Source organism: Leptopilina heterotoma, unplaced genomic scaffold (assembly GCF_015476425.1).
Source record: "Leptopilina heterotoma isolate Lh14 unplaced genomic scaffold, ASM1547642v1 Lhet_17, whole genome shotgun sequence".
Lineage (NCBI taxonomy): Eukaryota > Metazoa > Arthropoda > Insecta > Hymenoptera > Figitidae > Leptopilina > Leptopilina heterotoma.
This window is the reverse complement of record NW_025110886.1, coordinates 3863427-3935515: the sequence shown is the minus strand read 5'-3', so window position 1 is coordinate 3935515 and position 72089 is coordinate 3863427. Positions and strand designations below refer to the sequence as shown.

Sequence of the window (72089 nt, the reverse complement as noted above, 5' to 3'; positions counted from 1 at the left end):
TCACTCGAACTGTAAGGATTTGATATTTTGATTAGTTTAAATTGTTCACTAGCTTAGAAAAAGAGGGGAAGTAGAAATGTCAGAATAAACCTAAAACATGAAATTGAAATTTTGTAAATATCAAAGGTCACTCAACTGTAAGGAATTTTGATATTTTCGATTAGTTTAAATTGTCACTAGCTTAGAAAAAAGAGGGGAAGGTAGAAAAGTCAAGATAACCTACAACTATGAAATTGATAATTTTGATAATTTTTTAAATATCAAAGGTCACTCGAACTGTAAGGAATTTGATATTTTCGATTAGTTTAAATTGTCACTAGCTTAGAAAAAAGAGGGGAAGGTAGAAAAGTCAAGAATAACCTAAAACTATGAAATTGATAATTTTGATATTTTTTAATATCAAAGGTCACTGAACTGTAGGAATTTTGATATTTTCGATTAGTTTAAATTGTCACTAGCTTAGAAAAAAGGGGAAGGTAGAAAAGTCAAGAATAACCTAAAACTATGAAATTGATAATTTTGAAATTTTGTAAATATCAAAGGTCACTCAACTGTAAGGAATTTTGATATTTTCGATTAGTTTAAATTGTCACTAGCTTAGAAAAAAGAGGGGAAGGTAGAAAAGTCAAGATAACCTACAACTATGAAATTGATAATTTTGATAATTTTTTAAATATCAAAGGTCACTCGAACTGTAAGGAATTTGATATTTTCGATTAGTTTAAATTGTCACTAGCTTAGAAAAAAGAGGGGAAGGTAGAAAAGTCAAGAATAACCTAAAACTATGAAATTGATAATTTTGATATTTTTTAATATCAAAGGTCACTGAACTGTAGGAATTTTGATATTTTCGATTAGTTTAAATTGTCACTAGCTTAGAAAAAAGGGGAAGGTAGAAAAGTCAAGAATAACCTAAAACTATGAAATTGATAATTTTGATAATTTTTAATATCAAAGGTCACTCGAACTGTAAGGAATTTTGATATTTTCGATTAGTTTAAATTGTCACTAGCTCAGAAAAAGAGGGGAAGGTAGAAAAGTCAAGAAAATAACCTAAACTATGAAATTGATAATTTTGATAATTTTTTAAATATCAAAGGTCACTCGAACTGTAAGGAATTTTGATATTTTCGATTAGTTTAAATTGTCACTAGTTAGAAAAAAGAGGGGAAGGTAGAAAGTCAAGAATAACTAAAACTATGAAATTGATAATTTTGATAATTTTTAAATATCAAAGGTCACTTGAACTGTAAGGAATTTTGATATTTTCGATTAGTTTAAATTGTCACTAGCTTAGAAAAAAGAGGGGGAGGTAGAAAGTCAAGAATAACCTAAAACTATGAATTGATAATTTTGATAATTTTTTAAATATCGAAACTGTAAGGACTTTTGATAAAGGTCACTTGAACTGTAAGTCACGGATTTTGATATTTTCGATTGTTTAATTGTCACTAGCTTAGAAAAAAGAGGGGGAGGTAGAAAAGTCAAGAATAACCCAAAACATTTTGATAATTTTTTAAATATCAAAGGTCACTTGAACCGATTAGTTAAATTGTCAGAGCAAAGGTCAAGAATAACTTGACACAGGGGAAGGTCAGGACGGTGAAGGAATTTTGAATTTTCGATTTACCTTAAAACTATGAAATTGAAATTTAGGTATTTAGGGAAGTTTAAGGGACTAGCAGCCAAGATAAAATTCAAGGGGGCCTAAAACGGATAGAAGGGGGAGGAGGGGGGGGTAGAAAATAAGAGGGGGAGTAGAAATGTCAGAATAAACCTAAAACATGAAATTGATAATTTTGATAATTTTTTAAATATCAAAGGTCACTTGAACTGTAAGGAATTTTGATATTTTCGATATTTTAAATTGTCACTAGCTTAGAAAAAAGAGGGGGAGGTAGGTAGAAAAGTCAAGAATAACCTAAAACTATGAAATTGATAATTTGATAATTTTTTTAAATATCAAAGGTCACTTGAACTGTAAGGAATTTTGATATTTTCGATTAGTTTAAATTGTCACTAGCTTAGAAAAAAGAGGGGGAGGTAGAAAAGTCAAGAATAACCTAAAACTATGAAATTGATAATTTTTTAAATATAATTTTGATAATTTTTTAGGTTTAATATCTTAGAAAAAGAAAGGTCACTTGAACTGTAAGGAATTTTGATAATTTTTTAAATATCAAAGGTTTCTGTAAGGAATTTGATATTTTCGATTAGTTTAAATTGTCACTCACTTAGCTTAGAAAAAGAGGGGGAGGTAGAAAAGTCAAGAATAACCTAAAACTATGAAATTGATAATTTTGATAATTTTTTAAATATCTTAGAAAAAAAGAGGGGGAGGTAGAAAAGGTCTATGAAATTGATAATTTGATAATTTTTTAAATACTTGAACTGTAAGGAATTTTGATATTTTCGATTAGTTTAAATTGTCACTAGCTTAGAAAAAAGAGGGGAAGGTAGAAAAGTCAAGAATAACCTAAAACTATGAAATTGATAATTTTGATAATTTTTTAAATATGAAATTGATAATTTTGATAATTTTAGAAAAAGAGGGGGAGGTTAAATATCAAAGGATAATTTTTAAATATCAAAGGTCACTCGAACTGTAAGGAATTTGATATTTTCAATTAGTTTAAATTGTCACTAGCTTAGAAAAAGAGGGGAAGGTAGAAAAGTCAAGAATAACCTAAAACTATGAAATTGATAATTTTGATAATTTTTTAAATATCAAAGGTCACTTGAACTGTAAGGTATTTTGATATTTTCGATTAGTTTAAATTGTCACTTAGAAAAAAGAGGGGGAGGTAGAAAAGTAGAATAACCTTAAAACTATGAAATTGATAAGATAATTTTTTAAATATCAAAAAAGAGAATTTTGATATTTTCGGTTTAAGGTAGAAAAAGAGGGGAGAAAAGTCAAGAATAACCTAAAACTATGAAATTGATAATTTTGATAATTTTTTAAATATCTGTAAGGAATTTTGATAAAGGTCACTTAGAAAAAGAGGGGGAGGTAGAAATCGAACTATGAAATTGATAATTTTGATAATTTTTTAAATATAAGAACTGTTTAAATTGTTTTAGAAAAAAGGGGGGATATTTTCGATTAGTTTAAATTGTCACTAGCTTAGAAAAAAGAGGGGAGTCACTAGAAAAGTCAAGAATAAAAAAAGAAAGATAATTTTGATAATTTTTAAATATCAAAGGGTAAGAATTTTGTAGATTAAAATTGTCACTATTCAGAAAAAAAAGGAAAAGGTAGAAAAAGAATAACTCTAAAACTATGAAATTGATAATTTTGATAATTTTTTAAATATAACTCGAACTTTGATATTTTAATTAGTTTAAATTGTCGATCAGAAAAAAGAAAGCTTAGAAAAAAGAGGGGAAGGTCAAGAATAATAATAACCTTTGATAATTTTTTAAATATCTAGGAATTTTGATATTTGAGAAAGGTCACAGAAAAAAGAGGGGAAGGTAGAAAAGTGAACTGATAATTTTTTAAATATAAGGAATTTTGATATTTTCGATTAGTTTAAATTGTCACTTAGAAAAAAGAGGGGGAGGTAGAAAAGTAGAATAACCTAAAACTTAGATAATTTTTTAAATATCAAAAAAAGAGGGATATTTTCAATTAGGAGGTAGAAAAGTCAGAAAAAAGAGGGGAAGGTAGAAAAAGAATAACCTAAAACTATGAAATTGATAATTTTGATAATTTTTTAAATATCAAAGGTCACTCTGTAAGGAATTTTGATTTTTTAATTAGAACAGAAAAAAGAGGGGAAGGTGTAAGGAATAAACCTAAAATTTTGATAATTTTTTAAATATTTTCTGTAAGGAATTTTGATATTTTCGATTAGTTTAAATTGTCACTAGCTTAGAAAAAAGAGGGGAGAGGTAGAAAAGTCTATGAAATTATAAGATAATTTTTTAAAATAACCTGTAAGGAATTTTGATATTTTTAATTAGTTTAAAACTATGAAATTGATAATTTTGATAATTTTTTAAATATCAAAGGTCACTTGAACTGTAAGGAATTTTGATATTTTCGATTAGTTTAAATTGTCACTAGCTAGAAAAAGAGAAGAAGGTAGAAAAGTCAAGAATAACCTAAAACTATGAAATTGATAATTTTGATAATTTTTTTAAATATCAAAGGTCACTTGTACTGTAAGGTATTTTGATATTTTCGATTAGTTTAAATTGTCACTAGCTCAGTAAAAGAAGGAAAGGTAGAAAAGTCAAGAATAACATAAAACTATTAAATTGATAATTTTGATAATTTTTTAAAATATCAAAGGTCACTTGAACTGTAAGGTATTTTGATATTTTCGATTAGTTTAAATTGTCACTAGCTCAGTAAAAAGAAGGAAAGGTAGAAAAGTCAAGAATAACCTAAAACTATGAAATTGATAATTTTGATAATTTTTTAAATATCAAAGGTCACTCGAACTGTAAGGAATATTGATATTTTCGATTAGTGTAAATTGTCACTAGCTTAGAAAAAAGAGGGGAAGGTAGAAAAGTCAAGAATAAACCTAAAACTATGAAATTGATAATTTTTTATTATTTTTTAAATATCAAAGGTCACTTGAACTGTAAGGAATATTGATATTTTCGATTAGTTTAAATTGTCACTAGCTTAGAAAAAAGAGGGGGAGGTAGAAAAGTCAAGAATAACCTAAAACTATTAAATTGATAATTTTTTAAATATCAAAGGTCACTCGAACTGTAAGGAATATTGATATTTTCGATTAGTTTAAATTGTCACTTGCTCAGAAAAAAGAGGGGAAGGTAGAAAAGTCAAGAATAACCTAAAACTATGAAATTGATAATTTTGATAACTTTTTAAATATCAAAGGTCACTTGAACTGTAAGGAATTTTGATATTTTCGATTAGTTTAAATTGTCACTAGCTTAGAAAAAGAGGGGGAGGTAGAAAAGTCAAGAATAACCTAAAACTATGAAATTAATAATTTTTATTATTTTTTAAATATCAAAGATCACTCGAACTGTTAGGAATTTTGATATTTTCGATTAGTTTATATTGTCACTAGCTTAGTAAAAAGAGGAAAAGGTAGAAAACTCAAGAATAACCTAAAACTATGAAATTGATAATTTTGACAATTTTTTAAATATCAAAGGTCACTTGAACTGTAAGGTATTTTGATATTTTCGATTAGTTTAAATTGTCACTAGCTCAGTAAAAAGAAGGAAAGGTAGAAAAGTCAAGAATAACCTAAAACTATGAAATTGATAATTTTGATAATTTTTTAAATATCAAAGGTCACTCGAACTGTAAGGAATATTGATATTTTCGATTAGTGTAAATTGTCACTAGCTTAGAAAAAAGAGGGGAAGGTAGAAAAGTCAAGAATAACCTAAAACTATGAAATTGATAATTTTTATTATTTTTTAAATATCAAAGGTCACTTGAACTGTAAGGAATATTGATATTTTCGATTAGTTTAAATTGTCACTAGCTTAGAAAAAAGAGGGGGAGGTAGAAAAGTCAAGAATAACCTAAAACTATTAAATTGATAATTTTTTAAATATCAAAGGTCACTCGAACTGTAAGGAATATTGATATTTTCGATTAGTTTAAATTGTCACTTGCTCAGAAAAAAGAGGGGAAGGTAGAAAAGTCAAGAATAACCTAAAACTATGAAATTGATAATTTTGATAACTTTTTAAATATCAAAGGTCACTTGAACTGTAAGGAATTTTGATATTTTCGATTAGTTTAAATTGTCACTAGCTTAGAAAAAAGAGGGGGAGGTAGAAAAGTCAAGAATAACCTAAAACTATGAAATTAATAATTTTTATTATTTTTTAAATATCAAAGATCACTCGAACTGTTAGGAATTTTGATATTTTCGATTAGTTTATATTGTCACTAGCTTAGTAAAAAGAGGAAAAGGTAGAAAACTCAAGAATAACCTAAAACTATGAAATTGATAATTTTGACAATTTTTTAAATTTTAAAGATCATTTGAACTGTCAGGAATTTTTATATTTTCGATTAGTTTAAATTGTCACTATCTCAGAAAAAAAAGGAAAAGGTAGAAAAGTCAAGAATAACCTAAAACTATGAAATTGATAATCGATTTATTACTTTTTTTAGTAATGAAAAAAATACTTTTTTCAACTTTGGCAAAAACATGGGCAAAGTATGGGAGAAGGAAAAAACGATAGTTTCCTATTTTTGGAAAAAAAAGTTAGGAATTTCAACTTTGGCAAAAACATGGGCAAAGTATTGGAGAAAAAAATCGATTTATTCCTATTTTTGGTAATGATAAAATTACTATTTTCAACTTTTGCAAAAACATGGGCAAAGTACGTGAGAAAAAAAATCGATTTTTTCCAATTTTTGGTAATGAAAAAAATACTATTTTCAACTTTGGCAAAAACATGGGCAAAGTATGGGAGAAAAAAATCGATTTATTCCTACTTTTGGTAATGAAAAAATTATTATATTCAACTTAAGCAAAAACATGGGCAAAGTATGGAAGAAAAAAAATCGATTTTTTCCTATTTTTGGTAATGAAAAAAAACTATTTTCAACTTTGGCAAAAACATGGGCAAAGTATGGGAGAAAAAAAATCGATTTTTTAACATTTTTGGTAATGAAAAAAATCTTATTTTCAACTTTGGCAAAAACATGGGCAAAGTATGGGAGAAAAAAATCGATTTATTCCTATTTTTGGTAATGAAAAAATTATTATATTCAACTTAAGCAAAAACATGGGCTAAGTATGGAAGAAAAAAAATCGATTTTTTCCTATTTTTTTTAATAAAAAAATTACTATTTTCAACTTTGGCAAAAACATGGGCAAAGTATGGGAGAAAGCAAAATCGATTTTTTTCTATTTTTTGTAATGAAAAAATTACTATTTTCAACTTTGGCAACAACATGGGCAAAGTATGGGAGAAAAAAAATCGATTTTTCAACATTTTTGCCAATGAAAAAATTACTATTTTCAACTTTAGCAAAACCATGGGCAAAGTATGGGAGAAAAAAAATCGATTTTTTCCTATTTTTGGTAATGAAAACATTACTATTTTCAACTTTGGCAAAAACATGGGAAAAGTATGGGAGAAAAAAGTCGATTTTTTCCTATTTTTGGTAATGAAAAAATACTTTTTTCAACTTTGGCAAAAACATGGGCAAAGTATGGGAAAAAGAAAAATGGATTTATTCCTATTTTTGGTAATGAAAAAATTACTATTTTCAAGTTTGGCAAAAACATGGGCAAAGTATGGGAGAAAGAAAAATCGATTTATTCCTATTTTTGGTAATGAAAAAATTACTATTTTCAACTTTGGCAAAAACATGGGAAAAGTATGGGAGAAAAAAGTCGATTTTTTCCTATTTTTGGTAATGAAAAAATACTATTTTCAACTTTGGCAAAAACATGGGCAAATATGGGAAAAAAAATCGATTTTTTAACATTTTTGGTAATGAAAAAAATACTATTTTCAACTTTAGCAAAAACATGGGCAAAGTGTGGGAGAAAAAAAAATCGATTTTTTAACATTTTTGGCAATGAAAAAATTACTTTTTTCAACGTTGGCAAAAACATGGGCAAAGTATAAGAGAAAGAAAAATCGATTTATTCCTATTTTTGGTAATGAAAAAATTACTATTTTCAACTTTGGCAAAAACATGGGGAAAGTTTGGGAGAAAAAAATCGATTTTTTCCTATTTTTGGTAATGAAAAAATACTATTTTCAACTTTGGCAAAAACATGGGCAAATATGGGAAAAAAAATCGATTTTTTAACATTTTTGGTAATGAAAAAAATACTATTTTCAACTTTAGCAAAAACATGGGCAAAGTATAAGAGATAAAAGATCGATTTTTTCCTATTTTTAGTAACAATAAAATTACTTTTTTTAACTTTAGCAAAAACATGGGCAAAGTATGGGAAAAAAAAATCGATTTATTCCTATTTTTGGTAATGAAAAAAATACTATTATCAACTTTGGCAAAAACATGGGCAAAGTATGGTAGAAAAAAAATTGGTTTTTTTTCCTGCTATTCTTTGCCCATATTTTAACCAAAGTTCAATTTGCTAATTTTTTCATTACCACGCGGGTAGAAATTTAAATTTACTGTCTCTTTCACTCTAATTGATTTTCTCTCTTACACTGAGACAACGAAGTAGTCAAGGCAACTAATAAAATGGATAGAAATACCATTTTGGTTAGTAAACTATACTGCGGCTAATTCGATGGTTAGAGATACAATTTATTTTAGTAGAAAGTTAGGTAGTCGCAGTTAGCATTTTATTAGTGAGGGAAACTTATTTCTGTTATGCCAATAACTAATAAATATTGTAACAGACATCTTCTAGTTAGTTAACCTTACTAATAAAAAAGGAAATAATACAATAATTGAAATAGTTAAAAGTCAATTAGGTATTAAATAATATTTGCATTTAGAAAAAATAGTTTTATTATAAGATAAATATATCCTACTTTTTAAAAAGTCGGATGTTAAACCACTTAAACCTGCACTAAGAGAAATTTTTGCATTAAATGGTATTGAAATATTTAATTCGCTTCGAATGCCCTCTGTCGTGAGTTTTTAGTATGAAAACATACTGAATTCGCTCAGAAATCATACTAAAAAAGCGTTATTCGTTTAGCTCCGAACCATCATTTTTCATGATCTTTGGACTGCGCAGAAGGTTCTCGGGAAAGAGTTTAGGTGACTTGATCTCAGAGAAAAAGGCGATATGAAAGAACGAGTTCTTTTCAAAAATTGCTCAAATTGGTGAAACTGCTTTGTTTGCTTTTCTCACACAATTATTGGACGCACCGCAAGATATTGAAAGAAATAAACTTTCAATAAAAGTAAATAAATAAATAAACTCGTTACTCGGGGGTTTCCGTGTTCGCTGATTAACGAATCCCATGTTAGTTTTTTAAAATTCAAAATGACGGATCTAATATGGCCGACGATAAAGTTAATAATTAATCTATTTCGCTTAAAGCTAGTTACTCGGGAGTTTTCGCGTTCGCTGATAACAAATCTGATGTTAGTTTTTCAAAATTCAAAATGGCTGATCCAATATTTTTTTAAAAGATTTTCTGGTCACTTTTTCATACGAATTTCATGTGAAATGATAAAGAATTTTTATTTAACATTTGAAAAATTCCGTTAGGAATTGCGAATGGAATTCCGTAAGTAATATCAGCTAAAAATATTTTTGGATAAATTGTCGTCCACTTTTCGGTTCCAATTCCTCAAGTACTTCGTGCGTATTACTAGTGAATTTTTATTCAAATTTTTGCAAAAATTCCGCTTGGATTTGCAAATGGAAATCCGTACGTAATATCTGCTGAAAAATTTTTTTGAACAATTTCCGCTCTCTTTTCCTTACGAATTCTGCTAGAAATTTGTGTGCATTACCAATGAATTTAATTCAAAATTAAAAATTTGTAATAATACATACGAAGTACTAACGGAATTCATACGGAAAAGAGAGGAAAAATTGTTCTAAAAAAATTTTCAGTAGATGTTACATCCGTATTTCCATTCGCAATTCCAAAAGAAATTTTTTAATAATTTTGTATAAAAATCCGCTAGTAATAAACACGAATTGCTAGCGGAATTCGTACCGAAAAGTGAGCGGAAATTTTATAAAAAAATTAGAGGTGTGCAAAAAGCTCGAAGCTCGATCGAGTATTTTCGAGCATTTCACTATTCATGCCGAGCTCAGGCCGAGTCGAGTTTCATAAAAAGCTGGGAATTAATCACAAAACCAAAGAATTCATTTCAACTTTCGTCTCCATGGACAAATTTATAGCGGATAATTGAAAAAAGGCTTTTAAATATCATTTTCTTGGTCCAAAAAATTTAGTTTACATTAACAATTCTTGCAAATCTCAAAAGTGATTCGTCTTAAGAGATGAAATCGAGCAGAACATTCATCAAAAAGTAAAAGTACTCATTTCAACTTACGACTCCTGGGACACTTAGATTTATAGCGAAAAATTGATAAAAATGACATTTAAAAATCATTTTCTTGGTCCCAAAAATTTATTTTTTATTAAAAAATCTTAAAAATGTCAAAAGTGATTCGTCTTGAGAGATGAAATCGAGCAGGCAAATAATCAGCAAGCCAAAGAACTCATTTCAACTGTCGTCTCCAGGGACACTTAGATTTATAGTGAAAAATTGATAGAAATAACATTTAAAAATCATTTTCTTGGTCCCAAAAATTTATTTTTTATTAAAAAATCTTAAAAATGTCAAAAGTGATTCGTCTTGAGAGATGTAATCGAGCAGGCAAATAATCAGCAAGCCAAAGAACTTATTTTAAATTACGTCTCCTGGGAAACTTACATTTTAAGTGAAAAATTGAAAAAAAGACAAATAAAAATCATTTTTTTGGTCCCACAAATTTATTTTTCATTAAAAACTCTTGCAAATATCAAAAGTGATTCGTCTTGAGAGATAAAATCGAGCAGGCAAATAATCAGCAAGCCAAAGAACTCATTTGAACTTTCGTCTCCAGGGACACTTAGATTTATAGCGAAAAATTGGTAAAAATGACATTTAAAAATCATTTTCTTGGTCCCAAAAATATATTATTTATTAAAAACTCTTGCAAATATCAAAAGTGATTTGTCTTGAGAGATGTAATCGAGCAGGCAAATAATCAGCAAGCCAAAGAACTCATTTGAACTTTCGTCTCCAGGGACACTTAGATTTATAGTGAAAAATTGATAGAAATAACATTTAAAAATCATTTTCTTGGTCCCAAAAATTTATTTTTTATTAAAAAATCTTAAAAATGTCAAAAGTGATTCGTCTTGAGAGATGTAATCGAGCAGGCAAATAATCAATAAGCCAAAGAACTCATTTGAACTTTCGTCTCCAGGGACAATTAGATTTATAGCGAAAAATTGGTAAAAATGACATTTAAAAATCATTTTCTTGGTCCCAAAAATATATTATTTATTAAAAACTCTTGCAAATATCAAAAGTGATTTGTCTTGAGAGATGTAATCGAGCAGGCAAATAATCAGCAAGCCAAAGAACTTATTTTAAATTACGTCTCCTGGGAAACTTACATTTTAAGTGAAAAATTGAAAAAAAGACAAATAAAAATCATTTTTTTGGTCCCACAAATTTATTTTTCATTAAAAACTCTTGCAAATATCAAAAGTGATTTGTCTTGAGAGATAAAATCGAGCAGGCAAATAATCAGCAAGCCAAAGAACTCATTTGAACTTTCGTCTCCAGGGACACTTAGATTTATAGCGAAAAATTGGTAAAAATGACATTTAAAAATCATTTTCTTGGTCCCAAAAATATATTATTTATTAAAAACTCTTGCAAATATCAAAAGTGATTTGTCTTGAGAGATGTAATCGAGCAGGCAAAAAATCAGCAAGCCAAAGAACTTATTTTAAATTACGTCTCCTGGGAAACTTACATTTTAAGTGAAAAATTGAAAAAAAAGACAAATAAAAATCATTTTTTTGGTTCCACAAATTTATTTTTCATTAAAAACTCTTGCAAATATCAAAAGTGATTCGTCTTGAGAGATAAAATCGAGCAGGCAAATAATCAGCAAGCCAAAGAACTCATTTGAACTTTCGTCTCCAGGGACACTTAGATTTATAGCGAAAAATTGATAAAAATGACATTTAAAAATCATTTTCTTGCTCCCAAAAATGTATTTTTTATTAAAAAATCTTGCAAATGTCAAAAGTGATTCGTCTTGAGCGATGAAATCGAGCAGGCAAAAAATCAGCAAGCCAAAGAACTTATTTTAAATTACGTCTCCTGGAAAACTTACATTTTAAGTGAAAAATTGAAAAAAAAGACAAATAAAAATCATTTTTTTGGTCCCACAAATTTATTTTTCATTAAAAACTCTTGCAAATATCAAAAGTGATTCGTCTTGAGAGATAAAATCGAGCAGGCAAATAATCAGCAAGCCAAAGAACTCATTTGAACTTTCGTCTCCAGGGACACTTAGATTTATAGCGAAAAATTGATAAAAATGACATTTAAAAATCATTTTCTTGCTCCCAAAAATGTATTTTTTATTAAAAAATCTTGCAAATGTCAAAAATGATTCGTCTTGAGCGATGAAATCGAGCAGGCAAAAAATCAGCAAGCCAAAGAACTCATTTCAACTGTCGTCTCCAGGTACACTTAGATTTATAGTGAAAAATTGATAAAAATAACATTTAAAAATCATTTTCTTGGTCCCAAAAATTTATTTTTTTATTAAAAACTCTTGCAAATATCAAAAGTGATTTGTCTTGAGAAATGTAATTGAGCAGGCAAATAATCAGTAAGCCAAAGAACTCATTTGAACTTTCGTCTCCAGGGACACTTAGATTTATAGCGAAAAATTGATAAAAATAACATTTAAAAATCATTTTCTTGGTCCCAAAAATTTATTTTTTATTAAAAAATCTTAAAAATGTCAAAAGTGATTCGTCTTGAGAGATGAAATCGAGCAGGCAAATAATCAGCAAGCCAAAGAACTCATTTCAAATTACGTCTCCTGGGAAACTTACATTTTAAGTGAAAAATTGAAAAAAAGACAAATAAAAATCATTTTTTTGGTCTCAAAAATTTATTATTTATTAAAAACTCTTGCAAATCTCAAAAGTTACTCGACTTGAAAGATGATATCGAGCAAGCAAATAATTAGCAAGCTAAAGAACTCACTTCAACTAATGTCTCCTGGAACACTTACATTTATAGCGAAAAATTGAAAAAAAAACAAATAAAAATAATTTTTTTGGTCCCAAAAATTTATTTTTTATTAAAAAATCTTGCAAATGTCAAAAGTGATTCGTCTTGAAAGATGAAATCGAGCAGGCAAATAATCAGCAAGCCAAAGAACTTATTTTAAATTACGTCTCCTGGGAAACTTACATTTTAAGTGAAAAATTGAAAAAAAGACAAATAAAAATCATTTTTTTGGTCCCACAAATTTATTTTTCATTAAAAACTCTTGCAAATATCAAAAGTGATTCGTCTTGAGAGATAAAATCGAGCAGGCAAATAATCAGCAAGCCAAAGAACTTATTTGAACTAATGTCTCCTGGAACACTTACTTTTTTAGCGAAAAATTGAAAAAAAAAAAACAAATAAAAATAATTTTTTTGGTCCCAAAAATTTATTTTTTATTAAAAAATCTTGCAAATGTCAAAAGTGACTCGTCTTGAGAGTCCTACGTCAGAGTCACTAATGGCGAATTTATTGTTCTTTTCACTTTTGCGGCATGTTAATTTAAATTCCAATTCCATTTCGATTCTTCTCTGAAATTCCGTTCTTCAATGAAGGGCTCGAACCACCGCCAGATCAACTCAATTTCAGCTACACTCTGAGTCTGGTGCAAATCACCAGTTATATAACACATTCGGTTCCGATTTGGTGCGGGGAAATGTTTCTCCCATCAATGATGGCATTCTCCTCTGTTTTAAAAAAATGCAATCAATTAGAAGAAATGCTTATGAAATTGGAAAATCTGACAGGATGAAGGTAAGATCCGATGAGAAAAATTAAAAATTTAAACACTTAAGAAAAAATTATGAAAAGCTTACTTTGCAGAAGAGACAATTCGCCATCATTTCGTTCCAATTGTTCTAGGGTACGTGCTTCGCCCAGGATTGAAAACCAAGGACAACGCATTTTTCGCATTTGACAACCTCGCGTGCCACGAATAGGTAGTGCTTCATTTTTGGAAAATTGTTGATGCAATGATGAAAATTGTCCCTACATTGTTTTCTTTATACAATTTTCCTATGATCAATTAATTCGGCAGCTTCATGAAACTTTTATACTGATGCTGAAAATTTTTTTGTTATTTAAATAAAAATAAGAAAAGAATATTTTAATAGAATAAAAACAAATTCCAGCGTTCTACAATTTATTATTAAAAAATTATTATTTACAGATTAAATTTTACTACTTTTGAGGAAAAATTTTCGAATTTTTATTAAAGAAATTTTTTTCAAAAATAGTGAAAGCTAATTTAAAAATAGCAATTTCTAATAGAGCAATTTAATTATTAATTTAATTTCATTCTAATAGTAATTTTTATTTTTTTATCAAAACAGATTTAATTTAATTTTCCGTATATCAAAAAAATTTCTCAATGAAAAAGAGAAACATTATTGATTAGTGTAAAACACGAGAAATTGATTCTTATTTTTAAAAAAAGATAAAAATATTCAATGCAGAAAAAGTTATAAAAATTTATTTAATAAAAATTTTCATTCTATTATTTTTAAAGGTTATGAATTGAAAAAAAAATTTCCTAGTTTATATTTATATTTTTTTAATAACTAATTATTTGATTTGTTTCCATATTTAAATTATTTATTGAATCAATGAATTAAAAGAAGCTTTATGTAAAATTCTTATTTTTTTTAACATAACCACTTTTTAGATTTGTTTTTTTATTACAAAACATTTTTTTTACTTACCAATATAAAAATATTTCTCACCTCACTTTAATCACTAACTTTTTTTCACCATTCATTACCATTTTTTAAAAATTTTAATGTATTTTTAACTTTAATGTAATGGTAAACATTAAACTGTTTAATGTTTACAACGATGACCAACGATGACATCAAAACACACGTCAATTTTTTAGGCATGGGATATAGAAACTCAAGTTTGACAATAAATTATCATTTTTCTGCAGCAACTTCAGGGGGAAGGCATTCGTACGTTCTACTGTACATTCCATACAAATGGACCCACCCTCGAGCCTTGAGGAGCCCCACGCTGCATCTCTTCCCTGAGAGTGCAGGTGTCTCCCTCATATATAACCCACCTGTCGCTAAGATAATTATCCATTATCCGCAACAAGTAGGGCGGCATGTTTTTCTTTTCCATCGACTCGATGAGATCTTTCCATCTTGCGGAATTAAACGCGTTGCGTATGTCAATTGCTACCAACGCGCAGAAGCTCTTCTTTTTCCCAGGTCCCAATTTGTTTTTTCCTGCTTTGGCTATGTCCACAACTGCCTGGATGGCATTAACTGTGGACTTGCCTTTACGGAAACCAAATTGGTAATCGGATAGACGATTCTCTTCGGTCAAGTGGCCCTGCATGCTCTGGAGAACCATATCCTCTAGAAGTTTACCCATCGTATCTAGCAGGCATATAGGCCTGTACGATGAAACCTTATCTAGAGGTTTTTCACCTTTCCTTAGGAGGACTAACCTCTGTCGCTTCCAGTCGCGGAAGAACTCTCCTCTCTCAAGGCAAAGATTGAAGCATCGAAGCAGAATCTGGGGTGAAGTGTCGATTACCAACTTTAGGATCTCGTTACTTATCACATCGATTCCAGGCGCCTTGCCTGTTTTTAATTTTTTGCCTGCTTTTTTCAGTTCACTAAGTGTGAAGAGTTCTTCCTCTTCGACTTTGCAAAAACTCCAGTCCCTTCTAAGGTATGGTTCTGCAGGAGGAAACAAAGAACTTATTATCTTTCTGACCCAATCGGGATTGTCCAGGCCGGGGGTCTTTTGCCTCGTCACTAATTTCTTAGTTACGATTTTAAAAGCCAGACCCCATGGGTCCTTATCGACCTCCTCGATTAGGTCCTTCCAGCTACGGCGTCGCGACTTGCGGATCTCTTTCTTGAGGTCCTTTTTCGCCTCCTTGAAAGCCTCTTTCAGCAAGGGATCTCCCTTAGAACGGGTATATGTCCTTCTTGCTTTGAGGCATTCCTTTCTCAAGGAGGACAGTTTTTCTGACCACCAGTGCAAGGATTTTTTCCTTGGAAAGGCGCCTTTGCGACGTGGCATCGACGCATTGCAAGCGGTGACGATTATATTTCGCACCGCTCGCACCTCTCCATTTAGACTTTTCGGCCTTCTCACCCAACCAGAATCCTCAATTAAGATATATTCTTTTAGGGACCGGCTGAACTTCTCCTTGTCGAGTTTCTTAATGTTCCACGAGAAGGTTTTGCGACTAGGAGCTTCCTGTCTCTTTCCTCCTCGTGTGTCTCCCATTGAGACTGAGAACTCAATGTACTGGTGGTCACTTGCTGTATATTCCTCAGAGACCCGCCAGTCGCTTATGCGGCTAAATATATTAGACGATGCTATCGTTAGATCTATTATCGATCCGATCGCACCTCGTCTAAACGTCCATGTTTTTCCCCGGTTTACAACTAATAAATCGTTCTTGGAGATCATTTCTCCAATCAGAATTCCTCTCTTGTCGAGCCTCGTCTCACCCCACTCTGGCGACTTTGCATTAAAATCGCCAGTGATGATGACATCCAGCTTGGATTCTATGAGGCTCGATTCTAGGTCTTCTATATTGGCTTCGAAGGTGGTCAGCGGGTCGTTGGGTGAGAAGTAGCAGCTATACATACGTATGTTAGCCACCTCTATCCACACAAACCCGCTGCTTGTCTCCAAGAACTTGTCAACCCGCAATTCTGGGTTGCACAGCTTGATGGCGGCTCTCTTCGCCTTATCCTGATACCAAGGTGCGAGGTCGCTTCCTTGATACTGCTCACTGCAGAACAGGATATCCACCTCATTTTCCCTAGCTGTTTGCATCAGGAGCACCTGTGCATCCTTACTTGTATGCAGGTTGACTTGAAGGAGCTTTAAGGATTTGCCCTTTTAAGTTTCTCCAGTTCCTCCTTGTAAACCGGGCAGGAAATTCTTCCAGGGATATGGTTGACTTCCGTTTTTCCCAAATCTGTACACGTTATGCACTTTGGCTTGTCATTAGTACACTTTTTGGAGAAGTGTCCCGCTTCGCCGCATCTCCGACAGTTTTTTGTTCTGTCGGGGCCCTTGCAAATTCGGGTCACGTGTCCATAGGCTAGGCACTTTTGACATCTTGTCACTTCTAAGTGCGTTCGGATGGATGCATTTATCCAGCCAATACGCACTTTGCCCAGCTTAAGCAGACTCTCGCTGTCCGTTTCATTCAAGCGTACTAGTGCCACTTTCGTACCACCAAAACGTGTCAGAAGTCGGCAAGTCACCTCTAATTCGGGCTTTTGCAACTTCTGCTTTAAGACGGTTAAAACGTCCTCCTCTAAAGTTGTTTCGACAAGATCCCGAATTTCGAGGGTCTTTTTACTGACAAGAGCCGTAACCTCGGCCTTGTCCAGAAGAACGGAGGTAAGATTCTGAGCGAACTTTGAAGTTTCACCCCCCTTTTTCACAACAACAAGAACTTCTTTTTTAAGAGTTCTCCTAATTTTCACAATCTCTGTTCCAGTTTCCTCTGGCTTTACCGAAGTTGTTGCCAGTTTTATGAGATCATGGTAGGTCTCTGGATTCCGGGCCACAATTTTTATTGCCTCCGTTGTTCTAATTTTGGGGGGGCGCTTCTGAAGTCGCTCCCTCTCCTCCGCTTTCTTCAAGGCCTTTTTCTTACGGGCCTCCCGTTTCCTATTGGAGACAGTTTCAAAGTCTTTTTCGTTTTCAGGCTTATTTGCCACAGTTGCCTCCGAATAAGAAGCAACCCTGGCCGAAGCAGCCTTACTCACCTCCGTCTCCATAACAGTAGGGTTTGCCTTGGTCTCCTTGCTCTTAACCCTCTTACCCTTGGGAGTGGTCACAGAAGAATCAGTCTCCGGACCTTCAAACTCTCTAGGGCGCTTCCTTGGGTCGATGGACTTGCTCTCGCTGGATGTGGCGTGCGACATCGATCTAGGAGTTTCAGGATTCGACCTTGGTTTGCTTGGGCTAATGAAGGGCTTAGGTATAAATCGCAGGTTTCTGCAAAGCACCTCGTGCACCTTCTCCATTGCCACCATTCCATCCTTAACATCCTTGCTAATGTTTTTTTGCTTTTTGCAAGCACGCCACATACTATCCAGTATTATTGGGATCAGATCGACCTGTTCTAAAACATTTTCTTCGAATCTGCTAAGTCCCACATCCTCAGAATTTTTTATTTGGCTCCCTCCAAAATCCTTGGAGCCGTCTGCACCGACTACCGGGGCTTGAACCCGATCAGAATCGGTGACGGGATTACCCTCATTTGAGGTACCCGCTTGGAGTAATTTATTTGAATCTTTATCCATTTCATTCATTTTTTTTTGGTTTTAGAATCAGGGAACCACCCTGTTGGTTGCCCTTTAGTGAAAAGCCCCGCCACCACGGCAAGGTCTACCGAACATATCCATGATGTCAATCATGTCTGGCAGTGGATAAGCATCAACTTCTCCCAGCACATCAAAGACATCGATGATGTTCGGTAGTGGACAACCATCGGCGGGGATTATTATTCTTATTATTATTATTATTATTATTATTATTATTATTATTATTATTATTATTATTATTATTATTATTATTATTATTATTATTATTATTATTATTATTATTATTATTATTATTATTATTATTATTATTATTATTATTATTATTATTATATTATTATTATTATTATTATTATTATTATTATTATTATTATTATTATTATTATTATTATTATTATTATTATTATTATTATTATTATTATTATTATTATTATTATTATTATTATTATTATTATTATTATTATTATTATTATTATTATTATTATTATTATTATTATTATTATTATTATTATTATTATTATTATTATTATTATTATTATTATTATTATTATTATTATTATTATTATTATTATTATTATATTATTATTATTATTATTATTATTATTATTATTATTATTATTATTATTATTATTATTATTATTATTATTATTATTATTATTATTATTATTATTATTATTATTATTATTATTATTATTATTATTATTATTATTATCCTCATCGATGGGTAGTCCATCCGTCGGGGGATGTTTCACCCGTCGATTGATGTTTTTTCATCCATCTCCTGGTGATGCATCCGCCGATTGATTTACCTGGCCGCGGTGATGGGGCCTAGAGGTGGAAACGTTGGGACTTTCGCGCTCTCCCCCCCGGGGAGGGGCATCTTCTCGGTTTTCCCCTGGACTTGAGGATGTCGATTCTCGATAAAGATGAGTTTCCCTTCCGTCTGACTCGTGATCCCGTTAAGTCGGGCTATCCGGAGCTTGGAGTTTGGGGCGTCAATACGTTGACGTACTCGGAGTCGGTTTTCGTATTGATTCTTTTCCTTTGGGGGGGGCAGGGCATGTGTCGCTCAACTGGCGGGGCAGCCCGTATATTCTTTCGCGATTTCACCTTGACCAAGAGACTATCCAACACTTACACTTACTCGAAAATACTCTTACACACACATGACTGACCCATGTAACACATGAGACGCATGTGTTGCATATAAGACAGACATAAATACACTTCCATGCACAAACCTCCGCGCACCCTGCCTCACGGGGCACACAGTGTGCCTTTTTCTGAAAATCTGTTCAAAACCTAGTATCTCTTGAAGGAATTAACGAAATTTCATGGTTTTGGGACGAAAATAAAGCTTAATAAATGCAGAATACAGGAAAATTATACAAAAACAATGTTAACAAATTTTAAGGTTAAGAAGCAGCGTCAAAAGTCAGAAATTCCGTCAAAAAAATCACAAATCTTAGTCTGTAAGCCATAATAATAACTCAAATTAGGTAATATTACATATTTTAAAGGTTTTTGGGTCGCTAATTACGAATCAGAAGTCCGATTTTAACAATTCAAAATGGCGCATCCTGTATGACAGCTAAATAAAGCAAAATTTTTTAAATAATTTCATTTGAATGACACTGGGTACATAGGGGTTTTTGGGGTCGCTGATGACGAATCTGATGTCAGATTTTCAAAATTCAAAATGTCCGACCTAATATGGCCGACCAAAAATGCAAAAAGTTAATGAATTTACATGAAACTCGGTATCTAGGGGTTTTTGGGGTCGCTGATGACGAATTTGATGTCAGATTTTCAAAATTTAAAATGGCCGACCCAATATGGCCGACCAAAAATGCAGAAAGTTAATGAATTCAAAATGGCCATATTGGGTCGGCCATTTTGAATTTTGAAAATCTGACATCAGATTCGTCATTAGCGACCCCAAAAACCCCTGGATACCGAGTTTCATGTAAATTCATTAACTTTTTGCATTTTTAATCGGCCATATTGGGTCGGACATTTTGAATTATGAAAATCTGACATCAGATTCGTCATCAGCGACCCCAAAAACCCCTATGTACCCAGTGTCATTCAAATGAAATTATTCAAAAAATTTTGCTTTATTTAGCTGTTATACAGGATCCGCCATTTTGAATTATTAAAATCGGACTTCAGATTCGTAATTAGCGACCCAAAAACCTTCAAAATATGTACTATTACTTAATTTGAGTCATTTTGATGGCTTACAGATTAAGATTTGTGATTTTTTTGACGGAATTTTTGTCTTTTGACGCTGCTTCTTAACCTTAAAATTTGTTAACATTGTTTTTGTATAATTTTCCTGTATTCTGCATTTATTAAGCTTTATTTTCGTCCCAGAACCATGAAATTTCGTTAATTCCTTCAAGAGATACTAGGTTTTGAACAGATTTTTAGAAAAAGGCACACTGTGGGGCAGTACATTGCGGAGTTTACACAACACTTTCATTCACACATCACACACTTATATGCAAGACTGGTTTAGGACCTAAGGGAAGGAACCCCGAAATAAAATACGAATATGAAAAAGTTAACTAAAACAACGGAAATGTTACCACCACAGGGTGTCGGAAGCCCAGGGTCGGCGCTGGAAAGGGGTGTACAAGCAGGCTCCACCACGTCGTCATCGAACTACTGCAATTCCAATTTTGGAATATCACTTATTCCCACATCTGTAAGTGAAACTGGTGAAAAACAAACAGAGAGAGACTCTGTTATAAATGGAGTTTTATTAAAAATGACTAATGTTCTAGCACAGATGAGCAAAGCCATGGAAACCCAGAAGAATGTATCCAGAGATATCAAAACTGGTGTCCCAGCTTTAAAAGTTTATGTAGGTATGATCAAAGCAGAACGCGATAAATCCAGGAAACTTGTTATTGAAGAACAAAACAGAATGCAAAGCACACCTGATGAAGGCAAGGGAACGCCTAAGCCAAAACCACAAAAAAGAAGTGCAACGAGCCCACTAGAAAATGCAACAACTGATCACTCAGGAAAAAGAGTAAAAGAAACGTTAAAGGAAGGATGGATTAACGTAACACCAAGAAGAAGGAAAGAAGGATCTTTGGTATCAACACATTCCGGACCTGGAAATCCTGAATACAATGCAAAAAAGAAAGCTGCGAGAACTAGAACGCAAGCTCTGATTATAAAACCTTCTAAAGGAAAGTCGTATGGAGAGATTCTAACTAAATTTCGACAAGCGATTAACCCCGCAGATACGGATACAGAGATCAAAATCATCCGTAGATCGAAAACTGGAGATATTATAGTGGAATTGAATAGCACGTCAGGCATCAAAGAAGAGTTTACAAAAGGTATACAAAAGGCGGTAGGAGACACAGCAATTGTGGAAAGTAGAGTTCCAAAAACTACCTTGGAGATCAGAGATCTAGACTCACTAACTACGGAAGCAGAAGTAGCCACGGCTCTGAAGAAACAGATTGGTGAAGAAACCGGTGAAATTAAGATAAGGTTGACTAAACCAAATAAAAGTGAACTTATCATGGCTATAGTAGAAGTGGAAGAAAGAGTTGTACCTGAATTACTCAAAATCGCGCGCATTAAAATTGGGTGGGTTAACTGTCGTATGAGACTTAGAGCTGTGGTGACACGTTGCTACAAGTGTCTAGGATTTGGACATCAATCAAACGAATGCAAAGGTACTGACAGGAAAGAAGCTTGTTACAAGTGTGGGCAGAAAGATCATAAAGTCTCTGCCTGTCCAAATGAGGCAAAATGCTTTCTTTGCCAGGAAAACGGTGAAGAAGATATAAATCATAGTGCAGGATCAGGTTTATGCAAAGCCTTTACCCAAGAGCTTGAAAAAGCGAAACAGAAGCTAAAGTGTTGAGAATAATGCAAGGAAATACTCATAGGAGTAAAACAGCACGGGAAATACTAGCACAGTTAATCCTAGAGAAGGAGACTGACTTATTAATTATAAGTGAACAATACCAAAACGAAAGCTCCCCAGGATGGTACTCAGATAAAAATGGTACAGCTGCAATATGGGTGTATAATCACACGAAGTTTAAAGTGAGAGAACACGGAAATGGAGACGGCTTTGTATGGGTAAGAAATGAAATGGTAACCGTGATAAGCTGCTACTTCACCCCTAACGAACCCATCTCTAATTTTGAGATTAAACTAAATGAATTGGAAGAAACCGTAAGAAATACAAATGGAAATATAGTTATAGCAGGAGATGTTAACGCTAAAGCACCTGAATGGGGAATGGACTACAAAGATCCGAGAGGAAGACGTATCACTGAAATGATAGCCAGACTTAACCTGGTCGTCCTAAATAGAGAGAAAATACCAACATTTCGAAGAACAGGCAACAAGGAAACAATCCCAGACATCTCTTTAGCAACAGAATGTATAGCAAAGAACATCGAAGATTGGAGGGTGATTGAAGATTTCACGGCCAGTGATCATCAATATATTACCTTCAAAATCCTTGAACCAAGGCAATCGGCTAAAACGAAGTTGACTAAAACAGGAAAATGGAACTGTGCAAAACTAAAACCTGAAATCCTTATCTCAGTTATTTCCCTTGGACAACACGCAATTAATAAGGAAATCGAACGAAATAAAAGTGTAGAGAGCATAGTTAAGTCTAGTATGAAATTACTAAAGTCAGCATGCGATTTGTCTATGCCAAAAAGGAAGAAAACAGTGATTAAGAAGGCAGTTTACTGGTGGACTCAAGAAATTTCTGATCTTCGAGCAGAGTGCCTGCGTCTGCGGAGGAAAGCACAGAGAGTGAAGAGAAACAAACCGGATGAAATACTCTGCAGAAGAATAGAATATAAAGCCACAAAAAAACTATTAGGGAAAACTATAAAAGCAAGAAAGAAACACTGCTGGAAATCTCTTATTGCAGAAGTTGACACAAACCCCTGGGGATTAGGTTACAAATTGGTGACAAATAAACTTGGAAAATTTAGAGGCCAAGAAGTGAAGAGCACTGAAGAAATGTTACATATAGTAAATACCCTTTTCCCAACTCATGAAACGCGAGACACAAAATTAAAAATACTCTCAAATGAAGAAGTCAAACTGTTTAATGAAGAAGAACTGAGAAAAGCAGCAAAAACCCTAAAGTTGAAAAATGCGCCTGGGCCAGACGGAATACCAGGGGAAGTACTCAGGATATTAGCGAAATCCTGTCCACAATTCCTACTTAGTATGTACAACATATGCCTTAGGAATGGTATCTTCCCAAAGAGATGGAAAATTCAACGCCTTGTTCTAATAAGCAAGGGCAAAGGAGATCTATCGGACCCATCTGCATATAGACCACTCGGAATGCTGGATACAACAGGAAAATTGTTCGAAAAACTAATCAAGCTGCGTTTGCAGGAAGCAATCAAGGTTTCTGGAGACCTTTCAGAACGGCAGTTTGGTTTTAGAAGAGGACGCTCAACGATAGATGCAATAAAGGAAGTGATGAAAATAGCAGATAAAACCAGACAAGGAAATCATTACTCGAGACCTTTAGCACTATTGGTTACACTTGACGTGAAGAATGCTTTTAACTCTGCTAATTGGAGTGATATCATAAATGCCCTAGAAAGAGATTTTCACGTACCACAGTATCTCATGTGTATTGTTGAGGATTATCTGAAAGACAGAGAGCTGATTTACGATAGCCTTGAGGGACCCCAAAAAAGAAAGCTGACTGCGGGAGTGGCTCAGGGATCTGTCTTAGGACCCGAGCTGTGGAACGCATCGTATGACGGAATATTGCGACTGGAACTACCCGAAAATGTTACTTTAATTGGATACGCTGATGATATTGTCGTGTTGATACTGACAAAAGACCTGGATCAAGCTCAGCTGGACCTTCAACTAGTTATGAAACGCATAGACATCTGGATAAGGGATCTCTCATTGAGCCTTGGCCTAAAAAAGACGGAAGTAACAATATTAACAACGAAAAGAATAGACACACTTGTGCCAATACAAATAGATAGCGAAACAATTCAAGCTCAAAGTGCAACGCGGTATCTGGGAATAAAAATTGACTCAAAGCTGTCCTTCTTAGAGCAGATTAAAACGGCGGCGAATAAGGCAGCTACGGTTACGACGAATATGTGCAGGATGATGCCAAATATAGATGGCCCAAGACCAAGCAAAAGAAGACTGTTGCTATCTGTTGCTCAGTCAATTATGCTGTATGGAGCAGAAATTTTTGCGGATTCGCTTAAAAAGGAATACATCAGGAAGCCTATGCTGGATGTCCAAGCCGAAGGAGCACTGAGAATAACATGTTGCTATAGAACTGTCTCAGCTGAGGCAGCTCTAGTTATAGCGGGAATTATTCCTATTGACTTATTGGCAGGAGAGCGAAAATTAATTTACGCAAAAAAAGAAGATGCAGATAGAACCTCATTAAAGAACGAAGCCCCTATGGTAACAATACAACACTGGCAAAGGAGATGGAATGACAGCAAAAAGGGAAGGTGGACTGCCAAACTGATTCAGAATCTAGAGCCCTGGTATAATAGGAGACATGGAGAGGTGAACTTCTACATTACCCAATTTATGACGGGGCACGGATACTTCCGACACTACTTGCACAGAATGGAGAGAATAGAAAGTGGAATGTGTTTATACTGCTTAAACACAAATGATAACGTAAACCACACTTTTTTCGAATGCCAACGGTGGGCAGATAAGAGAGGAAAAATGGAAGCTGAAATAGGGGAGATATTCTCCTTACGGACCGCGGTAAAAGTGATGCTGAGATCGGAGAAAAACTGGAACATTGTAGCACATTTTATACAGAACGTGCTAACGACAAAGAAAATCGAGGACAAAGAAATGTAATAAGTAAAAATCCAAGCTGGTAATTCATAGATGAGCCGAAGTACTGCTAGATGTCGCCTACGACCCTGACTTCGGATGATATGCGAAAGCGGTACCGGGAGTTGAGCGAGGCGTGGAGAAGGGACCTTTTTTTTACATTGACTTTTACTGTAATAACATTGTAAATTACTCTGTATTTTTTGTTGAAACCCTTAATAAAAAAATTATTATTATTATTATTATCCCACATAGCACAATAGTATGAGGTAAGGTTATGTTGAGTACTAATCGTAAGGCTCATAAGGTTACACGATATTGCTGTGGTAGACCTGAGGTGAACTAAAAACTTCCGCCATGGAGGTAAGGTTACATGTTAGGGTGTGGTGACTATATATGATAAGGCCATGGTAACCTTACACGTTAAGGTTGAGGTAACGTTACATGTTAAGGTTGAGGTAAGGTTACATGTTAAGGTTGAGGTAACGTTACATGTTAAGGTTGAGGTAAGGTTACATGTCAAGGCTGAGGTAAGGTAATTATTAAGTTGTAAGGTTGAGGTAAGGTTGTGATAAGTTTACCAGTTATAGAAAATATTGAAAAAATAATTAATAAATAAATATTCAATTAAAATGTTAAGTTTGTTGCTCTTCTCTATTTTGGAAACCTGACATGAAGCAGAAAATTTTGAAAACAAATTTGGGGGGACTGGGATTCGAACCCGGGATCGGCGCGCATAAACCTATCATTCTAACTAACTGAGCTAAGTAGAGAACTGGCAGAAGGAAAATTAATGTTGCCTTTAAGGAGTTAATCATCTTCTTGGTTCACCTTAAAGGCAACATTAATTTTTCTTCTGCCAGTTCTCTACTTAGCTCAGTTAGTTAGAATGATAGGTTTATGCGCGTCGATCTCGGGTTCGAATCCCAGTCCCCCCAAATTTGTTTTCAAAATTTTCTGCTTCATGTCAGGTTTCCAAAATAGAGAAGAGCAACAAACTTAACATTTTAATTGAATATTTATTTATTAATTATTTTTTCAATATTTTCTATAACTGGTAAACTTATCACAACCTTACCTCAACCTTACAACTTAATAATTACCTTACCTCAGCCTTGACATGTAACCTTACCTCAACCTTAACATGTAACGTTACCTCAACCTTAACATGTAACCTTACCTCAACCTTAACATGTAACGTTACCTCAACCTTAACGTGTAAGGTTACCATGGCCTTATCATATATAGTCACCACACCCTAACATGTAACCTCACCTCCATGGCGGAAGTTTTTAGTTCACCTTAGGTCTACCACAGCAATATCGTGTAACCTTATGTGCCTTACGATTAGTATTCAACATAACCTTACCTCATACTATTGTGCTATGTGGGATTATTATTATTATTATTATTATTATTATTATTATTATTATTATTATTATTATTATTAGTATTATACTTTAAATTACTTTTATAAAAAAATGATATCAAAAATTGATTTTAATGTTTAAAGTTCGGGGTCACCGAATTTAAACTTGTAATCAAACCTGATATTATTTTGACAATGACAAATGATAAAATATTCTTAAAAAAGCACTAGACGGAGGTTTGATATTTAACACTCCCTTTTTACTTAGCTTATTTTAATTTCACTTTTCGTTAATTCACTTTATCAACACAATGTATTCTTAACTGATTATCTTTTCTTTAATTTCCTTTTTTTTATTTTTTTAAATAGTATTTCACTTAGTATTCACTTTTAGTATTTATATTCTTTTAAATTATTTATTTCTTTAAATTCGCGTAAAATATTAGAAATTCCCAATTCAATTCACTTTATTTAATCAATTAAAACAATTCAAAATCAACCCTTATTTCTGGGGACGAAAAATATAAACCTCCGCCTTTTGCGGGAAATAAAACAAATAAAATATATCAAACATCCGCCTTGCGGGAAATGATAATTAAAACTCGTCGATTATTCCACCTGTGATTTTGGTCACACCCTGGAAATCGGTTCAGAATCGGTAAAGTGAGGGATTCCGTTGCACACGGCCCCTCGAACTTATTGTTACTAGGCAAGCTTTTTGCAAGCTAGCAAATTCTTTAAAAGTGGCGTGATAGAGTTCGATGTTCTCTTTTCTATATTGCCAATGTGTAGGTATTTTCTTTTCCTTGGTATTTTACCAATACATTTAAAAGTCTTTCCTGTGAAATTGTTTTTTTGATGATTCTGACAATTTCTAATAGATGTTGAAAGATTTTATATTCTTTAAAATTATAATATTTTGTAATTTTTAAAATATTATTCTGATAATATTAAAAAGGTAAAAAAAAGCAATTGAAGTTAGGTTGCTTATTTTTAATGTAGGTTAATGATTCGAGATTAATTAATAAATCGTTAATTGTTGAGTTGATTAATAGTAAAGAAAATACATCTTTTCTATTAATTGTGTGAAAAGTACTTAATTCTAAAACAATAATAATTTCCAAATTTCCTTTGAAGTTATATAATATAAAAGTTGTCTTATTTCTAAATGAAAATAAAAATAAAAATCGTTACGAGTTTAAACGTAATAGGTGACCAGCATTTTTCAAGTACAGTTCGCCAGAAATGCAGAAATTAAATTCATTTACATTTATTATAAGATTATCTGTTTCCCAAAAGAAGGATTTTTTTTATGCAAAAATTTTTTTTCTACAACTGAAAATGGATCTTTATTTTTTAGCGAAAATTATACTCTCGACTTTCATAGGTCGCTATTTTGTCAAATATGTATTTTTTTAAATCCTTCGTTTGGGAACTACTTAATCTTATAATAAATGGAAATCAATATTTCATTTTTGCATTTCTACTTGTGCAATGCTTGTCACTGGAATTCTTGTTTTTTTCTAAGGCATTACTTCAATGGCTCATATCAGAACTCCAACATGAGGTTCATTATTTAAATTAATTTTTTAATAATATTTTATTAAGTTTAAATTTTTGGAAAAATTTATTTATAATCTACGAAGATTTATCTATCTTTATATAATCTTCTAATGCTGATATTTAAAGTTCTTCCTATTTAAAAAACATATTTTATTTTGTCATCGAATTTTGGTTAAACAGATTGTATATTTTATAATTATATTTTAACGTAATTAAATAATTTCAACATATTTATGATATATATCAAATTAAAGTTTAGAATATAACGTTTATTTTTTACTTATATTTGTTTAAAATGTGATATAAAAAGTTATTGAAATTATTAATTAAAATAGTATTATCAATGAAAGTAAAAATTCAATTCATCTCCGAAGCCTCGTTTTCTATATAATAACATCATATTTTTCAACGTTTTAAACATAATAGTAAAAATATTTGATGATTAAAACTAAAAATATTGTTTAAAAAATTGTAATATTTTTAAAATTAGAAAAAACAAGAAGTTTTTCATTAAATTATCAATTTATCTCCGAAGCTTTTTTTTATATTTGATAGGCGTTTTCTTTTGTTTTTAATTTTTTAATCATTGTTTTGAAATATTTAACCCTCAAATTAAATTATTAATTTAATAAAAATAAAATATACAAGCAAAAAGTGCAATAAATTAAAACATAACAATTTATTATTTAAAAAAAAATATTCCTACCGAGTTTTTTTACAAAATAATTAATTTAAAAGTTATAATTAATTATACTTAACCTCTAGAACACATGGTAATAAAATCTTCCTGGAGGTCTTATTTCTGAATATTAATTTTGCGCAACTTATATTTTTATCTTTCAACATCTTCTAAACTTATTTATGAAAAAAAGTTAAAAAAAAAGAATAAATTTGATTTTTTTGGAATTCAACCAAAATAGGGTCCCTTTTAGGAGAATCACCCATATACACACTGTAAAAAATTTCGGAATTTTTTCCGATAAAAAACTAGGATATTTTTCCGAAATTAGGTGGAAATTACGGTTTTCCAATATTTAGTAGGAAATATTTCCGAAATCAGTAGGAGGAATACTTTTTCCACAGAAAAATGGAAATTCTTCCTCAATATTCGGAAAATTTTCCGAAAATGATGGATTTTTTCCCAATATTTGTCGGAAATATTTCCGAGGAAAGATGGAAAAATGTTTCTTCCACAGTAAAACGGAAACTATTTCTCAATATTCAGGGAATTTTCCGGACCTTACGGATTTCTTTCCAATATTTACAGGAAATATTTTCAAGGAAAGTAGGAAAAATATTTCTTCCATAGTAAAACTATATATAAAGTATATCAATAAATTATTTTTTCACATTTAATTTATAATTATTAGTTAAAGTTTTTTTCACTAACTACTAAAGAAAAAAATCCGATATGTGTATTTATATAGGGGAGAGTCTCCAGTTGTGAGACGGGTTTTATTTTTGACCCGTAAATTGTAAACGGGTAAACGATATTGTAAATAAAATACACCGTTCGAAAGGTAACAGAAATGCTCAACTTTTATTAGAAGAAAGTATAGTGTTTCGATGAACTCACAAAATTTTACGATACATTTTCCGAGCATATCGCTTTTTTCAAAAAAAAATGTCTCCAGTTGTGAGACACTAATTAAAAATTGCTAAAATTTAATAAGTTTGACATAAAATGTTATGTTTAGTAGAAATAATTAAATATATTAATAATATATATTATTATATACTAAATAATAATATTTATTCGCCAAAATATGACTATCAAATAAACACAATTTAATAGCTTCAACAAGAGCATTAAAATTGATTTCTTCTGAATCAATTGACTTTTTTCCACTTGAAATGCCCAAAAATACTAGAAAAAAAATCAAAACAACATTTAAATAGTATGCCTGCAAAGTCGTATTTTTTTTGCTGCCCAGATGGGTGTTGACACTGTCTCACAACTGGTGATATGCTGTGTCTCACACCCAAAAATTGGCGCTATTTTGAAAAAGGAAAATTAAATTATTTTCAACCGTAGATTGGAACAATGCAATATTGCATCACAAAATATAAGGAAAACACTAAATGAAAATGGATTACATTTACCTTTTCCAATTAATTAACTTGGAAAAAAAGTACTTTGCATTTATTGAAAAAACACTTTTTAGTCGATTATCACACACAGTGTTGGTATTTCACAAAAACAGTTTATATATCCGCTTCGGCGTACACGAAAAAGTTGGCTCATATAAAAAGAAATGTTTTTATATAAACCAATCGGCTTTTTCATCTTGCATGTTAAAAAAATTGACTGTCTCACAACTAGAGGTGTCTCACAACTGGAGACTCTCCCCTACTACTCTTTAAATCTCAAAAAGTGAAAATTCACTTAGAATACATCAAAAGTATTCTACGTAAGATAATAAGTGTGTATATACATATATTTAAAAATAAATGAAAAATCATTTATAAATAAGCCTACATACACGTACTTTTTTGCGTGAAAGACTTTTGACGTAACTTTTCTAAGCGAATTTTCACTTACTTAAATTTAAAGAGTAATAATTAGTTTATTTTTACTGATTAAAATTTAAAAACTGATAGATTAGAAAAATAATTTTTCTACAAAATTGTGTCTGTGTATGAAGTAAGTAGTTCTTAAATATTCCTCAAAAATCTAAATACATATCATAAATTTAACGGAAATGTGAAAAGAAAAAAGTTAACAATACTATGAATCGGTTGGTCAACAGTTTTAAAGAGATTGAATCTTTCGAAATTCCATAGAAGTTAGAAAGAACAGATTTTACTCCACATGTTTCTTAAAACTGATACTTTGCAGCAGATTCTTATAGCCTCCCTTGGTCGAGCGCGTCTAGGCGCGCGCTGCCAATGGTTGAAGGCTCCATTAAAAAAAAACCTTAAGCACAGACAGCACTATAAGGCTGAAAGTTCAAATCGTGGTAGATTGATAAATAGATACTTCCGTAAAAATGTAAATAATAATTTTTTTACATTCTCATCACATGAGAAAGTATTAGTTTTCGTCGAAAATTGACTTTTGCTAATTTTATGAAATCTTTACGTTTTGGGTTCCCCTGAACCCGAAAAACATGGTCCGGCGAGTCCGTCTGTCTGTCTGTATGTACGTCTGTAGACCAAAATGTTGTTGACACAATAACTTTTGAAAATCTTATCTGATCGTTTTTAAATTTAACACACCTTAAGCTGGTGTAAAATGAAGGTTAAGTTCGTTAACCAGCCATTTTCGTTGAAAACTACAAAAACTACAGTAGTTTCAAAATTTTGAAAACTCAATTTTTTCAAATTTCAAAATTTTTAACTTTATATTATTTTATATTAGGAAAATACAAACAGCTTTTCTCTGCAACATTTTTTCATAAAAACTCAATTTTCGAAGTTATAGTCTCTTAAATGGTTAAATGGTATATATGTTCTACCCCTCGAATAACATTGAATCTCATTGGAAGTATACTCAGTAGTTATTATTATTTTATTACTTTTCTCATGTAAAGCACCTAAAAACTAGGGTTATTTTTAAATTTTGCAAATAATTAAGTTGTTCATAGAAACATGATGATATTTTATGATTTGATCAATTTGAGCAGCAGTTTATACAACTAATTGTTATTTTCAAATGAAGGGCTGGCCGAATAAGGGGACGAATGCGTGGTTGAAAGGGATAATACTAGTCAAGTAGCAGTGAGCGGCTTATCTCGCAATTATCAGCAAACAAAAATATGTGATGAGAATGTAATCCTTAAAGTCGTAGTAACTTTAAGAAAAAATAATTCCATGAAACGTATAATAGAAAAAAAGTCTGTATTTTTTCAGAAAAAATTCCGAAAAATTTTTTACAGTGTATATAATGTTATAATAAATGTAAATCAATTTAATTTCTGCATTTCTGGCGAACTATGCTTGAGAAATGCTGGTCACCGGAATTCATTTTTTATTTTATTCTGATTTTAGGTAATAAATAGTATTTTATTAAAAAACACATGTTTTCTGTCCGTTTTGATCCATGTAAGCCCTGAAAAAATCACTTAATTATCTTTTTAATGTTTACGATTGCATTAGAAAAGCTCGTAATTTGTGAATTTTTAAAAGAATCCAATGTTCAATTCTCTTTATTAATTATTAATATTACTTTTATTAATATTATTTTATTATTTTTATAAATTATTTATTAATTATATTATTATTTTTAAACTAGGTACTTTATTTAATATTGAAGTGAAAGCACAATAGCGAACGTGAGAGCCTAAGTGGTAAAACTATTTCCCAGCCAATTAATTGGATTACTCGTATAATGCCAAGTCTGCAAACAGACTATTATGCAGGTTTTACCATTTAAAGTGTCACTTGCGTAATCACCCTAATAACGATTTATAGTCCATAGTATAAACTATATAGAAACCTGTAATATTGTATCGTTCTTGAACCAATTTCAATTTGATCAATTAAGAAATTCCGTCACTCTGATTCTATTTTTAGGCACATATACCAAATTAATAAAAGAATATCGCAAATTTTTGAAGGTGAAAAAGTCTCTTTTTAATTTTAATCATATGTCATAAATTTTTCGTTTACGCTCTAATTATTTGAGAAATATCAGAAGTATAATGCATTGCGTTTGAATCGCGAAATAATTTCGCTGCATGAGCGGATATGTGATGTAGACACGTGACAACATTTGAAGCACGTTCAATGACATGAAAGCGCTCTCGAAGGAAACTGATAGCCTGTTATATCTCGACGAATAAGACACACCTACCAGTGACTACTTTGGCAAACGCTTGCACGCAATGCATTAACTGTTTACGTTACCTGCAAATCATTCCAAGCGTAACTAACCATTACTAACGTAAAGGAAATTCAACATATTTCGCAAAGTGTGTTATGACAGTATAAGCATACAATCCAATACTGCAAATTATAGTGACCCCGGAACAAGATAGATCAAGGGAACCCATTTTTTTGAATAAAAACAATTTGAAATCATTCTTAAATTCAAGCAATCTTAACATATAATTGAAATTAAAATTTTTTATTTGGCTCAAATATTTTTACTTTTTTGTACTCTTTGAAAAAGAGGCTTGCGATTTTTTCAAGTTTTTTTTATTAAACCGTCACGTCTTGTTTTTATAGTAATGCTGTGCTGCACCAAGCTTGGTACTATCCAATTTTTCTAAATACATTTTTTGTCAAGTCGAACATTAATTATTAAATTTCTCTCTGTAACAGATAAGAAAAATTTATATTATTTATTAGTAACAACCTTTTAATTATTAAAATTTCATGTTTATTAAATATTTTAATTATTTATTTTTAAAAATTTATTGTAAAATTTTTAGCAAGTACTTGATAAATGCTTTAAATTTATGAAACAAAAATTTTAATCAATAAAGTTTTATAAAAGTTATATGATTTTGAAAATGGCACATTTGGTCGTCAAAGGGTTAAATTTATGAAACAAAAATTTAAATCGATAAAGTTTTATAAAAGTTATATTATTTTTAAAATGTCCGATTCCAAGACTTTTAATTTTTGGAAGGGACATTTGAGAAAGACTGCCCTATTTTTAACTAAGGGATATTAATATTTATGCAAATTCATTTAAAATGATGCAAGAATTAGAATTGGAAAAAGAAGTAAGAACAAATTGAAGAATGAGTGATATATGTATACGTATCCAATGGATCATACTATTCATGGATTCCATCAGGTGATCCAGGATGAACTGTAAATATGAAACATACTGATGGTGTAACATTATACTCCTTTACAATTTTGTATGTATCGCTTGTCTTACAGAGGAACATTTAATCCATGTTTTCAAATGGATAAATTAACTCATCAATTTATTGTTAATAATTGGTCAAAAGTAGAAGGTGAGCGTTTATAATAAGTCAATAGAAAAATATATTCGACCAGAAAAAATAACCATTTTACTTTCTTCATTTACTGGAGGACCACGTTTTTATCAACAAAAAAAAATGTTTTATGATTGCTATGCAATTAGTTCAAGAATTTAGAAAACCAGATTTATTTATTACAATGATATTTAATCCAAAATGAGCTGAGATTATAAAAATTTTTTGTATGCTGGAAATGCATCTGACCGGTCAGATATTGTTGCCCGGGTTTTTCAACGAATGTAAAAGAGTTAATAAGTGAATTAAAAGATAAACAAATTTTTGTTCAAGTCATTGCTTATGTATATGTAATAGAATTTCAAAAGCGTGGATTGCTTCATGTACATTTAATAATTTTTTTAGATAAGAAACTTCCCAGTGGGCAAAAAACCATAATTGTTTTAAAAACGTTTCAAAAATGTTTTTAAAACGTTTCATGGCTGTCAAATAACGTCCCAAAAACGTTATATGTTTAAAAAACGTTTTAAAAGCAATGGAACGTTTTTGGAACATTATTTGGCAGACATGAAACGTTCTAAAAACGTTTTTGGAACGTTTTTAAAACAATGATGGTTTTTTGCCCACTGGGTTGCGATTCGTGATGCAGAAACTGTGGCTAAAATAATATGTGTACAAATTCCTTATGAAATAAGTAATCCAAAACTTTTTAAAATTGTAAATCAGTTTCATGTTCATGGCCTATGTCAAAAGCAAAATATAAATTCTCCTTGTATGAATTCTCAAATAAAATTATGCATAAAAATTATCCTAAACCGTTTTATCAAAAAACAAATTATGAATTAAACAATTATCCAGAATACAGACGGAGAAATGATAGCAAAAAGAATATTTTTTATAATAGAGATGGGCAAGGCTCACCTGAAAAAAATCGTTTGGATTTTCTCATAGACTTTTCAGGTAGAAATCCATATGGAGATTTGAAACTATCCACATGAAATCCGCATGGATTGACATGTGGATTTCCGCATGGATTTTTTTATATTTTAAATAAACACAAAATATGAACGAAAACCTCTTTAAAAATGCAGAAAGTAGTGAGTGAGACCCCTTTGGGTTCTCAGAATTCGAATTTGATGTTTATTTCTGAAAATATTTAAAAATTGACAAAATAGAAAGTTTCCATGTGGATTTCCATGTGAATTATTTCAAATCTCCGCATGGATTTCTGCGTAAATTTCCTTGTGGAAAGTCCAGACGGACTTTTTCAGTTGGGGGGACATAATTGTGGAATAGTAGGTTCTAAAGATGATAATCAGATAATGAATTATGATGAAATTCAACATTACTTAAACACTAGGGTGGTCCAAAAATACTTGGGAAAAAAGTAAAATCGTAATTTTAATGCTCTCACCCCCTAGGATTGTTCTATATGAAGCAAAAAATACCCCTATTTTTTTGAAAATAAAAAAATATTTAGAGGTCGCTCAAAGAGCTCAAACTTTCCCATGTAAAATGCATAGGGAAAAAACACTTTTTCGTAGAATTTGTATAGAATTTTTGAAAATCAATATTTTTCATTCAGCAAACTCTGTTTCTCTTTAGAAGACTTTAAAGAATAGTGCTAAATTGTTTATTTTATAATTTTTTTAAATTAACTATTTTTCATAGTGCCCCAAAAAAACCCATAAATTTCCAAATTATAAAAAAATCGTTAAAAAATATTTTTACTATTTTTATCACAGTTTTTTCCTAGATTATGAATAAATAACACAAATATTGATTTTTAAACATTATTCCATGTAATTGCTAATTTGTTTAAACAAATTATTATTGTTTATTTACAACTTTTTATCTAATTAAGATAAAGATTTGAGATTTTTTCTCAATTTTGCGGGGTTGGGACAAGTCACACCCAGAAAGTCTCCCCCGGACAAGTCCTCCCAGGACAAGTCTCCACAGAGACATAACTCCCCATGGGACAAGTCTTCCCATGGACAGCTCCTCCCAGAGGACAAGTCTTCCCAGGGACATCTCTCCCCAAATGATAATATTAAAAGTAAATAATGCCATGGGTGGACAAGTCTCCCCGGGACATCTCTCCCCAGTGAAAAATTGTTTATTAAAACAGTGACAAATTCAGGACAAGTCTCCCCGGGACATCTCTCCCCAGTAAAAATTGTTTATTATAACATTGGCATGTTCAGGACAAGTCTCCCCAGGACAAGTCTCCCCGGGACATCTCTTCCCAGTAAAAATTGTTTATTAAAACGTTGGCACACTCAGGACAAGTCTCCCCAGGACAAGTCTCCCCGGGACATCTCTCCCCAGTAAAAATTGTTTATTAAAACGTTGGCACATTCAGGACAAGTCTCCCCAGGACAAGTCTCCCCGGGACATCTCTCCCCAGTAAAAATTGTTTATTAAAACGTTGGCACATTCAGGACAAGTCTCCCCGGGACATCTCTCCCCAGTAAAAATTGTTTATTAAAACGTTGGCACATTCAGGACAAGTCTCCCCAGGACAAGTCTCCTCGGGACATCTCTCCCCAGTAAAAATTGTTCATTAGAACGTTGGCACATTCAGGACAAGTCTCCCCAGGACAAGTCTCCCCGGGACATCTCTCCCCAGTAAAAATTGTTTATTAAAACGTTGGCATATTCAGGACAAGTCTCCCCAGGACAAGTCTCCCCGGGACATCTCTCCCCAGTAAAAATTGTTTATTAAAACGTTGGCACATTTAGGACAAGTCTCCCCGGGTTATCTCTCCCCAGTAAAAATTGTTTATTAAAACGGTGGCACATTCAGGACAAGTCTCCCCGGGACATCTCTCCCCAGTAAAAATTGTTTATTAAAACGTTGGCACATTCGGGACAAGTCTCCCCGGGACATCTCTCCCCAGTAAAAATTGTTTATTAAAACGGTGGCACATTCAGGACAAGTCTCCCCGGGACATCTCTCCCCAGTAAAAATTGTTTATTAAAACGTTGGCACATTCAGGACAAGTCTCCCCAGGACAAGTCTCCCCGGGACATCTCTCCCCAGTAAAAATTGTTTATTAAAACGTTGGCACATTCAGGACAAGGCTCCCCGGGACATCTCGTCCCAGTAAAAATTGTTTATTAAAACGGTGGCACATTCAGGACAAGTCTCCCAAGGACAAGTCTCCCCGGGACATCTCTCCCCAGTAAAAATTGTTTATTATAACATTGGCATGTTCAGGACAAGTCTCCCCAGGACAAGTCTCCCCGGGACATCTCTCCCCAGTAAAAATTGTTTATTAAAACGTTGGCACATTCAGGACAAGTCTCCCCGGGACATCTCTCCCCAGTAAAAATTGTTTATTAAAACGTTGGCACATTCAGGACAAGTCTCCCCGGGACATCTCTCCGCAGTAAAAATTGTTTATTAAAACGGTGGCACATTCAGGACAAGTCTCCCCGGGACATCTCTCCCCAGTAAAAATTGTTTATTATAACGGTGGCATGTTCAGGACAAGTCTTCCCAGGACATCTCTCCCCAGTAAAAAATTATTTATTAAAACGGTGGCAAAAAATTCAATTTTATATAATAGTTGAAACTCTCCATTTTTTTTTTTAAAAAAGTAAGGTAGAATATTTTCAAAAATTTTAATAATGAAAGTCTTAAAATTAATTTTTTATATATTTCTAAATAATTGTTGAAAGACAACATTTTTACATTTATATAGAATTAAAATATTTCCAAAAAATTGAAATTTGGTAAAATGTTTAAAAAATAATTAAAATTTGATAAAGTCTTTTCAAAATAATTGAGTTTTTAAAAAATATAAAAAAGTATTCAAATTTTTAAAGAATTTTAATTATAAATGATTTCTCCTAAATTTTAATAACTTTTAAAATGTAAATTTTATTAATGTAATGAGATAGGTTGATAAATGAACAACTTGTTTTACATTTATATAGGTTTATATATATTTTTTTCAATACTAATTTTTATTATAAATTTATTTAAAATAAAAGAAATTTATTTTTAAAATAAATTTCAAAAAGTTACAGTTTACAGAGTTAAAGTTTACAGTTTTTAGTTCACTGACCCACATTCTTCTAAAAACACTTTCAATGATATTCTGAAATGAATATGAAATATTTATATTATGTTTGATGTTTTGCACAATGTTTGAAATTTTTATATAGTTTACCATGTAGACGTATTGCCGAAAAACTATTGAACATGACTTCCAGAAAATTTTTTAAGAAGTTTTTTGATAATGATTTTGAAATATGCTGGATAAAATATGTATATAAGAAATATTAAGTTCAAAGTACATAATTCCTGATTCTTTTTAATTTTGGAACTCAATATCCCTGCTGCAGAAAAGCAAAAGAATTTATTATTTTCGCAATATTTAACTTCTACTAAAATCTATTTCATAACAAATATATTTAAATATTTTACTGTATTTGCAGATTAAAATCTTTAAATCGGTCCAAAATTACTGATTTTTGTAGATTTTGGTTCCATGTAATTATTGTGAAACTGACATACTTTTTAATTTTTTTTTCTCCAACAGAGATATTGAGTTGTATTTAATGTTCAACTTTTTTCTATATTTTATTTTAAATGTTAATCGATCTGTTTAAGTTTAAATCTACTACTATTACTACTACTAAATATTGACTTTTGTCTATTATTTTCATTTTTTCATTATCCTAATCATTAAAAAATAATTAACTGATTCAACAAACTCATTTTATTTAAGAAGTTACCTTAAATCAGGTATACCTTCTAAATCAACATAGAAATAGTAACATCCAAAATATTTTAAAAGTATTTTCGACAATCTTTCTACATAGGTACATGCACATTTATCCCAGATAGCACGTTACCTTATGGTAAGCTTACTGTAACCTTGACGTGTAATGCTACTAATATTGCAACGCAAGGTTACAGTAAGTTTACCATAAGGTTACGTGCTATTTGGGAATACTATAAGTATCAACGGTGTTATGAAAAACATGTGTTCCGAAAAGTATGTAATTATATATACTAACTCCTGATTTAGAAAGCGTTTTTGAGCATCAGAAATTTTTTTGTCCCGCTTTCTGTCTTTTTCTTTGACTGGGTGAGACGTTGATTTTCCATTTTTTAAATGTAGGTAATCCTGATAGTGACATGTGATAAGATTGACTAAACATTCTTTAAACAAAAAACAGGTAAGTAATTTTTATAAAGTTTTAATCTGTCAGGTTCGAATTCTTATTTTGTATTTACCAAAAAATGTCCAAACGTTTGGATGAATTCCCCCAAGCCTTTTAGTAAGTTGAGAGTGAAAAGCTTCTACAAGGTTATTGGTCCTAGATGGACAACCAAAAACACAAACTTCGTATTTTTTTGGAAGCCACTGACGATCATAATACCTAAAGAAATTCTTTAATTGTGGATATTTGTTTTCGTATTCGCTTGCAATTTCTTTAATGAAATTTAAACCAGACATAAAACAATGAGCTGGAGCTAAAGGCAAGGTCATCAGTAATCTCAATATTTTATATGGTGCTTTGTGCATTCCAAGCTCTTTCCATTTGACACGCAAAGCCTGCAATATTAAAAATACTTTATGTTAAATTGATGTTCTACAAAGCTGGTTAAAAATTTTATACTTAGAAGCAGTAATTCAGTTTTTAAAATAATGTTAGCGTCTAGACAAGAAGAAATATAAGAAAGCTTACTTTACAATAATGGAACCAACAGCAATGATGATCTGCTTTAACAAAAATTTCTTTAAGAATTTTCAGGATAGCTGACTCATAATCTGACATACGAAAAGTTACATTTTCTACCATATTAGGAGCTAATTTTTTTAACTCTAAAAAAAATTGCTCTGTACATTTTAATAGTTCGACATGTGGTTAAAATGAACACCAATGGAACACCCTGAAAAATAAAAGCTGCTTTTTTAACATGTCTTCAAAAATTTATAAGATCATTTAAGCGACTAATAATAAAAATAATATAGTTATTGTGTAACTAAATCCGTAAAAGGTAGGCAATAGCAGTATTCGTCATATTTTTTATATATATTTAATAATAATATTTCATTTAAAGTCGTATTACAAATATAGTTTTAAACAAAATTAAAGTTTAATTAAATTACCGTGTATACATAATCCTTGTATGAATAGAGTACATTTGATGAAACTTCGGATTACGCGGAATTACCTGAAATATGTGGAAAATATTAAATGTAATGATTTTTAAATATAAGTCTAAAAATCTTAATATGTGACAGGGAAAGTTAAAAGGGACCTACGGTTCGAAAAAATCAATTTTTTATTTAGTGATTCTGATAGAGACAATTTTTTTCTATCAGAATCACAAAATAATAACAGGGTTGCCACGCTTTTACTGATTTCAAATTCCCTGACTTTTCCAGGTTTTCCAGGTTAAAAACTGAATTTTTCCAGGTTTTTAAAACTACATTTATATTTTACAAAATTTTTAACTCAAACCTTTTTGAAATTAAACATTTTATTAAAAATTATTATAAAACATGAAAATATCGATCACTCCGAGTCTTCGATATCTTCATGTTTTATAATAATTAAAAATGTTGGACTGATAAAATCATCATTTTATACCTATTATAAGAATATTGTTACTGTAACTTATTCAAAATTACTTTCATTATTTTAATTCAATTATTGTTTTCCACCATTTTTAACTAAAATTCTCCTTTATAAAGTGTAAATTAATTATTATTAATAATTTCTGAAAAATTTCTTTCAACATTTTCAAATCCTTTTGTTTACAATTCAATTTTACGAAATTTCATCGATTATTCAGGTACTCGGAAATTCTTCAATTAAATATATATTAGAAAATAAAAACCTAAAATAACTTCAAAAAAATTCAATTCAACTTTTACAAAAAAATTAAATCTACACAATTTTAAGTTAAAAGTATGAAAAATTCAAACATTCAAAGATTATAATTTGATACCTGCTTTTTAAAACTCAATTATTATCTAAAGTTTTAACTGAAATTCATATTTGAATCAATTATTATTAGAAAATTCTACGACAATTCAATTATTTAAATACAAAAAAAATAATTTATTGAAGAATTCAATGTTTTTTAAAATTCAACTCTCATTTTTTCGTCTAAAGCATTGAAGAACATTCATGTTTAAGTAAATTTAATAACACATTTCTCTCACGATAAAAAAGAATTATATACATGTAACTAATATGGGTCATTCTACGCGAAACGGACAACCTGAAATGTCTAATGGATTCTACTTATGTTTTAAAATGCTGCTATTTCCATTACAATACATTACAATACCTTCGACCATTTAAAATTAAAAACAATTAAATTTACTATAAACAAATGTAATATTTTTCTTATATTATGCACTTTAATGGAAATAGCAGAATTTTAAAAATAAAGATTTTTGAATTAGAAGTTTTTGGTTGTTTACGCTTCACGTAGAGTACCGACAGAAATTATCAGTACAGTTCCACTCGCATAGCCCAAAAGAATTTTTTAAAATTATGCCAAAATTTAAAAAATTGTCAAAAAAATTTTAATTTTTTTAATTTGCCGATTAGCCTTTGAATCATACATTTTTTAATTTTCTAAGATTTGCTTTTACAAAAAATCGTGATATAAATATTGTTATGTTTTAGGCTATGCGCGGGAAATCGTACACATAATTTACGACGGTAGTATATTACTAAAGATTTATTGTTACTCAAAATTTACAGATACTAAACAACGGAACTGCGACTCCTGCTCGAAGAAACTTCTAATAAATATATTAATGCCATGTGGACATGCCGTCTGCTCAAAATGCACGAAATTAAAATGTTTAATATGCAAAGAGGAGGTAAAGCGCATGATAGATTATGGTAAACATTTATAAAAAAATTGAAACAAACTCTTTTTAAAAAATACATTATGTACCATAAAATTTCTTATATCATCAGAAAAAGAATTTTACTTACTGTTAAAATTGCAAACACAATGTAAATTAACAACGCAAAAAGTTGTAGAAGAAGTGTCTATATCCATATTTCACTCAGATATAAATTAGTCACACTATAACCAAATTAAACCAATTCAATGCATTTATAAAACTACAATGTAAGCTTTTCGTTAGTTACTAAAATAATAAACACGTTTTTACAATTTTAGATTTAATTTTAATTAATAATTAAATAATTAAAATAAACTAATTTAAATAGTTTTAAGGAAAGAAATGATTACTTTTTATATAGATTGTTTATTGTCAATACTCTCCATACGCATATTTTAAAAAAAAAAGTTAAATTCATTAAACATTATTGCAAACAATGCTAATATTAAAAACAAGTGTACTTAAATCAATTAATTGTATGTCAAAAATAAAATGTATTAGATATAAATTTTATATTAATAAATTGAAACATTTGCCAATTCTCAAATATAAAAACTCAACGTCTTTTTCAAATTATTTTCTACTTGTAAGACACGTCCTGTGGAGGCTTATTATATAATAATTTTTACTGGGAAGAGATGTCCTGGGGAGACTTGTCCTGAATATGCCACCGTTTTAATAAACAATTTTTACTGGGGAGAGATGTCCTGGGGAGACTTGTCCTGAATGTGCCACCGTTTTAATAAATTATTTTTACTGAAGAGAGATGTCCCGGGGAGACTTGTCCTGAATGTGCCACCGTTTTAATAAATTATTTTTACTGGGAAGAGATGTCCCGGGGAGACTTGTCCTGGGGAGACTTGTCCTGAATGTGCCACCGTTTTAATAAATTATTTTTACTGATGAGAGATGTCCCGGGGAGACTTGTCCTGGGGAGACTTGTCCTGAATGTGCCACCGTTTTAATAAATTATTTTTACTGGGAAGAGATGTCCCGGGGAGACTTGTCCTGGGAAGACTTGTCCTGAATGTGCCACCGTTTTAATAAACAATTTATACTGGGGAGATATGTCCCGGGGAGACTTGTCCTGAATGTGCCACCATTTTAATAAACAATTTTTACTGGGGAGAGATGTCCCGGGGAGACTTGTCCTGAATGTGCCACCGTTTTAATAAACAATTTTTACTAGGGAGAGATGTCCCGGGGAGACTTGTCCTAAATGTGCCACCGTTTTAATAAACAATTTTTACTGGGGAGAGATGTCCCGGGGAGACTTGTCTTGAATTTGCCACCGTTTTAATAAATTATTTTTACTAGGGAGACTTGTCCTGAATGTGCCAACGTTTTAATAAACAATTTTGACTGGGGAGAGATGTCCCGGGGAGACTTGTCCTGGGGAGACTTGTCCTGAATGTGCCAAAGTTTTAATAAACAATTTTTACTGGGGAGAGATGTCCCGGGGAGACTTGTCCTGAATGTGCCACCGTTATAATAAACAATTTTTACTGGGGAGAGATGTCCCGGGGAGACTTGTCCTGAATGTGCCACCGTTTTAATAAACAATTTTTACTGGGGAGAGATGTCCCGGGGAGACTTGTCCTGGGGAGACTTGTCCTGAATGTGCCACCGTTTTAATAAATTATTTTTACTGGGAAGAGATGTCCCGGGGAGACTTGTCCTGAATGTGCCACCGTTTTAATAAACAATTTATACTGGGGAGATATGTCCCGGGGAGACTTGTCCTGAATGTGCCACCATTTTAATAAACAATTTTTACTGGGGAGAGATGTCCCGGGGAGACTTGTCTTCAATTTGCCACCGTTTTAATAAATTATTTTTACTAGGGAGACTTGTCCTGAATGTGCCAACGTTTTAATAAACAATTTTTACTGGGGAGAGATGTCCCGGGGAGACTTGTCCTGAATGTGCCACCGTTATAATAAACAATTTTTACTAGGGAGAGATGTCCCGGGGAGACTTGTCCTGAATGTGCCACCGTTTTAATAAACAATTTTTACTGGGGAGAGATGTCCCGGGGAGACTTGTCCTGAATGTGCCACCGTTTTAATAAACAATTTTTACTGCGGAGAGATGTCCCGGGGAGACTTGTCCTGAATTTGCCACCGTTTTAAGAAATTATTTTTACTAGGAAGAGATGTCCCGGGGAGACTTGTTCTGGGGAGACTTGTCCTGAATGTGCCAACGTTCTAATGAACAATTTTTACTGGGGAGAGATGTCCCGGGGAGACTTGTCCTGGGGAGACTTGTCCTGAATGTGCCAACATTTTAATAAACAATTTTTACTGGGGAGAGATGTCCCGGGGAGACTTGTCCTGAATGTGCCAACGTTTTAATGAACAATTTTTACTGGGGAGAGATGTCCCGGGGAGACTTGTCCTGAATGTGCCACCGTTTTAATAAACAATTTTTACTAGGGAGAGATGTCCCGGGGAGACTTGTCCTAAATGTGCCACCGTTTTAATAAACAATTTTTACTGGGGAGAGATGTCCCGGGGAGACTTGTCTTGAATTTGCCACCGTTTTAATAAATTATTTTTACTGGGGAGAGATGTCCCGGGGAGACTTGTCCTGAATGTGCCAACGTTTTAATAAACAATTTTTACTGGGGAGAGATGTCCCGGGGAGACTTGTCCTGAATGTGCCACCGTTTTAATAAACAATTTTTACTGGGGAGAGATGTCCCGAAGAGACTTGTCCTGAATGTGCCAACGTTTTAATAAACAATTTTTACTGGGGAGTGATGTCCCGGGGAGACTTGTCCTGAACATGCCAATGTTATAATAAACAATTTTTACTGGGGAGAGATGTCCCGGGGAGACTTGTCCTGAATTTGTCACTGTTTTAATAAACAATTTTTCACTGGGGAGAGCTGTCCCGGGAAGACCTGTCCAGCCATGGCATTATTTACTTTTAATATTTACATTTGGGGAGAGATGTCCCTGGGAAGATTTGTCCTCTGGGAGGAGCTGTCCATGGGAAGACTTGTCCCATGGGGAGTTATGTCTCTGTGGAGACTTGTCCTGGGAGGACTTGTCCGGGGGAGACTTTCTGGGTGTGACTTGTCTCATATTCAAAAAGTTGTAAATAAACAATAATAATTTGTTTAAACAAATTAGCAATTACATGGAATAATGTTTAAAAATCAATATTTGTGTTATTTATTGATAATCTAGGAAAAAACTTTAATAAAAATAGTAAAAAATATTTTTTAACGATTTTTTTATAATTTGGAAATTTATGGGGTTTTTTTGGGGCACTATGAAAAATAGTTTATTTAAAAAAATGATAAAATAAACAATTTAGCACTATTCTTTAAAGTCTTCTGAAGAGAAACGGAGTTTGCTGAATGAAAAATATTGATTTTCAAAAATTCTATACAAATTCTACGAAAAAGTGTTTTTTCCCCATGCATTTTACATGGGAAAGTTTGAGCTCTTTGAGCGACCTCTAAATATTTTTTTATTTTCAAAAAAAATAGGGGTATTTTTTGCTCCATATAGAACAATCCTAGGGGGTGAGAGCTTTAAAATTACGATTTTACTTTTTTTGGACCACCCTATTAAACCCGCGCTATGTATGTGCACCGGAAGCAATGCATAGACTGGTAGGGGGTCAATATGTCTAAACCAAAATGAATGAATTTTTATATATACAAAGCATTTTACTGGTGTTAATTCAAAAGTGTTTTGGCTGTGCGGAAAGAGACAACAGTTTGGTGCTACAGCAACAACTATTAGTACCGGAAGCTCAGTTTTAATTTCCTCAGAAAGATCAGATGACTCTCATTGTCACAAACCCGATCGAGAGAAGGTAGATGCTCTTAGGCAAGTGAGTAATTTGAAAAGAGAATCTGTCGATCAACCTGAATGTCCTGAGTTTTAAGATTATTGCAAAAAATTCTTTCTGATAATTTAGCAAAAATGCCTGAACAACATAACTCAAAATCTTGAAAAGACACCTGATTTAAATAGAATTACTAACGATGGTGAGAACTTCTTACTTTACGATTCTTACGAAGATGACTCATACAGTTTATCCTGTGGCAGAATAATTTTATTTGCAACTAAAGAAAATTTAAAATGGCTTTTTCGTAGTATGACTTGGTTTGTAGATGAGACCAGGCTCTCCAAGCTCTAATGCATTATTTCGTTACGCCAAAGTTTCAGAAGCTATTTAGGGTAACTAACCGCCGGGGGCAGCACTTGTGGTCACTACTCCATACAAATGTCCTGTCGGTGACATCCCTATTGCAATTGTGTACGTGCGCTAGGGATGTTCGATTTTTTCAAAAATATCGATTTTTGAATCGAATCGGAATCGAAACGAGTAGATTCGATTCTTTAAAAAATCGACCTCAATATATTCGATTTGCAAAGAATCGTATAAAAAATCGATTCAAAATAATTAAATATTAATATTTTATTTTATTTAATAATTTAAGACAATTAATAATTGAATTGTTATTTAAAAGTTGTTTATTAAAAAAGAAATAATTTTTAAATTTAATTAAAAGTAAAATTTTTCATTTCACGTAGAGAACATTGTAAGAAGTCTTATTATACAAACATTTAAGTTTTTTCAAAGCAGATTTAAAATGGTCGCTCTAAAATTACATAGGTTTATTATTTTATTTACAATAAAATATTTTTCAATTTAGACAATTATTTCAATATTAATCTATGATTTAAAAACTGAAATGATAATGCACTTTTTCATTTTCTTAAGCAAATGTAAATTGTCGCTCTAAAATTACAAATCTTTTGTTTTTTTTAATTATAATAAAATATTGTTAAATTTAAATATCAAACTATCAGTTAAAAACTGAAATGGTAATCCACTTTATTATTTTCTTAAGCGAATGTAAATTGTCGCTCTAAAATTACAAATCTTTGGTTTTTTTAATTTATAATAAAATATGTTAAATTTAAATATCAAACTATATCAGTTAAAAACTGATATATCACAAGCCTTTATTGTCATTTTTAAACAGTATATATATATATATATATATTAGGGTGGCTCTTATTTACCAAGTTGAAGAACTTTTGGGCCCCCCTCTACATCAAATCTTTGGCCCAAATTATGAAAAAATTCGATAAGAAAATTGATTTTGAGATTGATTAACCCTCTCCCTTAAGCGCCTACTTTTCCCATTTAAAATATATGGGATTTTACAAACTTTTGGTTTTTGTAAAATAATTTTTCTACTTAACAAAATTTTTTAAATCGGTTTTTAGATTCTTAAAATACAAGACCTAAAATACAAGATTTTTGGTTCATAATTTAATAAGTTATAAAGCTTTTAATATAGAGATTAATAGATTCAGACAAATTTTATTAGTTAAAGTGCAAAAATCGGACACACTCGTTGTTTATTCACCTTTCGTAGGACATAAAGTCAAGAAAAATTTTAAATTAAAAGTCGAAAGTTTGGGTTTAATCCAGTTTTTTTTAATTTGAAAGATCTTCAAACTATTTTTAATAGGTTTTTAAATACATTAAAAGACAGTTTCTTATCATTTTTAAGGTGATCATAAAAGAATCTAAGCTTTTGTAATTGAAAAAAAAATTTTTAACGGCTTTTGAAGCTTTTTTAACTGGCTGATTACTGTTGGTATAGGTGGCCGATTGCTGTCGGATTCTTACTTGTTTATTTATCAATTTTTTTAACGAATAAATTTTTTTTTCATAAGCATGATTGGTCTAATAGTTTTGTGTGATCGTCAGGAACAATATCACATGAAAGAATTTTAGATACACTGAAAGACAAAAATTTTGATTAAAAATAGGTGTAAGATAGAATTATAAAGTTTTTAATTTATTTGTCTTCATTTAATTATAATTGTTTGAAACGTAAAGTATTTATTTTAAAATCGTTTTAGATTGACGATAAATTACCACATGGCTAAAATTTCATAGTGAAATTTTTATTAATTATTATTGGAATGCAAATTTTAGGAGTGTATTTATAAAAAAATAATATTATTGGCGTTAAAACTTAGTTAATTTTTTATTTCTATAAACGTAGAAATACAATTTCGTTCTCTAAAGCTCTTTTCCATTCAAGAGTTAGCGAAAATCTGTTCTTGTAATCCTCTACCACGACAGAACCAGCCTAACCCAATATTAACTATTTTATTTATTTTATTGATAATTTAAATTTTACCGCTTTTGTAGTGCTGGCTCTATCGAGAGAGGAGCGATTTACACACATGCATCATATTTAACCCTCTAGCGCATGACTTTCCACCGGAAAAGTGGTTTCCAAATGCATACATTTTTCTTAAAGTTGAATTTGTTTGAAACTTGGTATCTAGCGGTTTTTAGGGATGCTGATTACGCATCCGAAGTCAGTTTTTGAAAATTCAAAATGGCGGATCCAATATGGTGGATGACTTTTTTCAAAAATTGTTGGATTTTTATAAAACTTGTTATCTAAGAGTTTTTGGGGTCGCTGATTACGAATCTGAAGTCAGGATTTAAAAATTTAAAATGGCCGAGTAACACGTTTTAAGGAAATCGGATCAAATTTGAAAATTTTTTCCGCCATATTGGATCCGCCATTTTGAATTTTTAAAAAGTGACTTCAGATTCGTAATCAGCGACCCTAAAAACCCCCGAGTAACAAGTTTTCATCGAATCTGATCAAATTTGAATTTTGTCCGCCATATTGAATTCGCCATTTTGGATTTTTAAAAAAAAACTTTAGATTTATATTCGGGAACCCTAAAAACTGATAAAGAATGAGTTAAAGAATAATTTACCTCGTTTTTTGCTTTTAATTCATAAAAGTATTTTGAGATTTTTGGACCTTTTGACTTTTGACAGTTCTATTGGCATCGGAAATGAAATTTTGCAAAAAACTCCCATCGGCATCTTAAAGTACATGAACGTAGAAATCTTTTAAGCCCTAGAACGTTTAAATCCATCATAGCAATTTTTGTTTAGAGCTCTGTCCGTGTTGACGTGGAATGTCCCATATATATATATATATATATATATATATATATATATATATATATATATATATATATATATATATCCCTATTAATATAAAATCATATCGCCGCCGCCGCTGTTTCAGAAAGTTTTAAGGGACCCTTATGGTAGGGGGAACATAGTAAAGGTTGACCCACTGTCAAGGTAGGTCCATCGTCAGAAACAAGTTATATTTGACCTAAATTCAGGTCAATTTAAGGGCAGTTTTAACCTACAGGCCAAAATTACTCAAAATTTAGGTCAATTTTAAGGGAAGTTTTGACCTTAACGGAAAAAATTAACGAACAATTCCCTTTGCCCTTGTAATGATATGATTTTTTATTGCTCCGGAATTTGCTCGCCGGATGGAGTCCGGGGTCCTTACTTTAAATTAAAAAGAACATTATGTAGCAAAAACGCCTTCTTTAATTGTCAGAACAGAAATTTGCTAGTAGGGAATTGACTTGGAATAAATTTGGAAAGGTAAGGTCATTAACGAGGCCAAATTTAAACCTTCGAAAGTAAGTATATTGTAACAAAAATATTCGAAGTTAAGAACAAAAGTAAAAATATAAAAATATAAAATAGTAGTATAAGTAAAAAAAACTAAACAAAATAATACAATGGAAATACTGTAATTTATAAAATGAATACTGGAAAATCTACTTAAATTTACAATGAACTAAGAAAATTAACCAACATAATAATTAATGAATTTTAAGATTTTTAACAAAAGAATGCCAGAACACTCGCTCGCTCTACTCTGCCTCAGGGTTTTCGACCACTGGATGTCTGTGAAAAGAATAAAATAATAATTGTTAAAATTAACCCTTGCTTGCCTTCCGGGCGTAAAAAAACACATTTGTAAAACCGTTCTAGAATAAGTTCCCGTAATTCCCGACACCGACGATTACCTTGGCGCGCACTTCTAGGAATTAACCAAGGAACCACGATGGGTTAATTCATAAATTTCGGCAGGTTTCCGAAACTCTTGCCGACCCGAGAAATACAACAATGTGAATCTAGTAGGCGCAATTTCTACTCCTGAGAGCACCCGGGATAAGAATTTGCGCCCTTGTCTTCACCACAGGTGAACAGAAGAGCACCTCGGTTCACCGGGGGTGGAAAGCAAGGTATTAAACAGAATATGCTCGGCCACCTTCCACGAGAGCACCCCTGGTCGGCTGCCTAACATTTCTAGAGAGAATGTTCGTTCGACCTAAGAGCACCTGGGTAGAACGTACAGGATCTGGAAAGCATTATACTTAACAGAAGAGCACCTCTGTATAAGCCTAATGCCCCTCAGGTGAGATCGTACCTGTTGGACTCGAAGAGCACCTCGAGCCGAGTCGGTAGACGATCTGACTCGAAAGTCCCGTGCAACGAGGTATCTCGTTCTCGTGAGCCAGCGAGGCGAGCGTGGAAAGGGAGAGAGAGAGAGATCCGACTATGCGCGCGCCATCGTCTCTCGCTTACTCTTATACTCGGCGCGGCAAATGCAATATGCCTTCGTTACACCCTCAAAAATTAGGTCAATTTTAAGGTCAGTTTTCATCTACACCGCAAAAATTGTCGAAAAAACTTCCTCTGACCTGACCTTTCCTTAAAATTTAGGTCAAATTTGACATATTTTTTAGCCTATACATGAAAAAAGCAAATTAATTAGGATTTTTTAAAATGTCGTACCCTTATATTAAAGTTTGACGGAATTTTCGACCTATTGGTTAAAAGAAGTTTGACCTAAATTTCAATATTAAGTTTCAATCAATAAAAGATGTTATAAATTGACATATTTTTTTTAAATTCTATTAAAATTATTTTTCTGTCCTCAAAATGTACTTTAATTTTAATGGCAGTTTTTTCCTACAAGTTATAATTTGACCAGAAATCTCCCTCTGATCTGATATTTTCTTAAAATTTAGGTCAATTTTAAGGTCAGTTTTGACCTACACGTCAAAAATTGACAAGAAAATTCCTTCTGACCTACTGTTTCCTCAAAATTTAGGTCAATTTTAAGGTCAGTTTTGACCTACGGGTAAAAATGAAGCCCACAAACGTCTATTATTTTACGTCGAAATCTTTAGTCCGTCCATAAATTACATAAGACATTTAGGGGGGAAGGGGGTCAACAAGATCTTGCGAACAATAGGAATAATGGCGCTAATGTATGTAAAATATCTTACGAGGGAGGAAGGGGGTCAAATTTACCCAAAAAATGACTTACGTAATTTATGGACAGCCCCTAATGGCCCTTACATTACGTCAACATTTATGTCAACTGCAGGTAAAAAGGGGCCCAATAATACTTTTGACACTGAGAAAAAAGAATTATCAAATTTACTATGAGGAGTGTCAAATTTGAAAAAGTTGACACTATAATCACTTTCGTAAAGTAGAATTCTCTATTAGTTATCTTTTTTAATATCTCCTGTTATAATTTACTCTAACTCATTACTATGCCATCATATTAAGATAATATGATTTTAAAAATTAAAATAAATATTAAAAATAGTTAGCGGGTTGGCGCGCGAAGCGCGCAGGGGGGCGAACATCGAACATTGAACTAGGGATAATAAATGCAGCGCAAGCGAAGATTGACAATGTGATGCGTATATGCTTATTTTATTTATGCCAAAATGTTTACACACTTTTAAAGGAATTTCAGCAAGAGCAAGGGAACACGGAGTGTATGCAAATGCACCTTAATCTAGGTCACAAAATACGTAAATTGTCGACGAATAACTTTCACACCATTCAGGAACGAATTTTAAGTATTGTGTCACAATATTAGAAATATGTGGACGATAATGGATTGTTTAAAAGCTCTTGGATACCACTTACATTGTTTAATTTTTTATTTAATTTTTTTATGTAGTTTATGAATCCATAAACTACATAAATTCATTATGCATGAACAGTAACATTTGCCTAATCAACAATCAATATGTTTTTAAGAAGGAATGGAAAAAGATGCAATTGAGAAATTTAAAAATTAAAATTATTTTAATTTAAAAATTCAACGTTAACAGCATGGTTTTAATTAAATAGAGCAAATTATGAGGCATGCAAATATTTTTACTCAAAAACACCATACAAGTATGTTTTTGTTGAGTCATCTAAAAGTTAGAAAAGACGAGAACGAATTATAAAACCTATAATTTTTCGAATTATTTTATAAGTCCAAAAGATATTGAAAGATACTTTTTGAGAATGTTACTACTTTATGTACGTGGCGCTAAATCATTTGAAGATATGGATATATTATACATACTATTACATAAGCAACACGTAAGGAATTTGTTGATATATTAGATATATAACAATGAATGCGATAATTGCTTGAATGATGCTATAAATATCAAACTTCCTAAAGAACTTTCTCGTCTATTTGCATATATATGTGTATTTGTATTACCTATGAATGCTGTTGACTTGTGGAATAAATATAAAGCATATGTGACCTGGGAAGATAAAAGGGACCTTAGGTAAGAAAAAATCAATTTTCACTTTTTCATTGATTCTTATATGAGAATATGTGCTCTTTTCAATGGAATAAACTGCGCACCTCCAGCTTTATTAGATTTTTTATAAATGCGCTTCAAAGATGGACGTAGAGCTAAAAAAATCTTTAAAAAAACACCAGTACAAAGGAAATGTATAAAAATTCATCAGATTTGGCTTGAACTTGTTATTAGGGGTTTTTGGGGTAGCTTATTACAAATCAGGCATTAGATTTACAAAATATAAAATGGTGGATTCAGAAAAGGCTATTGCAGACCTCAGGGCCGAGTCGTGTAGGAAAGCTCAAAAATATTCTACAACGGCCCTTTTTTTTAGTGTATTACACTGAGAAAAATTAGCATGACTGGGTACTGTCCGAACAGAAATGGTCCTTGTCCAAATTTTTTTTTGCTTAAACATTAGTCTTTCTGTACAGAAACCATTCCTGTCCAGAAAGGACTCAGTAATGTCTTAGACATTAATAAAACAGACAGTAGTAAACAATGTCTGGACAGGAACCACTCCTCATTTTTTCAACTCTTGTATATTTTTTAAAAATTGCAGAAAAAATTTTAAACTTACATAGATGTGATCATTCAAATCTTATCTTTAATTTACGACCAAAAGAGTTAAAAAATCTTAATCGGTTCGCGAGATATCATTATAAACAACCGTTTATTGTCAGCTAAAATCCGTTCAAAATCGACTAATTCAATGCATTTGTCAAAAAACATGCTCGGACGTTTATAATGATATCTCACAAACCGAATAAGATTTTTTAACTCTTTTGGTCTTAAATTAAAGATGAGACTTGAATGATCACATCTATGTAAGTTTAAAAATTTTTCTGCAATTTTTAAAAAATATACAAGAGTTGAAAAAATGACATGTAATATAACCTCAAGATCACTGTAACATTACAAGTATATATTACAGTGATGTCATGGTAATATTACGTATTGCTTGGGAAATTATTATTATTATTTAATTTTAAAGGTATATTTCGACTAAAACAAAAAATATGAGGTCAAATCACTTCATAATTATTTTGAATTTTTTACTGATAAAAATAATCTGAAATGGAGCAAACGTAAACTCAACTTCTTGAGAAATCCTTCTATAAACAAGCATATTAATATGTGTGGTAGCAAGGCAACTGGTATTAAGCGTCACCTTGAAATAAATTACAAATAAATATCAAACATTTAAATGTTAATAAAACCAATTTGTCCGTTACAAGCTTTCACATTATTTTAATCGCATTAAAAATCGGTTCGAAAATACAAATATTCATAGTTTTTGTACGTAAACCTTATTTTTAATACGTTAATTTATTTTAAGATTAAAATTAAAAATGCCTGTCGCTATTAATTTTGAAGCTTTTTGCCTATAAATGTTAATGTTTATAAGAGGAAGTCTTAAAAGAGACATTATTCGTTTAGGAGTGGTTTTGAGTAGGCTGCAATCTTTATTGCGCATTACGATGAGTGAAAAAAAATTGAGAATTGCAAAAAGGTCTTGGAATCTCTATTAGAAGAAATTTGGCACATTTTCGTCCTTGACTAATTTGATAAGAATCTCTCGTCCTCTCGATGACTGAATTGTAAGATCATGCTTGTGGAATGTCATCTAGCTCTTGAATGGAGCAGTACGTGAGCTGAGTCTAAAACATTCACTTCACATGCTCGTACGCAGTACACGCCTTTCTAAGCGTGTGAACGTCTTACGCAGACGAAGTCGCGAGTCCAGACAATTTGAAGAATCGGTCACGTTTACTTTCGTTCAAAGTGCATGACTCTTTGTAATTTAGATACTCAATATAAAGGCCACAAAGAAATAGTTTATAATAAAATATAAGAACAAAAATAAAAACCAAAACTATTCCAGAATCTATTCTATAATTAATTCTCATACATTTAGTTATTTTCACTGAACATTAATAAAAAATTTTGCTAATATTTCAATTCCTTAACGCTTTCAACTTTAATATTATTGAAAATCAATTAAATTTCCAGTTTATGAGTTTTGAATCTCAATGTAGAAAAAGAATTATTGTCTAGAATTACTATTATCTTAATAAAACAACAATTTGCCTTATAATTTTCAATTTTTATTAAACACTTGCGTATATTATAATAGTTTATAAAAGAAAAAATTCACAAAAATGTATAATTAAAAGAAATTTCAAATATCAGAAACATAAAGTGTATTTTTAGATTGGAATTAGTTTAACATAAAATTAAAATTTATCAATCCATTAACGCTCAAAACCAGAAAATTATTTGAAGAATTTCAAATCAAGATTGGGAATTTTTCAATTCTCAATTTTGACACTTTCACTGGGAAATCAACAATTTATATAAGTTTCAGATGTATAACCTGCTTCCTGGGAATGAGACCGAGAAATTCCCAAGAGTCACTCTCAAGAAATTCTCGGTAATATATAGGGAGTAAAAAAAGAAAACCTACCAAAATTTCTCGGTCTTATTCACAGAAACTTTTTCACGTGCGAACATAACCATAAATGTCCTTAACTCTTGTGACTAAAGATGTTTATGTATTTATCTTTTATTGTTGTTTTGAAACACAAAAGCAATATATGTCTCATAACTGGAATCATAAAATATATTTATACAAATACAAAATGCTTACATGAGATAAAAATTTTGAATCCTTTTTTAATCTAGGAGAGAATTTTGAGTCTTAAAAAATGATAACCGGTTCTTCGATCGGGACACTCAATTGACAATTTTTTTGAAAACAAACAACTTTCCCAGATAGCACATAATCTTGCAGCAAGCTTATTCTACAAATTTTGCAAGCTTACTGTGTGTGTGTGTGTGTAAATATTACATTTTCAAAAATATCTTGAGATTATGAAGAGCTTTAGGGATGGATTTTTTTAAATTATAGGTCTCACGTGCAGACATAATATAAGAGTACTTTCAGCCCGATCCCGTGCAGAAAATGCCCCACTTTGCCCTATTTAAAACAGGGTTCTGGTCGGGGCCTCGACAGTTTTCCCTATTAAATTTTTTTTTTTAATAAAGTTTTTAGAATTCCTTTTTGTTGTAGAAGCTATTAACAATGAAAGGCAATCATTATTTTAGTTATTTAATAATTTTTTTATTTTAGGGGTTTGACTAGAATTCCTAGCCAGAACTCCAGGTAGGGTGTTCATTAGATTTTAGATAGGGTACTGATCAGGGCCTCGACAGTTTTCCTTGTTTAAATAAAGTGTAAAAAATTAAATCTCTAAAATTACTTTAAATAAAAAATAATGAACAATTGAAGAATACAATTAAAGGGAGTAATTATACTATCGTTTTGAATAATTTTTTTATTTTATGGGTTTGACCAGAATTTCTGGGCAAAACCCCAAGTGAGGTGTTCACTAGATATTAAATAGGGCTCTGATCAGGGCCTCGACAGTTTTCCCCGTTTGAATAAAGTGTAAATGAATTAAGTTTTTTAAATTAGTTCCCATAATAAAATTATAAACAATTGAAGAAATTAATTAAACGGAGTAATTATACTACATTTTTAAGAATTTTTTTATCTAATGGGTTTGACCAGAAATTCTGGCCAAAACCCTAAGTGGGGTGTTCACTAGATATGAAATAGGGCTCTGATCAGGGCCTCGACAGTTTTCCTCGTTTTAAAAGCATATAAATAAATTTAATTTTTTAAAATTAACTTTTTTAAAACAGTTATTTAAGTTAAAAAAGCGTGTTCTTTTAAAACACTTTATAAAATAATTATGGTAATATATTTAAAAAACGAAAATACATATAATTTTTTTTTCTTTAAGTACAATATTATAATAAAGTTTATTTATTAATAATAACAACTAAATTATAAATAACGAATAATAATAGTTATTAAATAATTAATTATTATACATTTATTTGAAAATAAAAATTATGAATTTAAAAAATAATAATAAATAAACAATTATTAATAAATTATACTTAATGAATTTGAATAATTGTCAATTTATAGGATGAATTTATCATTTGGTTTGTATATATATATATATATATATATATATATATATATATATATATATATATATATATATATATATATATATATATATATATATATATATATATATATATATATATATATATATATATATATATATATATATATATATATATATATATATATATATATATATATATATTATATTGTTTTAATAATAATTATTATTTTATATTATATTAGCTTAAAGTGAGAAAATGATTCAGAGAGATTGTTAAATTTAACACCTTCAATATTTAATAACTATTTTTTAAACATAATTAATAAATTTGAATAAAATATTTATTAAATAAATATTAATTATTACTTATACATTTGAAATCAAAAATTATAACCTTTATTAATATTATAAAATTAAGGAGGCAGAAAGGAGCGACAACCTCCAAAAGAAAAATGAATTAATCATACAGTAGGATCTTCCAATAGTGCAGTCGTCGGGAATATTGTGCACTATTCGAAGAGTGCATAAACGTAATAATTTAGGACCGTGTCAAGAAAATAAAGGGTCCCCCACTCCTAAATACTTGGCACCACTAAATGACACTAAACAATTAAATGACCGACGGCACTGTATTTGACGTCACAGATTCCCTTTCCCTTTGCCTCCCGGAACCCCTCGTCTACTCAACTCACTAATGACTGCACTGTTCAGAACTGCACTATTGAAAGATCCTACTGTAAAACCAAAAATTATATTTTTCAAAAATTTTTAAGTTTTTCTATTCTTGAAATTATATTATTTTTATCATTTTCACTTTTAAATTAGTCAAAATGACTATAATACCTCATTATGTTATGTATAAATATGTTGTATATATTCACCCAGAGAAATGGTATATTTGTCTCAGAACCAACTACTCTTTTTATTTGTTTGAAATAAATTTTATTTGGTTTAAATAAAATTTTATTTATCTCAAATATATGTTTTATTTGTGTCGAATAAAATTTGTATTTAAAAGAAATAAAAAGTCTAGTTGGTTCTGAGACAAATATACGTTTATTTAACTCAAATAAAATAAATTTGGTTTAAATAATATTTTTCTCTGGGTGTAATGAATATGTTCATTATGTTTCTAATATAATAATATTTTTAATTACAGTAATTTTATTGTAATTACTTTTGAATAAAATTAGCCTCACAAAATAGGGCAATTTTAAGAAAAACTGACGAGGCCCTGACCAGTTTTTCCCTAAGTAGGGCATTGGTCGGGAACAGCGTCACACACTAGTCGGGCACTGGTCAGTTTCTCTACCCAGAGCCACACCAGAGATCGGGAAAACTGTCCAGTACCCTATCAGGCCCACATTTTAATTTCTGCACGGGATTCATAAAGTTTAACTATATTTTTTTTTATTTTTCAAAAAATCGTTTTTAAAAATTTCTTAGAGTTTCCTCTGTAAGGAGTAAGGCCACTGAAGAATTTTCAAAACATTAATTTTTTTATTAGCTGAAAAAATTCTTTGAACCTTGTAGAATATAGAGCAAAAGGTTTTATACGTGTCTGAAATCGTTTTAATTGAAATTTCGAGCCCTTTTACCGAGCGCGCCGGGCCGTTCCGCAACGACTACCTGCGTCTGATGGCTACCTGTTGGGCAGGAACTGCTCAGATGATGATGATATAAATACAGAAGGATGTCTATATGATGCTTTAATTACAGATTAATGGTAAAAAATTTTCATTTCTTCATAGGAATGTTGTATATATCTTAAAACTTTAAATGCGTATTTCTCAAAACACGTTTTTTGAAATCAGCACGCAGCATAACTCAAACAATTTTCAATCGGATTTTTTCTTACATCTTTATAATAACATTTTAAAGAGAAACACGTAGGGGATTTTCAATAACTTAATTTATACATTTGTTATGAACAATTTAGTGCCGTTTTTTTTGGTCGAACAATGAATCTTTTTTTCAAATGCCTGCCAATTTCACAAAAATCCATATTTTTTAAATCCCCTACGTGATTCTCTAGCTATTGTCATGTAGATAAAGAAAATTTTTTTTATTTTGTTCCAGATTAAATTTTGCCGCGGAGCTCTTCAAAAAAAACATCTTATTAAAATGTCCGTAACTCCGCCATTTTGTATTTTTTGTTGTTAAAAATTTACATTTTTTTAGTTCAATATATGACTAATAACATACTACATTATTACAATTGTATTCGCTTTCCTTCCAATAAAAAAAAATTCTTGAAAACTGGTTTTTTTGCGTTTACAGTGGCCTTACCCCTTAATATATACTTTTTGCAGATTTTTGAAAAATGTAGTTTTTCCAAAAAATTACTTTTTTGGAAAAAAACTCATTCTATCAGAAATAACTTAACCGATTTAAATGAAATTTAAATGTATTATAAACATAAATAAGACAGTTTAAAAAAATATTTTAAAATTAAAAAAAAATTCTAAATTAATTAATTTAAAATTGTAAAAAAAAAATTCTTTTAGTAGTTTCAGATAAAAATGAGTTTTTAAAGTTTTTTTTTCAAAAAAGTCGTCTTTTGAAAAAACTATATTTTTTAACAACCTGGGAAAAATATAGGGGAGAGGTACGCACGTTGAGACACTAAGATATTATAACCTGTGTAACTGATAATACCAAAAATTATATTGGCATTTTGTGGTATTATTAATACCAAACTTTTTATTCAAAAAAAGCGCAATAACTCCTGTTTTTTTGGTAAAACTAAAGCGAACGTTTTTCAGAATTTCTGTTTAGTGCATTTACAGTATTTTTTAGTGGCAGAAAAAATTGCGGATAACATTGACATATCAATTTTGGTTCTACTTTAAAGTTCCGACGAAAATTTAGACATACGTTAATATCTACAAATAATTTCAAAGCTTTAAAAAAATAACGGCAAGGTCTGCACGTTGAGACACACTGTGGTACGCAGGTTAAAACGCTCACGGTGTGAAAATAGTACTGTCATTAAAATTGATTTTGAATCTACAATTTTTTAGCGTTTTACATGTTCTTCACCTGTAAAAATTGCGAATATAAAAATTTCAATTAATTATTTCTGTGCAAAATAAAATTTTTTTTTGATTATCTTCTTTAAGTTAATTTTTAATGTTTTAATTTTTTTCTTTGCGCTAAGACCATCAAAACAAGTAAATAAACAACAAACAATTAGAATCTGACGTAATTATTCATTTTGTTTCAATTTAAAATAAATTACTATGGGTGTCTCAACGTGCGTACCACTTTTTTTTGGTAAAAAATAACATGCTTAAAAAATCAGCTATAAATTTTTCAATTTTTCTAAAAAAAATAACTTTCTTTGCCAATGTTGTAGCCCTGGACAATACTTTTAAGAAAGCATTTCGAATTTTTCGCTAAATTTTGTTTTTTAAAAATTATAACTGAAAAACAGAACCCGTCTCAACGTGCGTACCTCTCCCCTATATTAAAGAGGAAACTATAAGGTATTTTTTAAAAGAAATATTAGATGTGTATCATTAAAAAAATTAAAAATTTTTTTTGAAAATTTCAAAATTAATTTAAAATTTTTTTTTTAAATTGTCTTATTTATAATTATAACATATTTAAATTCCATTTATATCGGTTAAGTTCTTTCCGGAAAAGTGAGTTTTTTTTCTCCTCCCCCCCTTCATAACTCCTAAAGGACGTTTAAAAATATCGGCCCAATTCTGTAGGTGGTGTGGAAACGTTTTATGCAAAAATTGGAAAGGGCATGTGTCAAAAGTATTTAAAATGTTTCAAGACCACCGTGACCTATAAATGTTTTTCTCTAATTTTGTAGTTTTTTTAGGCGCATCTTTTGAGCCCTTATTGAACATTTTTGTCCATATATTAACCGGAAATATTAAACTTTTAAGAATCTAATATTTTGGAAAATAAGACTTTTTGAACAGTTTTGTTGAAAAATGTAGAAATAACATTAAAAGTATCGTTACCAACTTGTAGAGCATTGAAAATCGCTTCGATTGACCTATTTTTTAACTTAATTTGATTATAAATTTCGAAATTATTGGTATTTTAAAAACCAAAAATATACACAAAAAAAGGAAAAATACAATCATCATCGAAAAAAAATATTTTGCACGTACAACATAGCAAATTTGCAAAGACTGAAAATTGTAACGCTTACACAACAAGGCACCAATAAATTTTACAAATCCTCTTACGACTTTTGACGTCAGGGAAGGCAGCAGTCTCAAAGTAAGGTGTAAATAAATTAAAATGCACCTGGACCTGGAGCACTGCTCCAAGTCAAGGACCCTTAAATTGTAGGAGTATTTTTCCAAAAAAAGATTCTTGTTCATCACCATAGAATCGACCAATTGTAAATCTAGTTCTATTTGTGTAGAAAAAGAATTCATTTAATAATAGCACTAGCAAATACGCAGATGAAAGAAATTCTAATTAACCGCAGGTGAATAAGGTTCCGAATTTAATTAAGGATATCGATTGGTAGAGGGGTAATAATGGGTAAACAGTGTTGGCACTGTGGTGACACAAAGCTAGACGCAGCTGGAGTATCGTGCTCAAAGCCCGCTCAACAGTCGCTTTGATGTGGCAATGACCAGTGCGAATTTTGATTGTATCAATGGTCACGCATTGCTTGTTACGGACTTCCACCTTTTCTAAAGGGAATCAAAATCTTTGAGTGCTTTAATAAAATTCTCTAATCTTTATTTTTCTTTACCACCTTGAATTTTCCCTCTTTAGAAAATTAAATGTTTTCAGTATATAAATGTCTACATAGTCTTATATTCATTTATTAAAGTTTAATTATTCAATTTTATTAATTGAATTTTAAAACGGAAATATATAATCTTCATCGAAAATATGAAGCTGAAACTGGGAGAAATTACCTCCATATTCCTCAAAGTTTTATGAAAATGTAAGCACGAGTTTAGATCATTGTGGACTGCTTAACCCTTTGAAGCACAGTGGTACACCAGTGTACTGTAAAATGTTTTAAAGTCAAAATTAAAAATTGACTAGATTCGCTTGGAAATGGTTACTCGGGGGTTTTTGGGGTCGCTGATTACGAATTCCAAAATTCAAAATGGCGGATCCAATATGGTGGCTGTCAAAATAAAAAATTCATGGGATTCGCTTGAAACTTGTTACTCGGGAGTTTTCGAGGTTGCTGATTACGAACCTGATGTTAGTTTTTAAAAATTCAAAATGGTACAATATAATACATCTGACACCGGTTTAGGTTTCTATTCTCAAATTTTCTCATTAAATTAAATCTTTTTTAAATAAAATCAAAAAATCTTTTTTTACAGATATATGAAACATTATTAAATGTAAAAAAATTAATAATAAATGCAGATACGTAAAATTATAAAAAATTATAAATAAATAAATTTATAAAATAAAAATTAATTAATTTCGTGCAAATTTTTTTATATTTTAAAATCAAACTTCTTACTTAAATGTTTTTTGGCAAAAGAACTTCAGATTCGTAATCAGGGATCCCAAAAACCACTCAAAAAATTTTTGTTTTTTAAATTATTGTTGTAATGTAATGTATGTCGCAAATGGTTAAATGATAGAGAAAAAATTTTCAGTCAGCATCTACTTTGAATATTAAAAATAGATAATGTAGTATTATTAATAAAATTAGCCAATTCGTTTAATTAATTTCCATAGTTAAGAGGTTAATTGATTTCTTTCTATATAGTGTGTCAACGATTACTGTATCCATTTTATTTTCTAAAACTTAATTAATTTAAAACAATGAAGCACTTAATTTTATTTTACTAAGTTGAAAGACATTTCCATTTGTTAACAAATAACTGTATACATACATTTTTAATAAATATCATTATGTACAACTTCATTTGTTTCTTATGTAAGAGTGTAAAAAATTAGTGACTTCATTTAACGTAATTTCGGTAATTTCTGGTTGAAAATAAATGACTGTGTTTTTTCTTTGAACCTTACTAATTGTATTTTACTGAATATTTTAACATAAACAGTCATTTATTTTTTGCATGTTAGTCAACAGTTATTTAGTATAGTCTTATTTATTTCACTGTTTTCAATTCATTGAGTTTGAAAAAATGAACATAATAGAGTCTGAAATGCCAAGTGATAATGAATCAATCGATGGGCTAGTTGAGTCCGAAAATGAAAATGATGATTTGGACGATTTGATGGATAATAACACTCAATATGATACTGATAGTGATAATGATTGCGAATCTGACAGAATACATGACAAAAATGATGACGGTTGGAGACGTTGTGGAATGTCAGAAACTAATTTTCCATTCACGAAAATTAGTGGACCAAATATACCACATACAGCAAAGTCACCACTGGATGTATTCTCTTGTCTATTTTCAATGGAGTTTGTAGATTTACTTGTTGATCAAACAAATATTTACATAGATCAACAAACTAATCCACTGAAAAGAAGTAAGAGAATTAAACCAGAACCTGTAACAAGAAAAGAAATGCTTACCTTTTTAGGTATAAATATGTTAATGGGTGTAAAAAAGCTTCCTTCATATAGGGATTATTGGTCTTTGAACTATCAACTAAGAGACACATATATCTCTAGTGCTATGAGTGTAAATAGGTTCGGGTTTCTGCTAACACATTTACATTTGAATGACAGTAGTATGGAACCTAAAAAAGGTCATGCAGAATATGATAAGTTGTACAAAATTCGACCACTTGTAGACACCTTATCAAAAACTTTTCAAGAGTGTTGGCAACCTAGTGAGAACCAATCGATTGATGAAAGTATGGTAAAATTCAAAGGACGCAGTTCGATGAAGCAATATTTACCAAATAAACCGATCAAGCGAGGCTACAAAATATGGGTTCGAGCTGATGAGGATGGTTTTGTGTGTCAATTTCAAATTTACACAGGCAAGGAGAAAAACTCTAAAAAGGAAGATAATCTAGGAAAACGTGTTGTAATAGATTTGACGAGAACTCTTATTGGTAATTACTATCGAGTGTACCTTGACAATTTTTTTACTGGTATGGAATTAATGATGTCCTTAAAAAAAGACAAAATTCTAGGTTGTGGAACCGTTAGAGTCAATCGCAAAGGTTTACCAAAAGATCATCAGCCAGACAGAAAAATGAAAAGAGGTGACAGTGAGTTCCGATCATGCTCAAGTGGCATAGGATGGGTAAAATGGAAAGACAATAAAGCTGTGTATGCTCTATCAAATTTTCACGATCCCTCAAAAGTTTCAGAAACAAATCGAAAAAATAAAGACGGCAGCGTAAGTGTTATTTCTTGTCCCGATATAATAAAGGATTATAATCAACATTTGGGTTACGTAGACAAAGCTGATATGCTGAAATCTTTGTATGAGATCGACAGAAAATCGAAAAAATGGTGGCACAGACTATTTTGGCATCTTTTAGATGTCGCTGTCACGAATGCGTTTGTCATCGACAAAAAAAAGGAGTTTCTAACTTAACTTTAAAACGATTTCGTTTATCAGTTGTCGATGAGTTAATTGGTTGGACACAACCTTCGAAACAGGGCAGAAAACCTCTACCCACAAATTTAACTGCTCAAAAAATGAAAATTCCAGATGCTATGCGGTTCTCACAAGGAATGCATTTGCCAAAAGTGTTGCCAGAAAAAAGCCATCGAAGATGTACGTATTGTAGCAGCAAAGAAAACGGAAACCGAACGTCATGGGTTTGTTCCACTTCCGATGTACCGTTGTGTCTCAATGTAGAGAGAAATTGCTTTTCTTTGTTTCATTCTAAATAATAAGTGAAGGTTTTTAGGGTTAATTGGCCAAGGGACGAAATCCTTATAGCAAGACTAGATGTTGAGTGAAAGTAAAAATTCTTAATTTGTGTTGTAATTTCTTATTTATTATTATTATTCAATAGTGTCCGTGGGAATTAAGATTGGTTTTATTATTAAATTAAAAGAATTATATAAAAAGGAATTTAAAAAATAAAAAAAACAAACAAAAATTTAAAAATTAAAAAAAAAAATTTTAATGAAAAAAAAAATAAAAAGATAGAGACTACAGCCGTCACGTCCTCGTTCGTGTCTCTGGGTTAGGCTAAGAGCGGTTGGTCTTGAAACAAAATTGTTAGACTTTCAATTGAATTATATTAATTCTCAATTTCGGCAAACTTCATTTTGAATTTTCAAAAACTTACATCAGGTTCATAATCAGCGACCCCGAAAACTCCCGAGTAACAAATTTCAAGCGAATCCGATCAATTTTTTATTTTGACAGCCGCCATATTGGATCCGCCATTTTGAATTTTTAAAAACTAATATTAGAGCTGTGCAAAATAATTCGAACCGAACTGTTCGAATTTTTTCGCCTAGTTCGAATGTCGAAAATTCGACATTCCAGTTACTACAAAATTCGAACCGAACCGAGTTGTGTTCGGTTTTAGTACGCTAAAATGTCGAATTCTAAAATTCGACATTTCAGTCGCCCAGTTGTAATGTCGAATATTCGACATTCGAACTAGCCCAGTTCGGATGTCGAATATTCGACATTCGACATTTCGGCGCCCCAAAACCGAACTAAACTCAGTTTGGTTCGAATTTTGCTCTAACTAACTAACTAACTAACATCATATTCATGATCAGCGACCCCGAAAACTCCCGAGTAACAAGTTTCAAGCTAATCCGATCAATTTTTTATTTTGACAGCCGCCATATTGGATTCGCCATTTTGAATTTTCAGAAACTAACATCAAATTCATGATCAGCGACCCCGAAAACTCCCGAGTAACAAATTTTAAGCAAATCCGATCAATTTTTTATTTTGACAGCCGCCATATTGGATCCGCCATTTTGAATGTTTAATAACTAACATCATATTCATGATCAGCGACCCCGAAAACCCCCGAGTAACAAGTTTCAAGCTAATCCAATCAATTTTTTATTTTCACAACCGCCATATTGGATTCGCCATTAAGAATTTTTAAAAAATAACACCAGTTTCGTAATCAGCGACCCCGAAAACCCCCGAGTAACAAGTTTTAATCGAATCCGATCAATTTTTTATTTTGACAGTCGCCATATTGGATCCGCCATTTTGAATTTTTAAAAACTAATAGCGGATTCGTAATCAGCGACCCCAAAAACCCCCGAGTAACCATATTCAAGCGAATCCGATCAATTTTTTATTTTGACAGTCCCCATATTGGATCCGCCATTTTGAATTTTCAAAAACTAACATCAGATTCGTAATCAGCGACCCTGAAAACCCTTATAACTGCTGTTGTAAATTCATTTCATCTGTTCTAAAAATTCGTGCTTCAAAGGGTTAAGATGTTTATCAAAACTTACACAAAAATCGAAAAATTTAAAGAAGTTTGATTTTTGAAACTTTAGGCTTAGCAGAAGTCAATCCAAACGTTGCTCAAAATCCTATTTACAATGAACCGGAATGGGTAAAGGAAATATGTGACGATGACAATCTTTCTGATTCCGAAAATAAGGATTTTAGTTTTAATAATTCAGTTTCAAAAAATGACAATGTTTTTATGTTCATTATTAACAAAGAACTCTATGAAACAATGAAGACGAAGTTGATAGAAAATAAAACTTGTATAAAGTATGCGTTAAAGCCACGTGTGTGGTCCAATATTGTTATGAAGACGGTCTGGCGACAAATGCGTCTTCCATGTGCATACACATTTAACGGCGTTGGAAGGTCTGTGAAATTTTAAGGTTACAATTATCGCCCGACAAAATACGGCACTGACTGATTTAAATGACGTGAAATAGGTAAATAAACATTTTTCAACCACTTTTTCTCTAAACACAGACACTTTTTACAAAATAAGCCAACGTACAATGGGTAAGAATCTTCTTAATAACCTAAATTCAAAAGATTGTTTAAATTCATGCAGAAACGCGGTTGTAAAATGTAAAATTGGAAATGATTGGAAAGTAATGTAATGACAGACAACAAGAAGCGGTTTACTGCCAGTCACCAGAAGAGGGCAGAAGCATGCAGAGAGCACAATGTTCTAGCTGTTATATTCTTAGCATTATATCACTTTCCAATTTTACATTTTACAACCGCGTTTCTGCATGAATCTAAACAATCTTTTGAATTTAGATAATTAAGAAGATTCTTACCCATTGTACGTTGGCTTATTTTGTAAAAAGTGTTTGTGTTTAGAGAAAAAGTGGTTGAAAAATGTTTATTTACCTATTTCACGTCATTTAAATCAGTCAGTGCCGTATTTTGTCGGGCGATAATTGTAACCTACAAATTTTACAGACCTTCCAACGCCGTTAAAATAACTCAACTATCTTGAGATCAGACTACCTTCATTTGAAAAATATTTTGTCGCTGTAATAACAAATACTGTAATATAACGAATTTTTTGGTATTGCAGAAAAGGAGCCACTTTCTGTTGTTGACTTGATTTTAAAAATTATTAAAACAAACGATACGAGTGAAAACGTAAAACGGAAACTTAGGTTCGATGAGCATAAATAAGTCATTCCACGTCAAGTGATCCAGGTCAAAAATTTACATGGAATATTTGAAAAATTTGCAGTTTTTTTTAAAAACAAAACAAAAAGATGTTTTCTATTTTGGGGTTTTCTGATGTTTTTAGCAGTTTGTAATGGTGTAAAAAAATTTAAAAAAAATTGTTTGACCTTGAAAAATTAAATTTCATTTTTTAATCAAATGGACATTTTTTATTTTTTTCATAAAGGTGAGGTTTTTTCCTAAAAAAAGTATAGGTCAAAACGTGGGACAAGAACTTTTAACCGGTCAAATTAAGCATTTACTTCTGCAGTGCACCGGCCCACAGTGGAATTTTTTTTACAATTTACTATTAAAAAATGTCTACAGCTTACAATTTTTAACCGATTTGAGTGTTCTTTGTTTTAAATTAAAGGGGAATAAATTCTTAAGACATCCTTCGAGGCCGATTTTTGGGATTTTAATTGTTTTTAATTTTTTTTAAACAATGTTAACAAATTAATACACTTTTTTAAAAAAGGACGTTTATTTTCTTCACATTCAAATTTATCCAAAATGACCACCAGATAATTAATAAAGCATAAAATAATTTATTTCAATTGTTATAAACAATATACAGCCCAACAACGCGCAGGGGCTGTGGATTGCAGAAGTAAATGTTTATTTTAACCAGTTAAAAGTTCTCGTCCCACGTTTTGACCTACACATTTTTTTAGGGAAAAACCTTACTTATATGAAATTTTTTTTTTAATAAAAAATGTCCATTTAATATAAAAATGAAATTTTATTTTTTAATTTAATTTTTCAAGGTCAAACAATTTTTTTTCTAAATTTGTTTACACCATTAGAAACTGCTAAAAAAAACATCAGAAAACCCCAAAATAGAAAACATCTTTTCGTTTTGTTTTAAAGAAACTACGAATTTTTCAAATATTCCATGTAAGACCAAAAATTTAAACTTTGACCTCCTCCAGTTTTTATATTTGTTTAAATAAATTAATAATATTTGGTATTTTTAATTGTATCTAATAGGACTACTGTTTGTGCAAACTTTTAACCTGATCCCAAACATTTCAAATTTGGACCAGGATCACTTGAGGTGGAATGCCACAAATATGGTAATGATTTAAAAAAAACAATGCTTTCTGAGGAAGCGAAAAAAGATATACAACAATTAATTTCAACTGAAGATTATGCGTCTATGAAACTATTAATTCCTAAGGCAGAAAGTAAAAATTACAAGAGAATTATTTTAAAAATGCTAGGCAATGATCAAAATTCTTTTGAAAAAACTTCACCATTTTACAAAGAAATAAGTTCTTCTCAAACAATCGACTTATGAATTGATATGATTGTAAAGCAAACAAAAAGTGGTAAGTATTATTTTAAGACTAAAAATTTCCAAATAATATTTTCTTATCACTAATAAATACTCATTTGTAACGAAAAATTTGCCTTCCCATATATAATCAATTTTCGATTATTTTTATTAATTAATTTTTGTAATAGGTGACAAAAAGGGATTGAACGACATAAAATTACAAGATAATGTAGAAATCGAAGAAAATAAGAACGATAAGAATAATGACAGAGAATTAAAAGGGAAGGCAATTAAAAATTCTGTCGAAGAAGATAGCTGTAACGTTAGTATTAATTCTAACAGCATCCAGATATTCAGGATATCCTCCAAATGTCTTAAGAATATATGAAATCTATTAAATCCCCAGGATGTCCCAGGGATGACCTGAGATATCTTAAAAACATTTCAGGGATATAAAAATTTCTAGATGTGGCTAGGACGTCCGTAGGATATCCTTGAATATCCTTTACTGTTAGAGAAGGAAAAAAAGGATTTTAAACAACATGAAAAAGGGAGAATTTAAATATTCAAGAAAATAATTTTGATGATAGTGCACTAATAGATCTTGGCAGCAGTGAGAACGCTTCGATTGTGGATAATAACACTGAATTGGCTACTGACGAATTAATATCTATTAAAAACTTTCGAAACAAAGCCAAAAAGAGCAAGCCAGTATAAACCCTCGTTCTTTTCAATTTACCTAAAAAAGAAGTGCGCCAAAAAAAGTGAGGGTGTTGGGATTTCAGTTTACAAAAAAAGTAGAGTAGGGTGCCTATTCCTATGTTTTCAGGATCGCTAAAACCGTAAAAGACTACCTACATAGTTGCCACAAAATGATAAATATAAAAATAAAAACTAAAAATTTTTCTTCGGCGAGATTTTTATATGGCAATGAGATAAAAACATTTTTTAATTTTAAGTTAAAATTTTCTTAAAAATCTTTAAACATAGGCAAAATTTAAGAAATTTTTTTAAATAAAAAAAAATTAATTACTGGTCCCAAACTATTGCTAGAACAATTCCAATTAATATCTGGGTCATGAAAATTAATTCAATTTACAATTCATAAAAAGTAACCACAGCCAATAATAAGTAAAAGATGAAAAATTATTTTTTGAGCGAACTTTATCTTTTGTTTACTAATAATCGTTTGCCAAAAAAATTTTACTGGTCCTAAACTATTACTAGATCAATTCCAATTAATATCTAGGTCATAAAAATTAATTCAATTCACAATTCAGAAAAAGTAAGTAAGTTTTTTTTCTGGTACTAAATAAGGTAAATGTACCAGTTGTGAAACAGATTTTAGATAGGGTTAGAAATTTTCATAAAATTTGAGCCAATAATAATACCAGTACTCGCAATTTTTTTCAAAATTTCATTGACCTACTCCATTTCTACTAATAATAATTAATTAACATTTATTTCGCATTAAAAATTAAGTAAAATTATGAAAAACGAAGAAGACACACATGTACGTATTATGGAACGCCATTTGCATACAGTGTACCAGTTGTTCCATTTTCATGCTCCTATTGTGGAACACTTCCTTGGCGTTTATTTATTCGAATCAAGAAAAAACATATAATATTTTATTGTTTATTAACATTTTTAATAAGTAATAAATATATTTTATTTAAAAGTTAAATAAATTAAACTTCAAAAAAAAGTATTTTTGAATGAAAAATAAAATGAATTTATTATTATTTAAATAAACAGGAAAGTTTGAAATACTTAAAAAAATATTTTTCAAACAACACAGATCTTTTTATAATGATAGTTTATTGTTATTAACAAAAATATATATTTAAGAACCTTACAAATATAGGTAATAAATTATTTATGAACAAGTAAATTCTAATTTTTTAATACTGAACGAGATCTTATTTTGAAATATTAATTTTTGAATTAATATTCTAATTTTAAGCGAATATTACTTAAATTCTTGTTTTATTTTTTTTTGAATTTCATTCATTTTCTTTTGTAATTCTTTTTTCTCTTCTGCTAATTTCTTCTTTTTATCTTGCAATTCTTTCTTTTTTAATGCTTTTTCTTCCTTCTTGGATTTTTCTGCTTCTTTCGCAAGCTGTAAATTTAACCACGCGTCCGAGGTCCCGACTGATGGTAATTTGGGTTTGGCTTTTCCCTCCAGTTTAGCCTTTTTCTTTTTCGACAGATATTTTGTAGGCAATGTAAAGGCTTGAGAAAAGCTATCAGATGCCGAGTTATTAACTGTAAAATTGAATTTGTCTTAATTAATACAGAACAAATTTAGAACGACTTAATTAATTTTACGCATAAAAATATTTTTTGACTTACCATCTTCATTTAGATTTAAACCATTTTCAACATTTGGCTCATCCAAATTATCACAAGGATCTTCAGGTAAATTGGCAGATTGATCGACCAAGCCTAAATCGATTTTTGAAGCTGTCTCATCTGTTGCACTTAAATTTTGATTACTTGCTGAAAAAGAGAATAGTATTCCAGATTAAAAATGAAAAGAAAATGCAGTTGAACATCAAGATAGTTGTTACAAACTGGATGGAATAATCGTAGAACTATCACATATTTCAGGTAATTCATCAACCATAACAATAGGTATTTCATCAATGTTCATTTCCTCCACATCAATCACAACATTCGTTGCTAGGTTCATTGATTGTATTATAACTTCATTAGACACTGATTGAAGGTCTTCTTGTGATACAAAATTCTGCTGATTGAGTTCAAGAGTAATATTATCAGTCACAGGATCGGCTAACACGATTACTTTATGGTTCACTAAATTTTCAACACTCTTGATTATGGGCATCGTCTGTACTGTTCGATCTGAATTGTCTTAAAAGAACGTAATGCATAATAGATTTAAAAATAAATATTACACTTGAAATGATAAAAAATAGAAAATAATAGAGTTCATTAAATATGAAAATAATAATTCAATTATTAAATCACCATTTATAATAGTTATTTTTAATTAATAATATAATTTTGTAAATATTTTCGATAGATTAAAATTAAATGTCCATACCACGAAATTCTTTCTGCATTGCGAGCCAATACTCAAATAAACCTTTATTTTCTGTATCCCCAGTCCACTCTTTAATTTCTTTCGATTTTTGAAACTGTTGTAGTAATTCGGGACTTAAATTACTCTCAAAATGATTTAAATGACAGTTTCTTTCTGTAGGTGTTTCTTCTATATCTGACTGACGATTTCTTTCTTCCGGTGTATCCTCTAAAACGAGCTGATTGATTTCTACTTCTTGTCCATTTCCTGTTTCCTGCGCTTTGTTGTTATTTGGCCCCCTTTTGTTGAAAACATTGTAGTCGACTTCATTGGGATTAAATGGCATTAATCCGCATGTTCTAAATCCATTTTTAATCGTTTTTTCCTCTTCTTCGAAGGTGTCTAGAGTTTCTTTGAGGACTGCAGGAAACACTTCTTTTGTCACTCTTGATACGTTATTTTGAATTTTCCACTTAGGTACGGTTATTTTCCAAGCATGTTTGAAAGGATGGAAAAATGCTACATCAAGAGGCTGGAGAATGTGAGTTGCGTTGGGAAAGAGAGAAACTAATTCTATTTTATGTTTTCGACAAAATTCTACTAAGGGGAGAGTAACGTGAGAGGAATGACCATCCAAATAAATTATCACAGGAAAAGGTATTTCCATCTTTACCAGCCAAGGATAAAAAATATTTGTAACGTATTCATAGAAAGTTTCAATCGTCATTCATCCTGATTCTGAAATTCCTATACCCCAGCCACTTGGACATACTTCCGCTACTTTTTTGGGCACTTGTTCTGCGTATTTATATAAAATCATAGGTGGTGCTCGCTGACCTTGAGCATTGTACATAAACAATGCTGTCATGCTTTCTTTTTCATTTGCATCAACTATCTTATAGACTGAACGAGCTCCTTTTTTAGACAATACTTTTTCCGGTTTTTGACAAAGTTCAATGTTTGTTTCGTCACAATTATATACTCGGGATGGATCGATGTTCAATAAATTCTTCGCTCTCAAATAATTTTCTACTTCGACAAACCAAGTTTTTAAATCTTGTTCACTTACCGAAGC

At 31.0% G+C, this 72089-nt stretch overlaps 2 protein-coding genes and 1 long non-coding RNA gene across 3 annotated transcripts; 1 reads left to right on the top strand and 2 right to left on the bottom strand.

The window, feature by feature from the left end:
• Positions 1 to 12942: 12942 nt before the first annotated feature.
• Positions 12943 to 14725, bottom strand: LOC122499643. The gene is made up of 3 exons (XR_006301353.1): positions 14470 to 14725; positions 13585 to 13829; positions 12943 to 13455 (listed from the first exon to the last, which is right to left on the bottom strand). It is a non-coding gene; the product is annotated as an uncharacterized LOC122499643 (long non-coding RNA).
• Positions 14726 to 37816: 23091 nt separating this feature from the next.
• On the bottom strand, positions 37817 to 39587 carry LOC122499615. Its single transcript, XM_043608064.1, has 4 exons — positions 39463 to 39587; positions 39008 to 39329; positions 38788 to 38932; positions 37817 to 37862 (listed from the first exon to the last, which is right to left on the bottom strand). The coding sequence occupies exons 1-4, from the start codon at positions 39574 to 39576 to the stop codon at positions 37817 to 37819; spliced, it is 627 nt and encodes a 208-aa protein (XP_043463999.1). The 5' UTR covers positions 39577 to 39587.
• A 22656-nt stretch (positions 39588 to 62243) lies between these two features.
• Positions 62244 to 63626, top strand: LOC122499614 (piggyBac transposable element-derived protein 4-like). The gene has a single exon (XM_043608063.1). It carries the CDS (start codon positions 62244 to 62246, stop codon positions 63624 to 63626), a length of 1383 nt encoding a protein of 460 aa, XP_043463998.1.
• Positions 63627 to 72089: the final 8463 nt, after the last annotated feature.

Excerpts from the sequence above, each read along its gene's own strand:
- LOC122499615 (XM_043608064.1), bottom strand. The coding sequence starts at position 39,576 with ATGGTAGAAAATGTAACTTTTCGTATGTCAGATTATGAGTCAGCTATC. Across the intron at positions 39,330-39,462 it reads GTTGGTTCCATTATTGTAAA|GCTTTGCGTGTCAAATGGAA; the intron begins GTAAGCTTTCTT and ends TTAATATTGCAG. Across the intron at positions 37,863-38,787 it reads AAACGCTTTCTAAATCAGGA|AATATCATTGAAAGTGTTTT; the intron begins GTTAGTATATAT and ends TATTCATTTCAG.
- LOC122499614 (XM_043608063.1), top strand. The coding sequence starts at position 62,244 with ATGAACATAATAGAGTCTGAAATGCCAAGTGATAATGAATCAATCGAT.